This window comes from Apus apus, chromosome 3 (assembly GCF_020740795.1).
Source record: "Apus apus isolate bApuApu2 chromosome 3, bApuApu2.pri.cur, whole genome shotgun sequence".
NCBI lineage: Eukaryota > Metazoa > Chordata > Aves > Apodiformes > Apodidae > Apus > Apus apus.
The window spans coordinates 27930972-28003060 of record NC_067284.1 but is presented as its reverse complement, the minus strand read 5'-3'; the positions used below and the strand labels follow the sequence as shown (position 1 = coordinate 28003060).

The following is a 72089-nucleotide window of genomic DNA, read 5'->3' as shown; positions in this document are numbered from 1 at the left end:
TTTCAATTCAGTACGAAGAATCATTTTCGTGCCATGCAAGGCCACAAAAGATCTAAAAAAATTTATTTGAGAGGACTTCAGACAGATTTTATTAAATCTGGCCCTCAGTTATATATCTATCATTGTTAAGGCAAAAACAGGGCCACGGTGTTGCCTGTGTAAGACCCATGCGTAAAATGAGTTCTTAGCAGGAATGGATTCTTCTCAGAGGTTCAGCTGACATTTATCTGCTTCCAGTGGCACTCCAAATGCACTAGAGACCTTCCAGAAAAGGAAGGCATGACTTCTGTCAAAGTTCCTTGGGGTTCCTTGCTGAAGTTCACTGGAACGGGACAGGGTTAAGTGGAGGAGGGGGGAGAGGGGGCAGCCTTGCTGAGTGTGGTTCTAAAGCAGAGGAAATGGAGACAGGTTACTGGTAAAACTGATTTTAAAAGGGGAAATTAATGGCTGCACCTGGCCTGTTTCCAGGCAAGCCCTAGAGTTACTTGGAAGCACTGATGCACAGAACAAAATAATTTTGTTTAATTATTTATTTATTAAAGAAATATTTATTATAGGAAAATACATTAAATTATTTTATTTCCAGGCCAATCAAATTCATCCATTTTGCAAAACCCCTTGAACTTCAGACTAAGTCATACCTCTACAAAACCTGCATGTTACTGATCCTGGATGATATGGACTGTCTGAGCTCATCTCTGAACAAGTGCCCAACCTCATGCATGACTTTAAGGTATAGCAGAAGAAAAAGGATGAGTCCATTTTTTTTCAAACCAGTTTTCTCACTGGGAAAACATTCTTTTAGGTCACACAGTCAGTGAGTACATATTTACTCAGCAAACACTGTGACAGTAAGATTTACAACCATGTCATTAATAACACCGATTGACAAAGGACTTCTTCAAAACTCTTTCATCTGCAGACAAATATGATTTAGGTGTAAAAGAGTGTAGTTATAAATTTACAGCAAAACATATGCATTTGGACCATGAATCATTAGGGAAAGGGGGAGGAGTTAATGCAAAACAACACCTGTTTTCTTTTTCCCCTATAATCAGTACTTGAGGCCAACTCATTTTTAACAGGCACTTATTTGTTTCACTGGTTGCTGAGGACTCTCTTGATTCCCTAGAGGGTGAACCGGAAAGGGGCTCCTCTTTTGGAAAGCTTAGTTGATTCTTTATGCTCCAATCTGCTGATGATAAATTAATTTTGCCTAAGCTGAATAATTAGATGGTAGTTCTGATTGGATTTGGTTAAAGGAGCATCTTAATAATTTTTCCTGTTGTCTAAATGCATTCACTCTACATCTACCCTGCAGGAATTGTCAGGGGAAAAGGGAGACCTCAGTGGAGATAAATGCAGTTGCTTCAATTCTCCTTTTTATTGAAGCTATTTTGTATTTCATTACTCTCTTCTCTTTGTGCCTTGTAATATCTGTGAGATTTTTATATTTATTGGTACCAATTACAGTTGGTCTTTTTTTTTTTTAATAAAATAAATTTCCATTTTAAAATGACCTTGTGTCCAAGGAGAAACTTTCATGTGTCCCAGTTAACTTGGAGAAATTTTTCTAAGGAAAAGAAGACTTAACAAGCCCATTTCTTCTTTCTTTTAAAAAACTGGATATTTTTTTTTTTAAATTTATCGTTTATTTTTTAATTTTATATTACATTTAGATGTCTCTAGAACTATCCTTCATGTTATATAATTCTGAAATTACCAAAATAGCAACTGACAAAATACTGACAAATGGCTGAGTCTTATTACGGAACACATATTACTTGAATTCTGAAAAAACATGGAATGCAAGTTATATTTTCTGGCCACCTTTAACACTAGGCTTTTTTTGTTACTGTCTGCAGCTGCTGAATCTACTAGTCAGATTTACTTTGCAAGTTTATGCTGAGTCTGGGGGTATTTCTTTACTAGCCCACTTCCAGCAGAGATATATAGAAAAAAACATTTCCTTTAAAAGCAGTACCTGGATTTTCTGTGTAGTCAGTGGAGAGAAGGAGCTAATTAAACCTCCATGGGGAGATTTTGTGTGTCTCTCTTTGTTGCCTAGCTGGTAGAAATGAAAGATTTGTGAAGAGGGGTAATCACTTTTATGGGACCAATGCCAGGGGCCTTCAGGATCACCTACACAGGGAATTTGTTTGTTTTCTTTAGAGGATAGATGCCTCATTAGGCATGTACAGTTTAAGTGCAAAACGAATTAAACAGCCAAGTCCTGGTGGGTGGCTGCAGTAAAAAACTTGAATATCTGTTCTGAACATCAGCAGGAACTAAACAGAAAGGCATAAATGGCTTTAAAATAAATCCCAGGGTTGTGCCAGCTTTGTGATTTTGAGGGTCTGGCTCCCACTGTTTGAACACGGGGATTTGACAGTGATATAAAAATTACTCAGCCAGACATTTGCATCTTGCTGCCCATTTGGCATTCCTTCAGCTTCGTGTTTAGTGAAGCCTGTCCCTCATTGCTGAAAAAGTGCCCAAGCAGCTCTTGATAAAAAGAGGCTTTTTAACACACTGCAGAGCTCACACCACAGCCCAGACAGGGCAAGATGTCTGCTGCAGCTCTGGCAGGCAGACAGGGCACTCTGATGGACATCTCAGATGGGCCCTTACAGTGCTCTGGTACCTGCAGCTCATCCTCTGTTCGGTTTCTGCAGTGCTGGCGGTTAGGAGATGAACTGCTCCCGGGCTTCAGCACCACACGTCCCCAGAAGCAGGCAGGGGGCCAAGGATGTGGATCTTCTCCCGAGCCACAGAGAAAGATGTAGTGAAGCCAGCTGCATGCATTCAGCTGATGTGGAAAGCAGGAAGCTCAAGAAGGGAGCATAGGCAAGGAGGAAGGTGAAGAAGGTCCCTGCAATGTGGTGACAGATACAGGCTTAGCTGGGACAACAGGGCTTGTGCCCTTCCCCCACACACACATAGGTGTGACACGGTCAGGGTGGCACCTACAGCTGTGTAGCGCATTCACCTTGAGGAACAGTTATTGAAACTGAATCCACGTTTCGGGTCCTACAGGTGTCCAGTGCAATGCAAGTGTAGAGAAATAGTCTATACCTACCCCTAAGAGCCACAGAAGTCAGGCTACACCAGGGTAGGCTGGAAAAGAAAGGTGGGAAGGCGAACTAGGAATGTCCAGAGTGATGTATCTGGAGGCAGGGTAGAGATGTTTGAGGGGACCCAGATTTTCTAATTATGTTTCTATTCTATTCTATGTTCTATTCTAATACTGTTCTCTGGAAAATAAAAATGAAGAATGAAGCTGAGCTGCACTGCTTCTGCCTCCTCTTGCTTTCTCTCCCTTTCAGCTATATTTGCTGTACACATCTAAAGGCAATGAGAATATCAGCTGCACTACAGAGGTGATACCAAGTTAATGACTGTACCAATACTGATGCATGTAAGAAATGTAAATCACCAGCATAACAGCACAGACGCACAAGAACTCCTGCAGGATTATTCTGCACAGAGACGCCCATACCGATCTGGGTTGGAGCTTGTCTACGTGTGTAGCTGCAGGTTTGTCACACCGGGATGATAACCGATGCTCCAGGGAAAGGCTGGTGCTCCCTGGCGGGCACAACCCTGGGCAGAGCTGCGCCTTCCCTGGCAGCCGCGCCGGAGCCTGTGGCAATGTCTCAGGAAAACCACTAGATGTAGATACTGCGTTAGTCTGTCACTGGTCCAGGCACACGCGGTATTTGTCTTCACGGGAAAATTATCTTTCAGTGCCGTGAGAGGGGGCAGGTGCTTCTAAACAGAAATTAAAAACCTTTAAAGGATTATACTGATGGTAGGATTCATAACAATATCAAGAAGTGCGTTGGTTGAGTCTTCTAATAATGTGTTCAATAATGTACTCAACCCTTTTTTATTTAATTTTATTTTTTTTAAAAAGCCTCCTTTGCTCTGCTACATTGTGACTAAGTGCCACCAAATGCCACATCATCCTAAGATTACCCTTGTTCACCCTCCAAAGCCCCCATCCCTCCTCGCAGCGTGGTCACTGAGATTTGTTTGTCAGCTCAGCAGGGCAGGGCTCGAGGCTGTTCGCCCTGCAGGCAGCATTACTGTGCTTTTGGGTGAGAGCACAATAATGAGAAATAAATGGTAGGAAAATAATGGTTCTGTCCCAAGGTAACAAGGCTCTTTTTCTGAATGCAGATGAGCAATTCATCAAAAGGAGAAGGCTAATGTAAGTTCCTACATGTTTAAATCATCTAAATGGTACATGAGAACAGCTGCCTGGCTACACTCTGCCCCGGGCAATAGGTCAGAGCATCAGCTAATATAAACTCATCAGAGCTACAGCAAAACAGAGCAATGCTGAACTGAGCCAGCAGGTCTGTTTTCATGGGGCTCGCATGGCTGAGGACAATGTCCCATAGGAAGAGTACTCTGCTTGCAGCAAACCAGGTAAAAGGAATAAAAGCCTATTGCCAAGGGCTTCTTGAAGCCTGGTCCATTTTCCCTCTGTCAGGAAGGAACTCGCTAGGCATCTTCTACATTTATGAGATACAAAGTTAGGGTAGCAGGCTTACCCTGCAGCACTTTCCTGGTGTCTGAAGAGTAGCAGAAAAGTACATCAAGAGGGGAATAAAAAAACAAGATCACTGGCCACTGGTAATTTTTTAAGGATAAGAGAGTGAGCAAAGAGGAGAGGCTGCCTACGGGCTCACTGTGCTTGCAAAAAATTGAAGCATTTGGGGAGGCTCAGTGAAGAAAATTGGTGATTTTTAAAGGCAAACATCAGATCCGATGGATAACAATGAAGCATCAAACCAAAATGTAATAAAAATAGAACCTAATAAATAACAACTGAAAGACATTTTGCAGTTTCCTTACCCCTGCCAACACCTGGCATCACAGACAGTCTCACCCTACTCCTGAATGCAGGCATAACAGTTACCACCCCACGAGCTCAAACAGAGCCAGGAGGCAGGTTTGAGCACTGTCCCACTGGTTATTTGGTCTGTTTAATTGTTAACACATTTTGAGGCAGGGTTTTGGTGTATGCCAACTAAAACTTTCCCAACTCCTGCTTGAACAAGGTTTGGGAGGGGCCACGTGCGAGGGCCTATTCCCAGCAGACAGCACGGGTGTGATCGCATCAAACTGGATCCCTCTGATCTGTCCTCCAACCTGTGCCTGGGCTTTGCACCCGCAAATATCTCCACACACCAGCATATCACACCACAGCTTTTGCAAAATTAACCACCACCCTCCTACCACAGGAAAAAAAAGAAAAAAAGATAGTTGGCTAAACCCTCACATATTTCAGACATTTTTAGCTGGAAAAATTCCTCCCACAGAAGAGTCATGATGGCACAAGGATGCAAGATGCTGAGGAGATGCAGGTCAAGTGCTATGTGAAGTTCTCAAGCTGCCTCACAACCTTCAGGCCAAAGACTGGTTTCCAAACCTGTTTTAATTCACAGTATGGGCAGAGCCTTAAATCCCAATGAAGAAATGTATTGTTGCTCTGTAAATGCCCTGCTGGCGATGAAACAATACATGTGAATACACTGAACCCTGTGTCACTACAAAGCAGAGAAAAAGAGTCAGGATTTGGGTACAGCAGGAAAGGTCTCTCTGCCTTGGGTCAGCATTGATCCGTCTCACCAACACTGAACCATGCTCAAGCAGCTGCCTGGCAACAACCCATTCCCAGCATGGAAACTGTCCCTCAGACACAGGGCAAGGTTCTCATTTGGATGGTTGAAGGGCACCATCTCTCTAACATGAAGGAGTTGCAAAAGCCAGCTGAATTTTCTCAATAAATTATTTTGACCAGAATGACTTTTTCATTGAACAAAACTCTTTGCAGCACAGTAATAAGATTTTTCTTATTTTGTCAAAGTGTTGACCTCCTTAATTGTTTTTTCAGCCAATATTTTGACATACCATTACCAAAATAGCTACTAAAATGTTTACATGCTAAAATCTAAGTCTCAGATAAATCAATGGAAAAGACATTAAGAAATACTGTGACCTCTCCACAAGAGAGCTTGAAGAATAATAACCACGATTAATGAAAATTTCAGTGAAATCAGAGAACTTAGTTAGTTTTGAAATGTTTTGAATTTTAACATTCATTTCCTAATGATGATGTTGTGCTTTGACCAGCTTTTCTCAGACCTCTCTCAGGAGTTATACACATGCTCAGTGTTTGCTGTTGCCTTCAAAGATAACAATCTCACTCAAGCAGAGACTCATCTTGCATGTTTGCAAAGCACTTGCACAACTTTGACTGTCACAGAAGTTAGAAGCAACAGACCCATCAGCACAAAGATCACATAGAAGATAAAATACAAAAAAAAAAAAAAAAGTCAGTCTTCAAACTGCATTTGAGTGAAAGTATGTTTTAGAACAGAAAGAGAAAGATGGAAAAGAAGAATCCAAGATCCACATAATGATACAGCTTAGTGTCTTGGCAAGCTCTGGGCTAGATGTGTGGAGAAATACACAAGCACCTATATTGCCTATGTCTATATTTGTGGCAGCAGTTTGCACATACAGTCCTGAGCTGGCCTTGCTCTGCTTAGTGTGGTCACACAACGGTGAGGAGGCGGCTGGGCTGGTTATGCAGGCTCACCATGAGGTCCTCAAATGACCAGTGTTACTTAGAGCCTGTGTATCTGTGTTCTCCTTGCTCTCGCTGCCATTTACTCACAACACTGCATGCAGTTTGCTCTCAGCAAGCAAACAGGAACAACCTATCTTTGGGTTGAGGGTTGGTTTTTTTTTGAAATTTCACAGTGCTCTTCTGAGTGTGGCTGCCTTTCAAAAGCTTGAACTCTTGAGTGCAAAGGACTGGATTATATCCACTGCAACCTGCCATTGCTAAGTGCTGTTCACCTCTTTCACTCACTCCCATTTCAAAACACACGTTCTGTTACTCAGTATTAAAATATTTTTTGGCACATAGTATATAACAGTTACAGTATCTAGATTTTTTTTAAAATACACACATTCAGCTTTTCCTGGAGAGATTTCTCATGTGATGAGCTTGTCACATGTCAGTTATTTAAAACAAATCCAAAAACAAGGGCCAAGGTGGAAGAAAATTACTTGATGCATGACCTCACTAATTCATGACTGAAACCTGTAGCTCTTGCAGAAATTTTAGCCCTGGTATGGAGGAGAAGCCATTTCAGCCTCCTTCCAGTGTGTTCATATGCAGACAGCTGAAGCCCCACAGGCCTCTTGTGAGCCTGGGATTTTCCCTCCCTACCTCCACTGCTGCCTCTGGCTCTTCTTCCTTGACATGTACTCACCTTGCTCTATTTTACATTGCCATTACTTTTTGCCCTTTCCTGCCCGACCTCTTTCTCCATGCTGTGCTCTCCTGTTTGGCATCCTCTTCCCTGATCCCTGCTGCACTCGGCAGAGGGAAGAACGATGGGTGAAAAAACCCTACAGCAACCATGGAGTGACTGCTACAGGAACCGGCAGTAGCCATGAGGTCTCGCAAGCTGCATCTCCCAGTTTAAAGGAAACTTTGGATCAAATACAGACAGAACTTCCTAGGATCCTGTTTGAGGGCATATTCATGCATCATGAAGATGCTGTTTTTGAATTGTACAGTATCCTGAGCAATGCCAACAGGCACTGGTTGCTGGAGTGGGGACGGGGTCCTGAGGTTGGCACTGCTCGCAATCAGTCTCAGGCAGTGGGAACCACCAGGAATTGCCACCGCTGTAAAAAACATCATCAGAACAAACATTCCCCCCAGAATTGCCATTGCTCAGAAGAGTTGAGAATGCACTGGTGGATATAAAGAGAAAATAAACAAGACTTGAAACCAGAGTCATCATTCTTCTGCCAAAAACTCTGCCTTACATGTGCTGCTTAATGCGTGTGTATTTTGCTTTGGATTAATGTGGCCATAAGCTCCTTAAAATGTTACTGCATAAAATGAAAGTATAATATGCAATGCAGCATGTTGAAGATGTATTGAAGATATTTACTACATTCTTCTTATGTAGATGGTGTTTGTTTAACCGTCTTTATTCACCATAATTAACTGTTGCTATTGCTATTCTTTCTAGCACCAATTAAAAGTTGTTCTGTACTTTTTTGCCAATAGATTTTTAAGCCACTCAATGCTTAATAGAAGTTTGTAACCTGCAGGCTCAAGTCTTGTGGAGACTTGTGTACATGAATAATTCATAAACTGAGGAACAGTGGCTATTAACATAAGTAAAACTACTCAAAAGTAAAAAGTAGCTCACGCTTGAATTCTTTGCAGGAATTGACCTTAATTTGCTCTTCAGATCTAGACTGCCCTACTAAGAAGCTTTCATGTCTGTTTCTTATTTATTTTTATATAGGTAGGAAACACAGATAAAAAAGGTCTCCAAACTCTATAAATCTTCTAAGTTAGAGTGAACTTTCATTAAGGGTGGGACCAAAGGGTTCCTCTACCTCCCTCATTGCCTCAAAGTTCAATAGTTCCTGTATGGCTGTGAGAAGGCAGATGAGATTACTCAAATGCCATTAATGTTTACAAGAGACTTCTGTGAAGCCTGAAAATCAGGCACTGATGTCACTGAGGCTCAGCTGTCATCCCGAGCATTTGCATTTGTAGTGTAAAAAGCAAATACCTGATAAGTAATTATTGCATTTCTTGATTTTTGTTAAACAGAGTGAAAGTAGAGAAAATTATAAAGGGTAATTAAACTGAACTCAGCAGTCACATTCAGGAAATGCCATACATTCATTTTGTTGTTAAAAATTGTAGGGAAAAATCTGATAAGAGCAAAGCTCTTGCTGCTTTTGAAGTAGACAGTGAAATACAAACTGGATTACTTGTCATATCAGGAACATGCCACTGCTTCAGCCTGATTATGAGTTCTGGCTACTGTATTCCAGAAAACCTTCACCAATTTTATTAGAATCAGTAGAAGTAACAGTGAGGTGTGGTAGCCTAAGGTCCTTTCTACTTGCTGTGTAGTAGAGAAATGTAGAAAAAGGATGGCCCTTGCCCTCAGGAGTTAAAAATTGCCAGTTCTAGTTGTGACTTACACATTTTTAAGTAAAATTGGAACCAAAACAATTTTTAAATACCTTTTTTTTCTTTAGTCATCTGCCTTCTTCTTACCGTGTGAGGTGGCTGTAGCACCATAGAGCAAGACTCACTGCAGTTACTGGCACTCACTCCCTTCCCTTGAAGCTGGCAGTTCATTAGCAGCCAGTTTATCAACTCTGCCTTAACACAGGCTTGTGAGCCTTCTGAATTTTTCATGACCTTCCTCCCTTAAGATCCTTAAGCAAACCCATTATTTTTTCTACACAAGCAATGTGACAAGGGATTCAAGGGATGAAAATAATTTTTTTTTCCAATCCATTTCTTCGATGCAGTTTAAGAAATTTCATGGATCAAGATGCATTCCTGCACTTCCATCCCAAAAATCCCTTAGTTTCAGACAGGGAAGAGTATTCCTCACTATCCTTTCTGGCTTTCCCTCAGCTGAGGACAAGTTTTCATTACAGATGGTGCAGAGTTATCCAACTCTCCTCATTTCCCTGCATGCGTGATTCTGCCTCTTCACCTGGGTTGTGTGGACAAAGCAGTGTCTGTGTCACCTCCTTCAGGTTAACAGACACAAACTATTTTTTTCTCTGTTGTCTCAGGAAGCATTTGTAAACATCACAGGAATGCAGCCTGGGTTTCGTCTGTACCTTATCGAGATGTCCTGGTCACTAAGCTCTTGCGTGGCTGCCCTGTCACCAGCTGCCTCTCTCCAGGATTGGGAGAGGGGGGCAGGTCTTCCCCTTCTCACTGTTTCTTGTCAACATCTTCACTTTGTGGAAGTGACATTTCCTCCACAAGGCTTAGCAGGCCTTGCCCTCTGCTGACATCCAGTAAACCCTGCTAAACAAATCTCTTTTTTTGTTATTATAATGTTTTGAGTAAGAGTTTAGGGAAACATTTTTGGAAAGACAATTAAAAGAAAACCTAAACCATCTGCACAGAGACAATACTCCATTAATATATTCCAAGGCACCTTGGCCAAACTACTGCTCTCAGCTCTTCAGGGCTTTCTTATTCCTCCACAGTACAAGCTTGGCTTAATTTACAGCAAAGGCACCACCAGTGATGTCTGCCTCAATGTTTAATTGCATTTCATAATCAGGTGGTTTTTTTTCAGTTCACATGATCTGGTAATAATTATGTTTCTGAAGCTAATAACAATTGTGCCTGTGTTCTGCACAGTCTGTAGTTCTGTCTCAGGTTTTGCTAGGAATACACACAATCTTTTTCAGTATTATTAGGATATAAAAATAAAATCTACCCCTGGTGCATTTCTGACTTTGGATAACTGGTGTCATTTTGAACTTATCAAGGATCATATCAACCCTCAGCCTTTGGAGTCTTTTTCCTAAAAAGATGAAGGTGCCCATGGGGAAACCCTGATTCAAGCACCAAATCACTTATGGTGCCCCTGCCCTATAAACAGTGGTCCTAGATGGCTAGGTACCTTCAACATAGACCTAAAGGCCTTTCATCTTGTGCTATTAAGGCATCCTCAACACCCAGTTTAGCTAGTTGTGCACATTGCTGGAACCAGACAGGTCTGATGGTTAAGGAAGTGCAGTTTGCAGATCTCTTGCAGACACAGGTCCCTGGGACCTTGCTGTCACCTTACTCTGTGTTTTTTTAGTGCAAAGCTGACCTTGGGAAGCTTCCCTCTTCCTTCATGCTACTCTCCTTTGTACTTCAATCAGCACGGCTGCACGACAAAGAACAAGTGGGGCAGCCTTGTCAAGCCATGAAGCCTCAGAGCGTAGGTACCTTGAATAAACAAACTGCAAGGAGACAAACGAATCCTGACTGAGTTTTTGCATCTCTTGATGAAAGCAGTATGTCCGGGCAGCCCGTGAGTCTCACAGCTCCAGAAGGATTAGTGTGATGTTTACCTGCTCTTTCCCAGGCTGGGCAAATGCTTGATCTCGCTAATGAGTATATGAGATTTTGACACTTGCCATAGCACAACAGGAACCTTCCCTTCTCTCTTGTTTGTAACCTTTGAGGACTAACCAGCCAAGTTTTCTTACAGCATCAAAAATCAGCCTATTTTAAATTAATTTCCAGGGCAAAAGGACTGCTTTCAAATGATCAGTCTCTGATAGAGTTGGATATTCCTACATCAGCAAGGTCTGGCTTTCTTTCAAGGGGAAGAAAAGGCTTTTCTGGCTGGCTTTTGGGGTGATGAAGGAGTAGAAAGGTGGCACCACTGTGCCTGCACCTGCCATGGATGAACAGGAAAACAATTCCGTCTCCTGTCAGACTCTGTTGGGGTACTTACTACTTCACTATTATTTCGTGCATGGTATTTAATAGTTATCTTCTGGTAGTGACTAATGCTCCATTGTGTCCCTGAGCACTTTTTTTAAAGTGATATTATAACCACAATAAAAGCAAGATGCTCTTGTTGCCAAGAAGGCAAATGGAATCCAGGGGTGCATAAAGAAGAGTGTGGCCACTCTGCCCTGGTGAGGCCACCTCTGGAATACTGTGTCCAGTTCTGGGCTCCACAGTTCAAGAGAGACATGGAGCTACTGGAGAGAGTCCAGAGGAGGGCAACAAAGATGATTAGGGGATTGGAGCATCTCTCTTATGAGGAAAGGCTGAGAGAGCTGGGACTCTTTAGCCTGGAGAAGAGAAGGCTGAAGGGAGAACTTACTAATGTGTATAAGTATATAAAGGATGAATGCAAGGAAGATGGAGACAGGCTCTTCTCAGTAGTTCCCAGTGTCAGAATGAGGGGTAACGGGTACAAGTTGGAACATAGGAAGTTCCATTTTAACATGAGGAAAAACTTATTTACAGTGAGGGTGACAAAGCACTGGAACAGGCTGCCCAGGGAGGTTGTGAAGTCCCCTTCTCTGAAGATATTCAAAACCCACCTGTATACAGTCCTGTGGAAAGTGCTCAGTGAGAGAGTTGGACTAGATCTCTAGAGGTCCCTTCCAACTCCAGCAATTCTGTGATTCTGTGAAGATGCTGCCAAGAACATGCAGTGAGGGTTCACAGAACTGATGTCTGCATAATTCTTCTTCTTTTTGTCTTCACTATGATCATCTTCCTTCATATACTTGAATGAAAATATATTAAATAGAATTTGTATGGCTTAGGTAGCAGAACTAACACCAGCTGATGTGACTGTCCAGCAGTGACTCATGTACCACAGTTGACTGCCTTCCCCTGGTCCACACCACCAACATTGTCCCAGGGTATGGGTAGTATATTCGCTATGTGGAAACAGGTAGCAGCCTGGAGAGCCCTCTGGGATTGTGTGGAGCTCCCTTTCCTCACTGTGGGACTTGACCAGTGCTTCAGGCACAGGAGTTGATATGTCTAGTGTCAGAAAATTTAAACTAAGGAAGTAAATAGGCCTTTGCTACCATTTTCAAAGTTTGTGAAGTGCTGATAGTAAAGATCGAATAATGCAAAGAAGTAAATATTTTTTTAAAACTCCATCTGCTATTTCCAGTAAATACTTCTGTCACAAAGGCAACAGAATATTGTCAGTGGTAACAGTCCATGTTTTAGTGGCTTCACTCACATGGATCTTATTTTGACTTGGCACTGTTGGTGAAACTTAACTTCTCAAACATTAGTATCAGCACTTAAATTTATCAGGCTCTGAGGATTATCTGTTGAGATAAACACAGTCTCGCCAAGGTGGCAACAGTAACAGCATTGATGGAGTCTCAAACAGAATTGCCAGCTCTTTTGCAGGGCTGAATAAAGTAACAACAGAAAATTCACTGTGTGGTTAGTCACACCCCATGCAAGCAGACTGCCCGTGGGCCCCTTTGCAGGTCTTAAAATGTTTGGGGAATGGGAAGTAGCAAGATACTTTCCTTTTCTGTCACAGCTGAAAGTCATGTCCTGATTTAACCTGTCACTACCCCTTCATGCTCATTAAAAATCCTAGTAACAGTTTTCTTAATTTGGGAGGGAAATTTTTTTTTTTAAAAAAGGGGAACAGAGACCAGAGTCTTATTCCTTAAGTCATTGGTGTTTCTTCCGTGGGTTTGCACCATGGGGCTAAACACCTAAATGAGTAGGTAACCAGATCCTGGTCATTCTGTGACTTGTCCAGAAATACAGGTGAGATGAAAAGAACTTTCTGGCTATTGTTCAATGCCCCTGGTGCATTGGAGGGTAAAACTCTTTTTTTACTTTTCAAGTTATACTTTTACTCAAAGGCTTTTATATTTATTCATCACATCAGAAGTGGATGTATAGAAATTGCATGTACAAAACAGGAAGGAGAGGTGTGTTGTATTCACAGAGGTAAAAGGAGAAGCAGGATTTTACCCATTTTCCCTGGATGCCTAGAGCTGTACCTTTCTTCAAGGAATTGCCTGTCCTAGCCTATGTCAACCATAATACAAATGGAAATATACAGTTGGCCTCACCTGGAATAACCGTTGACATCCTACAAACACTTCACCAAACAGCCAGCACCCAAACTGCCTAAGCCACCTTTTCACAAGCTGTCTTATCACTGCCAAGGGCCCTGAGACCTAAAGAAATGAATTAACTATTTAAATGGCACAATAATTTTGCAAAAGCTGGCTAGAAATTTTTCACTACATAACTCTGCATTCATATCCTTAAAATGGAAACTGATGACACTATTTTCTATAGTACTTGATTAAATTAGTTTCTTTTCATGTTTGTGAGACATTCACAAAGGACTCCTGTTTCCTCTCAGTCTGACTTCTGTCTAGGTGCCAGATAACTTACACAAACTAACCTGTTCGTGAACCGTTGATTTAGACTGGCAAACTGAGCTGCATGGCCTGGCTCCAAACTGCTGATTGGAAACTCCTCATACAAGTTTCCTGTGACAATTACCAAAGAGCACTCTGAGGTTCATGTGCATGCACACAATGACCAATATCTCATTTCATGCAGCAGAAAGAGCTTGCCACTTGGCCCTGCCAGTACTACATAGGCTGCGCCAGTGTGGCCATTGTGAAAGTACAGCTTGTACTTGCCAAAACTGGTTTAATATCTAACTTCTACAGCTCACTCTAAAATAAACTACAAGTGCACAACTTGTCTGCATTTTCCAATTTTGCCTGTTGCCAGCATAAGTTTTTTTTTACTGAAGGAACATGTCCTCTCAGAGACAATACTGAAGCAACATTTCTAGTATAGACAGGGTTAGAAAACTCATTTACTAACAGATATTTGTACCTTGGGTGGCTTTATTGAAGTGACGTGTCAAAAACAATAAATATGAAAAGCTAGCACAAGGATTGATGGTAGAAAAAAGGTTTTTTCATTGGATCACTTCAGAAAGCACTTGTGGAGAAAGGACCCCCCTTGAACTCTTACCAAAGTCTGTGTGAGGTCTGAGCATGACTATGAAGTTTAATTTGTTGACTATAGGGAGAAGATTGGTGGAGGGTCTTGGAGACCCCTGTCATTGATCAGAAAAAAGAAACCAAGGAAAGAAGTAAAATAAGGACATAGCAATGGGTAATGAAACAGCAGAAGCACAACCGGAAGAAAGAATTTTTCTTGTATAAGTCATCAGATGGAAGGTGTGGTTAATGAATTCCCATGTAGAAGACTAGAAGATACCAGTGAGAAACAACAGAGAAACTGATGTGCAAGAAGTTCAAGGAGTCCAGACAGTAAAATCTCCATTTTGGAAGTACTGTGTAAAATGTAAAACTAAATACAGTAGGGAAAACCAAAATACAGTTGAATGGCAATCAAAATTTGATCTCTGGTATTGAAGCATTTATGCTAATGAGAAAAGAGAAATAGATAGTAAACTGCTGTAATCTCTTTAGCACTGGTGATGGTATAGAAAAGATTCCTTAAGATTACTAGAAAAGATATTAATGACACAGGATGACAAATACAATTAAAAGCAACATAATTAGTGCCGTTTTTCAGTTCCCAGATATGAATTAGGGATGAAAATCAGATATTTGGTTTGATAGTCAAGAAATTTCCTCATTAGTTTTGAATTCAGAGACAAATTCCAGAGAAAAGAAGGGATATTTGTCTGGTCTTGTTAGAACATGAGGCTATTATAAAAAAGACGGCCAGAGAAGGTAGCCTTGTTTCATGTGGGGTTAAATTAACTGGAAGTACCAGCAAAAAGAGTCCATATTGAAGGTTTTCCAGTTTCAGAGGGGGATTCTGTAAGATACAGGAAGAGTTGATGAGTGAGGTCACTGGTGCTAAGGATTTTGGAAAGTCAAATGAGACTTGGATGTTAAAGACAAAAATAAAAGTGCTACTCACAGCCTCACACAGAAGAGATAAATGTAAAGAAGAGTCCTAAAATAGTTTAGATAAATAGCCACATAAAAATCATGTTGGGAGTAGGCAAAAAATCTAATTAAAAGGTAAAATAAGGCTTTTCCAAAATTCAAGGTTACTCAGAGATCAATTCTAAAAGCTGAATCTGTAGCCTGATATAGCTACTCTGCAGTCCCCACCCCTGTATTATATGTCGTCCACAGGTATCTTGCAAATTCACTGTGATCTTTAATGTATTTAATGGATATTCTATTACTCTCTTTTCCTGGATGACAAGAGGTTCTGCTGGGTGATTAAATACATTTTAGACTCCTTTTCATCTGATACTTTTATCAAAGTATTTGAGATATTTCTGTAGTTTCACTTCTCTTTCATCCAATGGATCTTGGAGAGAGAGCTCATATCCACTACCAGGGACGATGCTGGAGCATACTTTGGTTTCTAGAGTGTCCCAGCTTTCTTTAACAGAACATGATCATCTTCTCCACCAGCCAAATGGGATGAGGGCAACCAGCTGAAAAGGTGTAGAACTCAGCCCAGCCATAAGCACAGCAGGGACTAGCTGGAACCCTCCACATTCCCTTTAAGTCTTTTCTCATCTTTGATCTGCTGCCTTCTGGCTTTGCTACATAATACGGGTCCTACTGTCTTTAAATATTACATGTTTCTGTGGCTCTTTCAACACTGCCCTGAAATTACTGAACAGAAAGACCACAGTAGCAATTTACACAAATGGTGGAAGTGCAAGCTGTAGTCCCCATTTTCTTTCATTTTTATCCATTGTTCAATACTTCATGTATACTCAAGATTTCAAATTACTTTCAAGTTCTATGACTAATAGGGTGTGGAGCTCTAATTTACTTATATGAATGTTTCCTTACTTCCTTACCAGTGAATTTGGAGAAAGAATCTCAAACCTTAATTTCTTAGCATTTTGACAAGGATCCAGTAGCTGAGCTTACATTTCACTTGAATTTAGCACGTAAATTCTATCCCCCTGCAAAACAAAAGATTTTGTATTGTCATTTCACTTAACATTACTTTCCATTTACAAGGAGTGTTTCAGATTCATTTGGCTAAGATCCCAATGCAAAGAAGGGCAAAATATAGCTTGTGAAACATTAATTATTAAAATACAGTGTTCATTACAGTGGATGTAGTCACTAGGAAGGGCTCATGTGCTCAGAGATTCATGTTGGTCTTGATTTATAAGTATGAACTCATGTACTGATATTAGAAAAAATAAATACTAGGTAGACAAAGAGTGGTATAAAAAAAGCACCCAGCAAGACTCAAAAAAAAAAAAAAAAAAAAAGAGAAATGTGATTTATTAATGTTTTATTCTCTGCCATTAGGGCTGCAAGGTTGAAAATCCATCCCTTAGGTTTTATCAAAAAACCCTACCACTATTTTACCATCTTGAAAATGTACATCCTTTCCAGTGTTCCATTTCCCTCCTATTCTCTGCTCCCTCCTAATACTGCTATGCTCCTTCTTCCAAAACCAGTGTGACCCTCCCTCTCTCAGAACTACCCTCCTCTGAAATTCTTCTTCTTTAACCAAAGGGCTGTGGTTGCCAGAATTTATGTTACATGTATCTGCAAACCCCTCCATGCATACACAGAGCCTGCCTTCATCTTTCATCAGCTGGTGCACAACCTCCCTCATTGCTCCAACCCCTGGCAGCTCCTGTCCTTTCCCGTGAAGACAAATACCCTGAAAGGCAGCAGCCCATGCAATGGTTTGTCTCGTGGAGTTCTATGATAACCAGCCACAACAAGTCAGCATGAGAGTGGCATTTCCCCAGAACTGTTGCAGTGAAAGGCAAATACAGGGACCCAGGGTATGCAGTCCAGTTCCCAGAAGAGATTGCCCAAGGAAGGGAGGGTATTGCCAGTGTCATTTTCTTAAGAATAGGTTGGACAAATAACTAACAGGAGTGGGAGAAGCAGAGGTAAATAAACCTGCTGTTGGGAGAGACTAGAAGACATGGTACACTTCATTTTTCCTCTGCCTTCTATCATTTGTCTATGTGTACTGATTTTTGGCACCTTTCCTAAGGGTTCCCTCCATGCCTACACTAATTTGGGGGAGGGACCAGCACAGGGATGCTGGAACAGAAATCAGGACATACAGGACATGTTTTCTCCTTCAGTACTGCCTCATTGCTTGACCTTATGTTTCTCATATGCCACAGTGATAACCAAGACCATGCATCTACAAATAGAGGTCATGGAAACTCATCTGCTTCATAGTGCTAAGATTTTGGATAACACTCAGTATGCAAAAAAATGCTCTTAAAGGATTTATCACATGAAATAAGAAAATCAATTCTTATGTTAAGAATGACTGCAGTAAAATGTGATGAACAGTCACATAATGTTTACACTGTATAAAATCCATCTGGGCTTTGTAGTGTTTTTCATATTTTCTAATGGGCACATATATATATTGTCCCACACATTTTACTTGTGTTTAAGCAACCTTCAGAAAACCTTCCTGAAAGCACAGGGAGACTCACAAGGAGTGAACAACTGCCGTTTTGATTAAATTCACCTCAGGTTGCAGCTAGCATCTCTGAAAAACAAACTCAGGAAGCCTGGGTGGGAATGAGTTAATGAGAATGAGTGATTTCTGGGTTGGGGTCCTGGTCAAGCTCTCCTGCTCTGTGCCACGCATGACTGCCATGATCCCCCTCCTTTAGCAGCCTGCTCATTTAGTCTTAATTCGTCAGAATATGCAGAACAGGGAAACATGATTGTAGCAGCAGCATTTCAAAGTGATTGACTTTTTCAGATACTTCTCATGATGAGGACTAAAATACCTTTGAAAGTAACACAATTATAAATAAAAAGAAAAAGACACACTTGTATAAATCACTTTCAAATGAAAATGCAGCTATTGGCAACCTTGGTAAAAAGCAAGGCTAGCAATCAGTAAGCAGAAATGTAAATTCAATAAACATGTCTGTGTGTACAAGCTGATAAAGAAGAACTGCTGTAACCTGACTGTAAATAACAACATTGAGCTTCAGGCTGAGTGAAAGGCAGAAGCAACTTATTTGCATTACTTTATTTCCATACAAGAAACATAACCCTTCCATATTCACAAAATTTCAGCCTAACAGGCTGAAATATATGTAGCAGTCCCAAAAACTGCACAAAGTGAAAATGTGGTTGTATAGATTGTAGAAAACTGGATTTTACAAAAGTGTTTTCCTTTATGAATCCTCTCCTAAATGGATTAAACCATCCTGGTCTTCCCACCCCCCAGCCCGCCACAGCCCACTGCACCACCACTGACCTCCAACCCCTTGTTCCCCTCTCCCCGCTCTGCACCAGGAAGGACCTCACTCAAAAGTTTCAGGAACAGAAACAAAAAAAAAAAAAAGTGTTTCCAAGTGAAAAGTGAAAAATGTGTGAACATCTACTCTGACAGGGGCTCTGAGTCCCCCTTGAGGTCTTCACCCTCTCCCATCCATTCACGTCAGCTGTGGACCTGTCCCAGGCTGTCCACTAGCAAGCTCTTACCAAATTAGGATTAAAAAGTATATTTATATTGTAGTGTCATGTTATAAAGCTGGAACTTGGCTTGATTATTTTTGCAGAGACAAATTATTTCATGTGTAAGTACTCTAGACTCAACATCCTCTCCCCAGCGGGGTTGGACAGAGGGCACTACCTTGTATTGTGTCACTTTTAATTTCTCAAAGAAATATTAAGTGGGAATGAAAATTGTGACAAGCAGCACAAACACCATTCATCCCAAAGACCATTACTTAAAGTCAGTCCCTTTTGCTGTTGATCAGTATCTCTGGCATCCACTGTTAGCCAGGCTAAAGTCAGAAACAGAGTTTACCTATTTTATCAGCTACATTTGGTTGCTCCAACCACATAAGAATTTGTGCTATAAAAAGATGCAGGATGAAAGCAGAGGGTGAGCTCGTAACAGAGTCTAACATGAGCCTCCTGCATATTCAAGAAACCACTAAGTTGTTTGATTTCATTGAAATTTCAGTAACCTGAAACTCTTTGGGTTATTTTCATGTTTGCCTGTGGATAAGGACAACATGACTGCAGATCTTTCTTCTTTTTATGTTTCCTTTATTCTGGCACAATTAAATGATTCCTTGGTTTGACAAAATAAGTTGCTTTCTTCTAGTGTTCACTGTCATTTTTGTGTTTCTAAAATGGCAGATACCAAGCTCTGGCAGACCCATAACCAGAGCTGATAAAGAAGGCACTGAAGCCCCATGCACAAAGTAATTAAAGCCTTGTCTGTCAGGTCTTTTATTTGTTGCTTATTAATCTTCAGCCATGGTATTTTCATGTTGAAGGATGTAGTCTGTGTGAAGGCTTGACAATGGAAAATGTACATGTTGTTTCATGAGTCCTCCAGAGAAATAATGCACACAAAAAAATAATTTCTACAGTTGCACTGAATTGGCTGTTTCTCCTCAGTTAAAGGAAGGAATATCAAGCAAAGCTGGGGAGCAATGTTTATCAAACAATTACTTTCCACCTCACCTTCAGTCAGTTTGTGAGTTGGAGAAATAAGTTATTTTCAATTCCAATTTCTCTGCACAAATCCCCTCACATGCAAAAGCAATGTAAATGCAATTGCAGATTTTAAATTTTGCATCATGTTAAATATTTGGATCAGTCTTGTAGGCTCTGTTTTTGTTTATAAATCCTAGTGATTATTCTAGAACAATTACTGAACCTTGGTTTCATTTTGGTGTCTGTAACTTGTTACTTATCTGCAAATTGAAGTCCTCCCTTGTTCTCTTTCCTTTGACTCCTCATTCCAACAACTAAAACCTGGAAAATTTTCCTTCTGAAACCGTAATAGAGAAACTATGGACCAGAAATATATACCAGAAGATGTGTGATTTTCAGGTAATTTCTCTTCCCCAAAACACTGCTGTCTCATTTAAAACATTCATTTAAAGAAAAAGCCCGAGGGCCCAGCCCACCCTGCATACAGTACACTAGGCTGAAAATTAAACTCTTAACTAACAAGATACAACAAACCGTTGCTGCCAGAAAGCAATATATCACTGATACCTGCATGTTTTGTAGCCTTAATCCAGCAACACATTGTACTGCAGGCAGATACTCCTATTTAAAGGAGGCAACTCAGAAGGGAATGTATTATTATCATTATTATTATTATTATTAAATATACATAGAAACAAAGAAACATCCTGACTGTTCCTTTCAAGCATTTGTGTATAGGTATAATCCTATGATTGATGTTTATGTATCCATGCTCTAATAGCCAAAGAGTTCTGCATATTCACAAAAGCTATTGGAGAACAGCCAGTTCCCCTCCAATCACCTGGATCTCATAAAAGCAGGAGAGTGATGGTCGATGCTGGGCTGGCTGGCAGGCTAAAACAAGCTTGCTTATTCTTGGTAATGGCATTCTCAGTCACTGCAGGAGAAGTTATCTTAAAAAACATTTGGCCAGATAGACCAGATTTTCAGCTTGGTGTAAATCTAAAATCTTATTTTAGAGCATCATCATTACCCAGTAAAAGGCGTAGACCTGCTTCCCAGAGCTGAAGGAAACATATACCTGCTTTGCACCCCCAGAAGGTTTTTCAGTGTTGTATCACCTTACTGTATTGTGACTCAGCTGAAGAGTTTTCAGTGTTTTTCTCTGGAAGCCAACTCCCCAGTGAGGCTTGAGCTCGCTTCTTTTGTAATCAAGACTTTTCCATCCTTGAATCCTGCTCTTTCCTTCAGCTTTCAAAGAGCAAAGCCTTTTTGATCGCAGTTTTCTGGGAAAGCTAGTAAGTTTCACTGAGTGACTCCCACTGTGAATGTACCTGTAGATAATCACTTGCAAGACGAGACACACTTCCCTACCTGCAACCACTCTCCTTGATTTGGTCCTGGTGAGCATAGGCACAGCCCATGCTCCTACCCCTTTTTTTGCAGATCATGGTGAATTTTGTGATTCTACATCTGGAGGAGCTGCCACAATGCCCCGATTTGGCCCTGTGGCAGCTGTGGGAGGTAGGTGCAGAGGAGATAGCCTCAGGCACGGGTTACTGCTGGCTACAAAATTCTCCATCTTACCGTACCACGGGAAAGATCCCCCACTGCCCGAGTGCACCAATGGCCAGCATATCTCAAAAGGATGGATAAATTAAACCTCTGATGGACAGTTTTATTCAATTTTCTTCATCAAGACTAAAGCTATAGCATGAATACATGAGAAAGTTATATCAAGGCAAAGAGCTGAAAATAAACTTGCTTTAATGAGGCGGATGTAGTTGTTTGATTATGCTCAGTCATTTTCTAAACTTGATCTTAATTTCCTTTAATATTTCAAGTTTCTACCACATAAAATCATACTTGCTTTCCCGCACTCCCCACTGCTCTCAGCTTTTCAGGTTTCTTCATAATCTACTTTAAGCCTCTTGTGGGTGAACGGCCCTTCATACTGGTTTCTTTTGCCAGAAACTATTGTTGAGTCCTGGTGCACTTCACTGAACCGTGTTCTTCCAGGGAGTGACTGATGACCCTGACAAAAGTCAGAAGTGGTTTACAATAAGTAGGAAGTTTTTTTTTGTGACAGAGAAATAACTTTAAACTCTACAACAGCTTTGGAGGGCTCTGGCAAATACAGTTTAAGAATTAAACAACTTGGGAAAAAACATGTGACAAAAATATTGGGTTTCTTCATTGTCACTTGCACTCACAGGGTATTTCCGGGAATGATGCCAGCCAAGGGTGGCACACAGACCTACCACAGATGAAAGCAGAGTGCCAAGTGATTCCAGCAGGGACTGGCTCAAGAGCTATAGCTCCTGCCAAACACCTGTGAATAAAAGGCTGGCTGGGACCACTCCAAACACCACTAGAAGGCTTTGTGTACAAGTCAGTCCTTTTTTTCTGTTGGAGAAAACTGTTGGAGAGACATAAGTAACAATGCCTTTCTCTTTTTACCTTTTTCCATTAAAATATTTTCTTCTGATGACTGCTTCATTGCACTATTCTTACAAGCAAGGAGTGGCTCAGAGGCACAGATCTTGTTTGGACTTTGCTCAAGACTAGTTTTAGTTCCTACAGGAAGAGTGCTCCAGCCAGAACGACCCACACTGGCTGTCAAATCCATGTCCATCAACTGATTTACAACTGGTTGCTCAGTGACAGCAAACTGTGTGAAGATGACTGCTCCAAACAGGCCTCTATAAATGCAATGCAATCTGTCATCTGGAGAAGAGTCCTCAAGCTGGGATGGGTTGACCGATAAAGAGTTTTAGCTGAGCAGTGAATCTTCTGATGAGATGAGATGCTAAGGCACAGTGACATGCTTCAGATATGAGGACGTGGCCATACTGGCTGCAGCAGTTATGGGAGGACCTCACTCTAGAATCCCTGTGGGTAGTGGTACAGAAGAGTAGGTCTTCTCTGTAGAGTTAAAACTTTTGGATAGTGCAGAAAACTGCAGTTAATCTACAGAGCCCAGGATCTGGTATTCAGCCCACTTCTCTGTTGGATCTATTGCAATGCTCAAACTCTTGCTAGAAGATTCCCATTATTTGAAATAGCCTTGAGGTGACAAAGGGCATGAAAAGTCCAGAGGACACTGATCATAAACAGAAGAAATACTCTCAGATGTGAGGTATCACAGAACAGCTCTTACTTTTCTCTTTTATCTAAAGCTAAGTTCCTTTTAGGGTATTATTTTTTCATTCAAGTGAGATGTAAATGAAATTTCTACAAACACTACAACCTGCCTCTGCCTCTGGTAATTTAACACAACACTCTGTAGTTACAAATAGTTCAGCTGACACATGGTAAAAATCCAAGACCATGGCTCATGTGAATTCAAGGAAGTAGGCCGATTCCCACGTGCTGGGGACTTCACCCAACACCAAGCATGACTGTCCTCCAGCTTTCACACCAAATAATTAACAGGCACCTTAGAGACACCTGGACGAGGAGCTGTATTTGAAAGCCTTTTTCCAAACAATCATAAATTATTTCATGGTATTGTGTTTTCAGCTATAAAGAGCCTCTGTTTTTTCAAATGTCAAAAATAAAACATATAGAGGGCTGGGTTATAAACAGAGCTGTACCGAAGTATTGACTCATAAGGCTTTTAAATAGCTTTTATTTACAGTCAGAAGATAACCTATAGAATAGATATTATTGTGACAGAACTTGCTACAACATTGCAACTAGCAAAATCATTTCAAGGATCACATATTTGGATCTCTATCAGCACAGGATGATCTTGTCCCTGCTTCAGGATCTTTCAGACAAAAAAGAGAAACAACAGGGTAAAGATTTTGTGAAGCATTGGCATAACAGTAAGGTACAGTTATTATGATATACAATGCACAGTGTGCTACAATGAGCAAGCTGTCTTACTGTTTAGCTTGCTTAGAGCCTCTCCACAATAATAGTTTCTTAGTGAAATACATCATAATCTTTATTATGTCTGTTTTCTTATTAAAAAATTTCCTCTCTTACCCCCTCAGCTGTTCTACACAATTCTCCTTCAGGTACATGCATACAAAAACTCTGCAAGATGCTTTTGTAGCTGTGAAAATCATTATATTGCACCTCATCTTGCAGGCTGCCAGCTGTGGAACTGGTTCCTTCTCAAACAATGGTGCATTCTGCAGCCAAAGGTTTTGTTTGTGGCTTTGGTTTTTTGTGTGTGTGTTTTTGTTTGTTTGGCGTTGTTTTGTTTTGCTTTTTTCCACCTCCAGCACTGTTTTTTCTCTACTTTTTAGGCACTGCATCCACTCTTTGAGTCCTGCCTCAGAACAGCATGACTTTCCAACCACGCTGGTGCAGAGAAGCAGTTCTCCCTTCCTGTGTTTCAATGCTTCCTCTGCTGTTGCTTTCCTTTTCAAGTATACAAAACACTTTAAAAAGATCATGCTAGGAACTGAAATCGATAAAGCTGTGAGTCAACACAGAGATGTTTTTAATGGCATGCTGTGGTATCTCTCCTTCCTCCTCCCATTAACCTTCCCCTCCTCCTTAGGCAACACATTACCGGATTTTTTTTTTCTTTTTCCTTTCAGTAAGTGATAATCACCTTCTTATCTAGCATCCCCCGTGCTATTCCTGTGGTTCAAACTGCCCAGCTACTCTCAGCTGTCTGAAATGATTTACATATCTAATTAAATACAGAGTAGCTAGGACCTAGCTCTGAAGTTTGCTGCTTCTGTTTTATATCCAAAGGAGGACTTGTGTACCTGAAAGCTTAGCTACTTATTTCCAAGGCAGAAGTTGTTCTCACAAAACATTATTCACCAGCCTTGTCACACTATTTGTTTAACATGTTAACAGGATACGGAGGATAGAGATGGGAGCCAGAAGGATGCGTCAGAAAGAGGAAAATGTGAATGAAGCCTCTGAGGGGATGGAGTCCCACAGTGGCAGTTTTTACTCACACTTTGTTTGATTATTTGTTTAGAATTAGCATTGATAAAATTACTCACCTAGTCTGTGTGGAATCATAAAATGTCAAAATTGAAATATAATAAGCACACAACTCAGTCTAGGATTTTCCTCTTCACAGGTTTTTATCTGATGTTAGAAATGTTTTTTGAAGTTCCAAGTTTATGAACGTTCTCCAGCAGAAAAATATGTATTTTTATATTATGACATCAGAATTTCTTCTTTAAGTGACTCAACTCCTGAAGTTTCAGTGAGATAAAGAAAATGGTCCTTTATGAATAGCTATTTGGCATGCTTAAAGGACTTATGTCTTCTCTTTGGTAAGAAAATGTTCATAGTAGAATAAGATAAACTTTTGAAAATTAAGATTATTTATTAATAGATACAAAACAACAACAGTGGACCTACAGTGTTCAAACTAAAAAAAAAAAGTTAAGTAAGCTAGTTTTTCAGCCAAAATATTGATAAAATTTGTACCATTTCCCTTTAAAAGGCTGAACATCTGTGGTAGCCATTCACTTTATTTTGGGTGTGCAGCAACAAATCAGGCTTACATTTACTGCATAAATTGGTGGGCTAAATTACCATAGGCAATTCAATCTAAAAAAAAATTGCAAAGACAAAACCACAAAAAAACCCACAGAGGTTTAAAGAGCTCGTTCTGACAAATGCTACAAAAACAGCTACTTGAAAATAACTATTTCTGTATTTTTAAAAATCATTGCAGGGACTACAGTCTCCTTACAGGGAAGAAAATGAGGTGTAAGTTACATGAAAGCTTAATTAAATAAATATGCAAATCTCTGTTCATTAAAAATACAAATTTGCAGGTTCCAGACAGTTTCAACAGCATCAGGGAGTGGTCACAGGCAAGGGAGCAGCGAGGCAGAAAAAATGTTTGAAAACCTGCAAACAAAAACATCTCTGGTTAAGAACAGTGGAATTATGTATTTTAAGGAAGGTCTTTCAGAAGATGGAGGCAGCAGAGAAACAGTGTCTTCTCCTCTCCTTAGAATCACAGAATCTCAGGGGATCGAAAGATCATCTAGTCCAATCCCCCTGCTCTGGCAGGGTCACCTAGAGCACATCACACAGGAACTTGTCCAGGCTGGTTTTGAATGTCTCCAGCAAAGGAGACTCCACAACCTCTCTGGGCAGCCTGTTCCAGTGCTCTGTCACCCTCACAGTAAATAAGTTTTTTCCTCATGTTTATGTGGAACCTCCTGTGCTCCAGTTTGCACCCATTGCCCCTTGTCCTATCACTGGACATCACTGAAAAAAGCCTGGCTCCGTCCTCCAGACACTTGCCCTTAATGTATTTGTAAACACTGATGAGGTCACCTCTCAGTCTCCTCCAAGCTAAAGAGACCCAGCTCCCTCAGCCTTTCCTCATAAGGAGATGTTCCACTCCCTTAACCACCTTTGTGGCTCTGCGCTGGACTCTTTCAAGCAGTTCCCTGTCCTTCTGGAACTGAGGGGCCCAGAACTGGACACAACATTCCAATATTCTTAGAGCTAGTGGCAAAACTGATATTAGCGAATAAATAATATTTTTTTTCTTGAAACAGAGTGAATCAGCTTGATGTTGGTTCTTCTATTAAGCCTCCACCTCTGCTCAGCACTTTGTGTTCAGCAGGAGCTCCATGATAGCTAAGCAATGCAGAACAGGGTAATTAAGTTCCTCTTTCCCATGCCAGAAAAAAAAAAAAAAAAAGCAGCTAGTCCTAGTTTAAAACTTCCTATTGCATCCTCCTGTAGTCTGTGATAGCTTCTTAAACATCCTGGTGCAGGCAAAATTAAAGCCCTGGAGTTCAGAAGAATTTTTAGTTCCGTGTTTATTGTGAGCATTTGATTCACCATATGCCGGGGCTGGCTAGTCAGCTGTCAAAAAAGGCTTTGGGTGTCTACTCCTCTGCTTCCTCCTTCAGAAACATTTATTGCCACTTACATCTTTCCCATGATGACTTCCAAAGTCTTGTTTCTGGTCTTCAAGATCAGTAGTTGGGTAGGGTTCAAATACACCAACACAAATTGTTCTGCCAGTCATCTGTTATGGCCAGAGAGCAGTGGCATCTCCATCCATTTCTTCTGCTTTAGTAACCAGCCTAGAAGTGGGTTCTGATTTGAAAAGCCTATAGTGGGAATGCAGTAACATGACCTATGCAGCAAGTGTTCACAGTACTGAAATTCAGATGTCTACCATTAGTTTTCAGGGCCAATAGCCCTCTGCAATGAATGGGTGAGCTCCACCTTGCAGAGTGTTTGTAGATGCGTGCTTGAGATTTCAGACGGAAAAACTGATTTGACCTATTTTTGAAAGTGTAAGAACACTAAGCTGTCAGACAAAACAAAGAATATACATAATAAATATATATATAAAAATATATAATAAAACAGAATATACATAAAAAGAAGAGGTAGCAAAACCTAAGAAATGTTATTAAATAAAAATAAGACAATTTTACCATAATTGCATAAAAGACTTAGTATGTGACTTATTTTGTGATTTGTCTTGGAGCAAGTGAGTCATTTGACTCAAACTGTTGGGTCAATCTCCAGCCTTCCGATGACCTGCTTGCTGTCACATATTTGCCATATGACATACTTGGTTGCTGCAAAAGAGCTCAGACAGATGAGAGGCCCTTTTTTCTGATTATGGATTGATTCTTCACTGGTCTAGGCAGAGCCTGGATATCAAACATCAGGTTTTGGGAAAAGCAAAATGGGTGAACCAGTGACTATTTTATTTCTTGGTTAAAAATACAGTAATTTTTGTATCCTCATATTTAGATGTAAATGTATTTCTAATGTAATGTCATTTGAAAAATAAAGGTCTACATTACTTCAGAAATAATTCAAAAGAAAAACCTGTTTTTAAAGGAGTATGTAGAGCTCCAAAAGTTTTAAAGGATAGTTAATTCAAAGTTCCTTGATTTTTAGATGAAAGCAGGTTTTAAAACAGCTGTTGAGACTTTCCCTATCCTTATAGATATTCTGACATACACTGCATTTTTCCATTATTCTTATCTCTGTCTCCTGAGACTCTAGAGTCCTGCATATGAGCTAGGCAAATTAAACCTTAGTCCATCTGATTAAGAAAATACTTCTTTGCAATATTAATGTATTCAAAAAAAGCCTCTGAAGATATCATTGTGAATTATGTTGGTGAACATCACTTGAAGCATCTGAAGTGAAATATGAACAAGTTTTAACCCCTGTTATTTATTCCGGAATACAAAAATCAGAAAGAATTGCATGTTAGTGTATGTTCATTTCTGTATGAACTACATTTTCAAATTAAGCTTTTGAAAGCCTTGCTCAGTTTCAAGTTCCCCTTGTCTAGGTGCAACACAATCCCAATGCAGTTCCTACCTGGAAAAATTCAAAGAGAAGAGGACTGGTGATATAAGAGTGCATAATCCTGTGAATGTCTCTTTCATTTTCTGAGTGAAATATCAGACTCTGTGGGTAAGCAAATAATTACTAGGTTTTAATCCGTCAAAGCACTGCCAGTCTGAAAGCTGTTGCAGAGGAGCAGGACACCTTGCTCTGCCCTCAGGGCAGCAGCAGCTCCCTTGGGAGATGACAAAGGAATTAGAACAAGAAGAACTTGGGGCTATCCAGGGGTTTCTGCAGAGGAAGAGGGACACTTGTGTGGACTTCCTTTTCACAATTCACTGTGCCCATTTCAGCCTTGCCAGCCCACTTGTGAGTGGTGGAGCAGATGTAGACCTCTACTATTAGCACCCTCTGGCAGAAAACTGAATAGACAAAGAAGGGCAACTTCTTATATCAGCTGTTGTTTGTGCACACAATGCTGAAAGGGCAGTGCAATGTACAGAAGACAGGTGCTGCATAATGCTTCATGGTCCTGGGATCTCTCTTCTAGGGCCACCTCTCTCTGTTGCAGGGACTTTCTTGCTTTTTCCCATCATTTACCTCATCCTTCAAACTACAAGTTTCTCAGCACACTTCCCATCTGACATCAGGTGGCCATGCAGAATCTAAGACAACCAATCGCAAATATCTTCCTGTACCATCTCAGACACCATCACCCTGACCTGCAGGTACCAGCAGGGCTGGGCAGCCACTCTATAGCTCTACTGCCTTCATCTCTTCTCCTACCATGCCATGGAGATTATATATTTGTGACCTTATGAAGCAGCAAAGGATTCATATATGAAAGAAATAGGTGAAAACCACACACATGCAAAGCACAAAGAAAAAAAACTTCACAAATACAAATAATTTTTTTTATCCCAGGGCACTATCTTGGTACAAACCATGACATAAAGTGCTTCTGCAGCCTCTTCTGAGATGGCTCCTTCAGCTGAGTATGCTATGTACAATCATTTATTAACATTTGGTGAAAGTCTGTAGGAAAACTTGAAATTAAAAGTCACTCTGACTGGTATGCACTGATGAGAAAACATGGTTTTGAATTTCAAATAAAGCTTGGATGATGATAGAAGACTCACATAAGCAATTCCCATACTAGAGGGCATCTTCCAGAAAAGTAATTAATATTCCACCTCCTGTATCTTCACCACTGGAGAATTTGGATACTGACAAATGTTGACATCTGTTTTCTTACTCCTTTTCCCCCTTGCACACCCAGCTTCCAAACATCATGAGTGTTGTTTTCTTAACTCCAGCCCTTTTATTAGTGATAATAACAATGATTTGGCAAGAGCAGTTACAAAGCAGCCTCTTGAGAGACTTGGCAGTCATCTCCCTTCGCACTAAACATGTCAGGATCTGTGTCATTTACAATTTGAGCAAGAAGTAGTTTAAAAACCTCCCCATAGTGAGACATTGTTCTGTCTCTATCAATTAGCAGACATCAGGGCAGTCAGTGATGGGGAAGATCTGCACAGGCTTGATGGGGCAGCCACAAGCCAAATCTGTCACAGGCTGGCGTCAGCATCATATGAGGGCTCTGATGGTGCCTCGTGGCAGAACAAGGACTGAGGACTGTGTCTGTGTGCTGGGGGGAAAGGCAGAGATGTTTACATAGGTACTTTCCACATGGCACATTTCTCAGGATGGTGTCCCAGACCAAACTTTATTTTTTATTTTTTTTTTCAGGATTGCTGTGCTCATAAAACTAAGAAAACTATTAGTAATTAAGAGTATGAAGTAACCAGTACTTTGTATTGAAGGACTCAACTGACTAACTTCAAAGCCGCTTATGTTAAATAGAAAGAGGGGAAAAGATTATGCATCATATTATTTTTAAACAGGTGCTTTAGCAGACCCTGCTGTTTTCAGGTCAATGAACAGTTCTGAAGAAAATAACAGTTGTGCTAGAATTACAATGTAGTGTGTCAGAAAACTATTTCCAAATAAATAAAGCAAATTAGTGCTTTATTTAACAAATTTAACAATTTTAGTTAGCTGAGTAGAACTACGTGTACCAGTTATGTTTTTTCCTGCATTAGATTCTTAAAAAAAGGCTCTGGAAATATTGTCTCAAAAATGAATTTCAGGAATAACAAGGATTTAATTCTCAAATTCTAGGGTATATTACAGATGTATGGGGATAGTTGACCAAGACACAGTTATTATTTTAAAAGTAAGATTTGTCTTTGCCAGTATTTACACTTCTTGTACTAGCAGAATCTTTCCTTGTCCTTCTTTCCTTTCCCTACACACATCACCAATCATTTTAATTAAGTTGCCAAGGATTTTCCTCTTCCTTCCTCTAAGCTCTGCTCTGCTCTGAGTGAGCTCACCCAGAATCAGATTAAGCATCAGAATATATTTTAGTAAACAGAATTTATTCTCGACCTTCAGCTCCCTGTCCACTCTTACAAACCAATCCTTCATTCCCTTAAGGCAGCATCCGAGGAAGAAATCTGTGTAACAGATCTTCAACTCATGCAGAGTCAAAGGGATAAGCTGTCAAAACAATGCATTTAAGAGAGTGCATCCCGTAATACCTATGTCTATTCACACCACAGCAAGGCTTATATTCTACACACTGCTCAAATGCCAATTCTGAGTCTTGTTTTATCTTTCAAAGTGTAGAATTTAGGTATTTTGACTTATTACCTGATAGCATTTTACCTACTCAGAAAATTCAATGGTCCCATACACTGGAATAAGAGGTTCAGAGACATGTAGGACATGCTTTACCATCCTCAGCATATCAAGCAGCTTCCACTGAACTGTCTCTTTTGCTTCTTGAAGGGCTCAGCTGCCTGATCCATCTTTAACAATAGTCTGGCCTTTTTCTTTTGCCTCCTCCATGAAGCTCTGCAGTGTCTTTTATGTGCTATCACAGCTAGGACAAATTGTCAAGCAAACTGATCCAGAACACTTAATAATATTTTTATGAGCTACAGTAGCTGCATTTTGGTCTAGTTTTGTGCACACTCATGGGTTTCCTAGAAGAAGGGCAAGTTAGCATTTCTAGATAAACTTCTGAAAACCCAACAGAATCAGCTATATATTTTGCTTATCAGAGAAGCTTGAAAATTAGAATATTTTGTTATGGTCATACACGGTCCACATTACCCACTTGGAGCCTGAATACACACTGTGGTTCTCCCTATAATAGCAAATTAGATGGTCCCAAGCTTTGCAGCTCATTTGTCTTTGCTGTTTGAATAGTCCCTGGCACATGGGTCCCAGGAGATTAGCAATCTCCTGAACCACGTTGAAGCATGGTTTGGCAGCTGGGCCACCCCTGAGCAGGCTGCATGTGGTACCCGTGGTTGCGCAACTCCAGCACATTTAATTTACTCAAAAGAGGACAAAGCCCATGGGTTCAAGTCTCTTCTCTGGTTTTATACCCTTATAATGTGACATAAAGATAATGTTATAACACCAAGAAAGTTCAGATCCAGAAAATTCTAACTCTCTGGAGCAACTCCAGTGTCTCTTTTCCAGGAAGGAGTTAGACCAGGTGTCCTAGATGTTGCATGCTAAAAAGTGTGTTAGCCTGAGCCAGCAAAATATTCTCTGGCTGTTCTACTTTGCCTTGTAGGTCAGTCAGCTCCTAGTATCAATAGCTATATAAAGAGCTTCATAGCACCACTCTGTGCTGAACCAAATTACTTGCCAACACAGATGGTGATTTTGGCCCTAAACTTGAATGAACCCATTATTGATTCATCCAAACGTAATTGAGAAGGAGGATTCTTCCTTTAATCTTTTTAACAATTTGGTGTATTGAAGAATGCACAATCCAAAGTGAAGAAGCCCTCCAAGGAGAAGGTGTTTCATGTAATAAATCAGGAGGCAGCTAAGCCCCAGGTTTTCAAAAACTCTCGTCAAAAGGAAAGGTTCCTCCTCCCACCGAGCACTGGCTGTGCTTGAACCAGTCCACAGGACCCTCCAAAAAGAAGCAGGCCAGCAGCTCCCAGACTCCAGCACCCCAGTAACCCTTCTGTTCCAGCACTGCCCCTCTTTCCATACCCCAGCATCTGTCACTGAAGTTGGTAAATCTGTTTCCTGCCTTGTCCCTCTCACTTCACATCTCTTCAAATACAGTTTTTAATCCTGAAGCTTTTCTTTATTTATAAAAAAAAGAAAGCTGATCTCATTGAGTTGTAGACTTACTGGAGCTGTGCAATGACATCCTGATGACTGCAACCTGTGAAACAGCCTGTACTTGTATAATTTCAACCACATGAACTGCCCTGCTGAAGTCAGTGATACTACACTTCAGGTATGCTTATGTGCATCTGTTATTTTAGGGACAGATGCTACATCTGGAACATGCACACTTATTTAGACTTAATAATTATTAATGTGTGTGTGTGTGGTGGGGCAAAGTATCTGGTGTGCCTATGTGCACACAAAAAAGACTTTTTGCAGTGAGAATTCTCAGCTGATCTTTTAGGCTGGTTGTTCAATGTAACACCAAAGCCCACAATGAGTGGCAGCAAATTATACCACCCTCAGGAAAAGACCAGACAACACTTCTGCTGTAGGAATTTCATGCTCTACTAGTACATATGTCATTAAAGCCCAAGGCTAAGGGATCACATCCTACATGCCAGATTATGGTGGATGTCTATGTAAATGTCAAACTCCTGCCATCCTACACTACACTGCATTGCCTTCTGCAATCTTTATGTCCATTCGTTGAGACTCCCTAGAACCTGTCTTTGATAAGGTGTGACATACGTTTCTCATCTGTACTTACAGTGGCATTTTCCTGTCTTTTATTTTGATTTTGCTCAGGCATGGTGCTCAGGAGAATTTCTGAAGTTTCATTTAAAAATTAAATTCTCCAGGTAGTCCAGACAAAGCTCCATGGTCAGCACAGGATGAGCCACTTAAGGAGAAGCATAATGCAGGCAATCTCTAACTTAATGAAAACAAGTGTGTTTATACCAGAGGAAGACAAACATACAGCAGTATCCCTGCCAGGCTCCTGGGCATGCTCTCTAAGCATCCACTGCTGGCCCCTATCAGCAGCAGGATACTGAGCAACTTGGATCTTTGGTCTGATCAAGTACTGTCCTTCATATGATTTTATTACACCCATTTTCATTTCCTTCTGTTACAACTCGTCCTTCTCCTGTGTTCATTAAATTAAGTCTTCTACTTTCAAACAGCAGATCACTTATGTGTAACTTACATTACCATTGTTTAAGTCACCTATGAATCTGGCTCAGAAAACAGTCTGATTTTCATCCTACTTAATTATGGGCTATATTATACATCCATTTTTCAACATCTTCTAGAAGAAACAATAAAATCTTCTTAGATAGCTGATATAATTATATGATTTGTATGTCTCTGCATGCTATTTAAAGGTGCATACTGCCTTTGTATGTAAAAAAATAATTAATGGCACCTTGGTGGTCACCTCTTCTTGTTAAGCTTCAGCTAAAGAAAAGTGAGCCATTAACTATCCATCTACAGATCCTCTGTTTGCTGCAGAATTTTCTCAGCCAGGAGACCTAAATTCAAAGAAGTATGGAGAGTTGAAAATGGAATTGTATGGAAAAAAATCAGATTATCCTGACAGACTATCCCTTAGGACCATTAGTACATCATTATGTAACCCAGCTAAATAAATAGACAAAAAGCACCAGCTATTTTTCGCTTGTAGTTTTTTTTGTTAAAAAACCAGTTTCTCAGGATTATCAAAACACAGAGAGATAATTTCTGAAGACAGAAACATAAATATTAGCTTAAGGAAGAAGGTTGTAATGCATCTTATGTAATACATGAGATATTGTACTCTGTATGATGTGGATTTCTGACAGAGTTTTGTTGGTATCAGGAATGCAGGACCACACTAGCCTGGAGAGAAAAGGCTGAGCTTAAGGCCAAATATAAAATAATCATTGACTGTACATGCACTTACTGTAATCAGGCAACTATAATCTACCCTTAGATCAAAGTGCTGAGCTCTGTTTGTTAGTTATATGAGTAAACCAAAGAGGACAAAACATTGCTCACTGCCTGAGCAGTCCTGCTGCATCCCAGGTGGTTCCTCTTCTTGAGCCCATGTCATGATGAAACTGAGTAAGAAGATGGAAAAAAAAGCCCTTTCAGGAAAGAGACAGAAATTTAAGCCTTGATGGTAGAAACACAACAGAATGAAGAGAATTCCATGTCAGGGCAGCATCATCTAAAAACAGACATTATCTAAAACAGAGCACAAACTGCTCTGTTAGACCCACTGTCAGGAGCTCACGAAGAAAAAGAAATATCTGAAGTCCTTATTCACACCTGCAGAACAGCTGGCTGTGGATGAGTTGTTTTTAAATAAGGGCTATGCAGGAACAGCCCTCAATGTAGCAAATTTTCTTCATGGTGTTCCTAGACAAAGGGTGTGGTCCTTTTTTTTTTTTTTTTTTTTTTCTGTGAGTAGTTCTGTATCTTACTTACAACTAAGTAGTGTGACAGGCTTTCTTCCAGAAATAAAAAGTCTGGAGATTTTCTCTTAGGACCTATCTTCATAAGGAGGTGGTTCAGAATGACAAGTTGTGCTGATTCTCAGGTGGACAATTTCTTCAAATCTGTCTCATTTAGCTTAGAGAATTTTGGAAATGAATGAAGTCAGTATGCACAAAGCTCACATGGTACATCAGCCCAGCTCAGCATCTTAGCTCATGTTCTGGGCTGCAGTAATGGGCTTATAGAGCCAGTGCGTGTCTGCCCTAACCAAACATGGGTACAGCGAACAAGATGCCACTGACTCCATCACTGCAGATGTGCACAGGAGAGGTAACAAGAGTGTCAAGATGGAGAGAGCCTTATTTTGCTGTTTGTACTGCAAATTCTCACCTTTCTTTTCTGTAGTATGCCTTTTCCATGATGGCATAGCCTTAGAAGGACAGAAAAACACTCGAGAGGACTTCCAAGCTGGCCAGCCATGGCTGAAAATGTGAGTCAGAGAAGGCTGTAGGCAGTAGATTTGAAAGCCCTCAGCTAAGCATAATAGTTATTCTTTTAATTTTGACACAGTCCACAGACTGCAAGACTGCATTGGAACTTAAAATTATCAGCTCTTCTGTTTTAAACTCAGGATAATCCAGGACAAAATTAATCAATACCTAAATAAATCAACACTCAACAATCATAATACGGTTGTTATGGTTATTTGCTGAAACTTCCTATCTTCCCTGAACTTTTTTTAGAAATTCAGGGCAGGAGTGTGCTAACTGCCTGTGCCACACCCTGGGTGAACTTGGCAGCAGTGTCAATCAAGGACATATTATAAAATTGCCAAAGTCCTGATCAAAGTGTGGTTACATGACAGTAGCAGTGGTGTGGGAGCAGGGTGTGACTCTGAGACTTCCCAGCACAACACCACAGCTACACCCAGCACCATCCTCCGTAGACTTCCCCATGCATCCTCCTAAAGGGCCTATTCCCAGGAAAAGCTGCGGGTATTTGCATAAAGGCCCATCACCTGGTACAGTAAAAGAGCTATTATGATGCACAGTTCATCTTATTAAATCATAGAATGGTTAAGGTTGGAAGGAACCTTAAAGATTATGAGGATCCAATCTCCCTGCTATGAGCAGGGACACCTCACACTAGACCAGGCTGCACAAAGCCTCATCCAACCTGGCCTCAAACGCCTCCAGGGAGGGGCTTCCACAATCTCCCTAGGCAACCTATTCCAGCATCTTACTACCTTCATGGTAAAGAATTTATTCCTCATATCTAACCTAAATCTACCCTCTTTCAGTTTAAAACCATTAACCTTTGTCCTATCACTACACTCTCTGGTGAAAAGTTTCTTGCCGTATTTCCTGTTGGCCCCTTCAAGTACTGGAAGGCCACTATAAGGTCTCCCTGGAGCCTTCTCTTCTCCAGCTGAACAGCCCCAACTGTCTCAGCCTGTCATTATAGCAGAGGTGCCTCAGCCCTTTGACCAGCTTCCTGGCCCTTCTCTGGACCCTCTTCAACAGCTCCATATGTCTCTTGTGCTGAGGGCTCTAGAGCTGTACACAGTACTCCAGATGGGGTCTCACCAGAGCAGAGGGGCAGAATCACCTCCCTGGCCCTGCTGGCCACACTTCTTTTGATGCAGCCCAGGATGCAGCTGCCCTCTGGGCTGTGAGCACACACTGGTGGCTCATGTCGAGCTTCTCATCAACTACCGCCCCCAGGTCCTTCTCTTCAGGGAGAAGACTAGTTCAAATGTAGAAGTCTACAGTGTTGATGTTACACTGGGACTGAGTTCTCTAAGCAGGTATCTCGTGCCATTTGAGTCACGACAGGATATATAAAGTGGCTTCATGGAGCCATCAAATATGGCACATATCCCATAATGCACCAATGTCCTTCCAGAGCAGCAGCTGGAGATCCCATGGGGTAACCTGGAAGCATTTCAAATGGTGCAGAAAGCCCACATTAAAGCAACTTATCTCAGCTGGACTTTAGGGTGACATCCATTGACCATGGCTAGAGTTTAGACTCATTGCACCTACATGGGGACACAACATTTTGTCTTATGATGAAAACCACCAGTACCAATCAGTGTATAGAGATACATACTAGATTATTTAAAATCTATAATTATAGTATTTCTGACTCTCCTGGTCTGATGGCTCAATAAAGCACAATGGAGATGTGGACAAAGTGATATTTTTTTCCCCTCAGTTTACATGCCGAGTTTCAAAGATTTAAGATCAAACACACAGTCCCTGTTCTCAAAGAGCTAGTTTACAGCTCTGGCTTGACAACATAATATACCTTAAGTGGGCTTTGCACAAGCCCATCAGATACTATTTCTGCTGGTTGCATTCCAGCAGAGCACTGCATGGATAAATAGCTCAAAGGAAGCATTGTTCAAAAGGAGTGTTCAGCACCCTCTGCTAACCTCAACCACATTGATACAGTCAAGTAATAAAATGATCAAAGCCAACTGCAATATTTTAAGTTAAAAAAAATCTATGTGACAACAGTTTTCCCTCTTTTACCTTATTCCCTCCCAACTCACATACTTAGGAGAAATCCTTCAACTTGACAAAACTGGATTGTTTCTGCAGGCTCATGGTAAAGCTGGGATCAGGCCCTAATCAGCACAGGGTTGTCAGGGAGACTATGTTTGTGCCCTCAGTGACCATAGAGCAAATGGCCACAACCTGCTCTACAAACTGCACTAAAGACTAAACCCACCAGCTCTGCTTGCAAGGAAAACAAAAGGTTAGTGCCTTCTTACTATGAAGTTATTTTTTTTAGACTAGTTCTGTTCCCAGGAATGAACAATCTAATCAAAAGCAGTAAAGAAACCACCTGAAGGATTAACTGGATTGCAGCAGGGACTCCCTGGCAGCACCCTGCTTCTGGAAGCAGAGCAAGGATGAAGCTGCTGTGGTCTCTGAAGACTCTGAAGAGTCTCTCCCTTCAGTATAGGACATGCATAGATACACAACCACATGTTCAGAGAACGTGGTCCAGCTCTGTCAGGCAGCCTGAAATTAGGGGCTGGAGCTCGGTTTCTTGCTACCAAGTTGGGGAAAGTCAGGCCAGAACCTGCTGCACTCAGGGACACATGAGTAAGGTCAGCAGACAGAGCAGCACAACTGGAGCACATCCACTGACCTGCCACCCAGACTGAACCTCGTCTCATCGACTGCCTGTTGGTAGGTGGGATATATGGTGCTCTGGTCTATGTTATCGAAAAGGATCCAGTCCAGGGACTCTGAGATCACTCTAAAATGCAAATCAAAGTGCAGTAAAAGGAAATTATCAGGATACTGGTTGGAAAATCCCATATATGAACTTAATTGAAATTGGTGTAGGCACACCGACAGATTATCCCTATAGTGTGGCTCTTTTCAGATTCCGTGTTACTGTTTTAAAATTAAAAAGCTATTTTCACAGCAATTTTTGCACTGATCTGTGTGTATTTTTCAATATAAATGTTATCTGTTCTTGGAAGTCTTTCAACGCTGACTGGGACACAACTGGTTCTTTTTTTTGTGAGAGAAAAACAAGGATTTCTGCTGTAGCCTGAGCCTCTCCCTGCAGAGCAGGATTCCAATTCAGGACCCCAAGTGTTCCAGCTGGGTGACATGGAGCACAAGCTGGTCCGTGACATGGCAGTGATAGCAGCCAGCTGCTCTCCATGGGAGAGCAAGGAGCATCTGCTGTGCTCCTGGAACAGCCCAGAGACACGGAAAGGGAATAGGAGCTAGGGCCCCAGCTGGGGAGCCATGAGCACAGCGGGGAAAGCAAATGCCTCTCATCAGGCCCCAATTAGCACAGCTGTGACAGGGGAGGCCACTTTCCCTGAGAGCTTGGCCAGAGACAGAAGCAAAGCAATGGCGTGAAGGGAGGGAGGGCAATGACAGAGGGGGAGAAGGGAGGAGGAAAGATGGACAGCAGGTTTTATGTGCTCTGACTGAGATAAAACAAAATAGCAACAACCTATGTCAGTAAATGCATTTCAGCCTTCCCCAGCTCAAAGCTGTAGTCCAATGACTTTGCAAATAACCTAATACTCCTTACCTCAAGCCACACAGTGCAAAACCGGGGATGAATAGCAATGTCCTGGTGGCAAAGAAAGCAAAACTTTGCTGCTCTCGTGTTGATGAATGCAGCCCTCCTTTCCACAGCCATTGGTGTCATTTCTCACATCAAGCCACAAAGGACTAGATGCTGTGTAAATGGTGGTGAGGGGCCAGGCTTCCCACCTGTGCAGTGTACAGGTTGGAACCTGTCAGTTGGAACCTCAGCATCAAGCAGAACAGAAACACTTCATGTAAAGGGGCACTCTGGTTACAAATGAAAGGAAAATTCATATTCATGTGGAAGAAAATGCATTCTTCACTGCAGAGGTCAGCATGGGCTCTGGAGGGCTGTAACCCCTGTTAGGAAGGTGAGAGGGTGCTGATGGGGATCACAGCCTTCAGGCTGTGCCCCCCCAGAAGGGGTGAGTTTCAGTAATGTTGTCTTTATACACACTGAGTAGAAACATGAGATCCACATGAGATGACAGCTCTTCTAGTAGAAGGATTTGAAAGTGTCACCACTTCAAATTATATGTGAAATTATTTAAGCGTTCATTAAAACCGTTGTCCGTTACCTCTCTTCTTTGCTTTCAAAGGGAAAGATTTTGTGGTTTGGGTTTGTTGTTTTTTCCACACTCTGTGCATTGAATCGAAAGTTGATTTTGCCAGCTGATATCCTTGCTGATCTCCCCTTTTCAAATCTCTGAAATCCTTTAAAATATATTAGAGCAACTTAGTGACCAATGTACTTTCTCAGCCCTTTCAAAGACTACTAAAAAAGCATAAAAGGCAGAGTGCAAACACTAAAGCTCAGAGATGCAACACAACTCTTTGGTCTGTTGTATTCATTTACATATTCATCATCAGAAATATGTATATAATATTTCCAAAATAAAACATCTCTCAGATAAGACAATTACAAACCAATGTGTGCATACCTTGTTTACAGGGGTTTTAAGCTCCTAAGAAGCTTAAATAAAGATTAAATTAAACTTTAATTATTAATTTAGTTTAAATTATTTTAAAATAAAGTACCTATAATTAGGTAAGTGATAACTTAAGCTCTTTACAGTATTCATCTCCTTCCAAGAGCCTTTGTAAAGGTCCAGAGAACTGATGTCTTTGGCTAGCTTGACAGGATGCATGTTACTTTTTTTTCTTGAGTGACCGTATCTCTGAGCAAACAAACTTACCTGGTGCTGCACATCCTTATCTCTGACTCAAGCCAGTTGGGACTGGAATTCTTTATAACTTGATATAACTTAAGCAGTTAATAATTCATCCCACAGAAATTCTTCATTTTTGCATTAAAAGCTATGAAAAGGACACACTGTAATTTTTACCACCTACATCTATAGCCTATAGCTTATCTCTTCTCCTCTGCCATGCCCACGTAACTTAGCTTGACTGAAGCAAGAGGCTCAAGAAAGAAGGGGAAAAAAAATTCAGGAACATTGTGGTCTGGCAGATGACTTCGGCATTCTCAACAAGTCTGTGCAAGCATCAAGTGATTCACAAATGGTTCAACAAATGTTGGCTCTGCTGAAATCAGATGGAGGGCAGTTCCAAGTGTCACAAGGAAGCATACAAACCCAGAGATGGTGCTGGGTTCCCAGGGGCCCCGGTGGGGGCACACACAGGCTCTTCCCTCCTCAGGGCCCTGCATCCCCAGAGCTGTGTCCCTGTTCAGCTAAGCAACTGCCATGGCTGAACTTTGTTCTTCCAGCCTCAGAGGGTTTAGCTGAGGAAAGAAGACAGTGCTAACCCATGTGCCACTCTGTCTCCTCTGATCATGCATCAGGGCTGAGCGAGCAAGGGGCTTAATGCCCACAGTGCACAGAGACATCAGGAGATTCAAGAGGAGACTCAAATTTTGCAGGACCAAGTGTGTCCATGTACATTTGAGCCCCATCTGTCCCCTTTGGGAAAGAGCTTTCTTTCAGTATGGGTGGGATGCTCACTGCTATAATATTGGAATGATGAAATTTGCTCTGTGGTCGGGGTCACTGGGAGAACCACACACATTGTGTGCAAAGCCCTGAGTTAGAAAACTTAATAATTATGGGGTTTTGGAAACATATTTTTCCTGGTAATCCAGAACCCTCACGGTGAAAACCATCTGTTTATTTATTAATTAGATAATTGTAGAAAATAAACAGTCTTAAACTGAAGGATTAAGGATTTCAGCTAAATTTTTTTTTCTACAAAATACTGCATGACTTCAGTTAGTGTATTAATTCTTCTTTTCTTCACTTTCTAAGACATTGGACACAGATCCTGAATATGTCAACAGAATAAGTAAACATTTTCTTGTGATGTTATAGGAAATAAAAACATAATTAAAATATTTGAAAAGTGGTTTTGTCAGGGGGGTGGGGCTTTTGGGGTGAGATCAGCAAATGTGGCAATGGAAGCCATTTTCTAAGGAGAAATTTAAAGTAATTTTGTAATTACTGTCGACAGTTACTCTTTAACCTTTAATAATCCGAAATGAGTTCTATTAGGCCTGCATTACAGGTCTCCCCCTAAGTTCAGCTAGTGCTAAAATAACAGGGAATTTTTATTCAAAGCCAAAGAACAATAAACCAAAGTTATTTTTCTCTCCTGTGAAGGCTGAGTTTCAGTGAGGATAAATAATTACTTTAGACTGCGTACTAACAGCAGATCACATTTCTTTGTATGTCAGTTGATTTTAATACTGCTATAATTATTTTATTCCTAAAGATGTTCTAGGTAATTTACAGACCAATATAATACACAAACCAGAAGCCTAAAATTTATCTAGAAATATATAGAAAAATTAAACAAATGGATCATAGTAAAAATGGAAATGAAATAGATGTTCAAGAATATTAAATTCTCAGCTATTTTTCCACCCCCTTGTTCCTCTTGTTCTGCTAAAACTGATTGGTCTTTATATAATCCTTTCTTGCAACACTATTTTTCATTTATTGGCCACAACCCGTTCTGGTCTTACAGCTGACCCTGCTTGGAGCAGGAGGTTGGACTAGAGACCTCCTGAGGTTGCTTCCAGTCTGGATTTCCCTGTGATCCTATGATCTGTCCTGACTCCACTTACCTCACTTCCCCAAGCCACAACATGTTCATGGGCCACATCTACACTATCGAAAGCCTCAGGTCCTGGGGCTGCCCCCAGTGCCCAGGCTGGAGAGGGGCTGATGCATGAAAGTCTCCCAAAGGAGAGTCTGTGTAAGGATGAAAGGACAAGTGCTTGTCTTTTCCTCCTTGGCCCCATCATACCTGGCAGGTCACAATCCATCTCTCAGTTTATTTCACCACCATGCAACTCAGACTCTAGTAAAAAGCCCAAAGCCTTGGACTTCTACTTCAGAAAAATAGGACATTTTTCCCTTTTATATTTTTCCCTATAAGCATTATCTTAGCAAGTCTTAAACTTATAAGTCATTTCACAGAGATGATGCCATAAATAAGGCTCCTGTACCAGCTGTACTTGCAAAGATAGAAAATAGCAAGAAATATGTAGAAGAATGTTTGCTGACATAAATTCCTGGTTGGACACTGAATCGTTAAATGTAATAATTAGTTAAAATATCCAACCCTTCCAGCTCTTTTATGCTCATTAAATCTTCTTTCTTGGGGAAGAAAACAGGAGTGGTGTGGGAATCCTTGCAATCCAGGAGCCAGAAGTGGACATGTCCCAGCTCAAGCTGAGGCTGAACATCTTCCTAGCACCTGAGTTAATGGCTGCAGGGCAGGGATGGAGCTGTTTGTTGAAGAAATCTGGACCACTGATTCCCAGAAAAGCCCTGACATATGAATAACTGTGTGATCTTGTCCAGAGCAGTTGTCGCAACACCAGCATGATAAGATCTGACAGAATATGTAATTTTGTTTAATGTAGCTGTTGCAACATAAACCTAACGAGGCTTGAATAGTGGGGCTTCTGTTTACTTGTTTTGTATAGCTTTGGAATTGACATAATTATACAGAACAGCTAAGCCATTTTACTCTCATTATCCAAGATGTTATTTAATCTTCAGACTCAATCAGATTAGAAGAAATCTGTTATCACTCTTAAGATAAATTCTTGTAAATGAAGAATTTGTAGTCAGGTCATCCTGAGAATATTGGGAATGTTCTTCTGTTGTTATGAGGAGCTCAGGAGAAGTTGGGGTGCGTGTAGAAGGACTCTGAAATGTAAGGAGCAAGGCATTCATGGGTTGTGTTGGACATGGCCTGATTTCACAACACAAACAACTGTCAGAGAAACCAATTACAACACAGATGTTCCCAAGCTTAGTTGTAACATAGCTCTGTAGTAGAAGAGAAGCTTATTTAACTCCCTAAACCAAAGCTGAAAATTATAAAACAGATTCAGTCAAGCTCAGTATGTGTATGAAACAGTTGCATGCAACAGTGAATATATAGAGGAGGTCAAACAGCCAATGAATTAAACTTTTGCTGAGGACTCAGAGTTACATCTGTGGGCTCAGACTTTTTCTCTTGCCTCAAGACTAAAACAGATGTGATTTGGCCCCGTCTACACTATTTAGATCTCTTGCTAGACAAACCAGATAGTTGTCAATAGCCATTTGCCCATGCTAAAGGAAACATTGCCTTTGTATCCTTTCTGTACATACATAACTACCAATGAGACCGCAGGCTTCCTTTTAAACTTATGAGATATTTGCCTTTTATGTCTGATCTGAACACAAGCCCTTTAGAAAGTGACACGACAATCACCACACCTTCAGAGGCAGGGTGACTGATGACCACTAAATGTAAAGGTCTGTCCTTGGCAGGGGAGCGGTCTTGATAAGTTAGTTCATTTTCTCATCGAAACTCCAAAAGAAGCTCTTGCATCAGATAACTGAAGAAGATGAAAATACCTAGAAGGGGAAAGCAAACAAGCTGTAGTAATACAAGTAAGCACATTTATCAGTTTTCCTGGACTTGCATAGTTCTTGTGCCTGCAACAGTAGGAAGTAATCACCCTTTTGAGCCCTTAGGCAGCCTGTGCTCCAGCAATCTGCTTTAACTGTCATGTGTCCATCAAGAACAGATCCATATGCTAAGGACTATGAGAAAGCCTTTAAGCACTTGAAAAACACAGAAAACCACCAAGCATCTTAGCAGTGAGTAGCACTGTCTCCTTCTATGGAAAGGTAACAGGCAAACCTTCACTGGTCAATAACTCTGCAAGAGACACCATGCAAGATCTCTTCCAGATTTAAATTAATCACTGGAAGTACATATAAAACAGTGTTTTCGGTCAATTCTTCATTGACTATGTATGAAAAGAGGCTGAAATTTGCATCCACTGATAAGGAAGATAGAGCGACTGCTTAACAATTTCATAGACACAAGAAATCATCAGGAAGACAGCAACACTGATCTCATCCAATTAATCATAAAAACTTTGGTCAGAGGGTAACAGGTTTTGTGTGTTACATGCTGTAACTTAGAAGTTCCTACACTCTGCTCTACAGGTGCTATCTGCAGTGTTTTGGTGTCTGACTGGCACATACATTTCTTTAAACATTAGGAGCTGTGTCCATGATAGACAGAGTTGGACAAATGTATTCTGTTACATTTAATGCTCCACGTTGAGCAGTGATTTTCTTGTGTGTGTGGCCTTTATCTTTGCAGCTAGGCAGATTTTGAGAAGCTGCCCTGTGCAAAACATTGCTGGAGCTTCACAGATACTGAAAATGTGGAGCACATCACCTGGCAGCTCAGAGATCACTAAGGTCTTTTCTGGGTTTCTCTTACCAGAACACGGAAGCAGACCTAGGCTCAGCTGTGGTGGGGAAAGCTGCAGTGCCAGGACTCTCATGACCATTCGCTCAAGGAAAATGTGTCAGAATTTTTGCCTTAATATAAGTATATTCAGCTTAGTGAACCACTACTAGCTATAAAACAGTAATATATTCTATAGAAAATTAATGAAAAAGTAGGGAATAGGATTTCTAATAGTGTCTGAGTGAGGCAACACCCACATAAGCTGCTAGGACATGCTTGAATGTCCGAAGACTGAACTGAAGGTAGCTCAGGTCCTATGGAACATCAGGATTTTCAAATACTAGTGTTATATTATAGTTCTGTTTCTAAATTACAGTCTTCATTGTGGAAAATTAGACTGGGAGAGACCATAAGAGTCTGAAAGGTAGAAAAGCTGATGGCTTTAGATATCACATTTTGATTTGAGTCCACATCTCCACAGAACACCTTGACCAGCATGGAAAGAGATATTTTTTTCAACCTTATTTGCTTAGATCCTTCCACTTTGCACAGGTAATTACAAATTCACTGAGCATCCCACACTTCCTATGTGCACGGACTCTAGGTTATGGAATTAATATCTTCTGCCCACTATCTCAGCACATTTCTAATCAGGCAAGCAAAATAAAACCATTTTCAGCATCAGAATCTGAATGACAATGAAGTACAGCACCCATGCTACAGCTACTGTGTTGGGAAGCAAGAAAAACTATTTCAAATCTTTGCTCCACGTCTGGGAAAGGGAAGTGGCATCACACACTTGCCAAGTAAATACCTCAACTATCAGGATATAAATTGTATATAACAGCCACCAGGCAATCCTTTGTCAGAAGTCCAGTAATCAGTGACCTAAACTAGCATGCGTACTCTGAGAGCCCATGTGTGAGAATAAGCAGAGCAATCTATGGGGTGTAAGCATGCACAACGTCTCTCAGCTTCTTGACCACAAGAAATGTGTGAATAGTGGGGCTTCTGTTTATTTGTTTGCCTTTGAGCCCTTGGGTAGACGTGTAATGCCTTGGCACAGTAACAGCAGAAAATTTGCACTGATTATTTTAGGCATCTACATGTCAAGGAGACAGAAGAGAGAGCTTTGAATAACCCAGTGACACACAGATGCAGGTAGTCCCCTAAAATAAAGGGGATCTGTGCAACTGTAAATCCTTTCTGGAATATCTTTTTATCAGGTGAATGGGCTTTTCCACAACCAAAGCTAGCTATATATGAGATTAGGCTAACAGTACTTTCCCAGAGGAAAACTGTGGATAAATATGCTGATGAGTTAGAAGGATTGCCATAACGCTGCCTATAAATGCATAAAGTACTTAAAGAAGTGCCATGACCCATCTCTGTGGTGGTTGAAGTGAGTATGTATGAGCTTGGTTAGTTTGTAAAGGGTTTTGCAAGCACTGAGGGATGCAGTTTTACAGCTGTAAATTATGACTATGATTACAGGAGAGGACTGTGGGAACATTTATCCAATTTATGCATGACAGAAACAACAGTAAGAACCTTTTACTGAGTGTAAAGTTTATTTTGACACATGTAATACATGTTCATTCATAAAGGATTTAAATTCAAAATTCAAAGGATCCCTTTCTAGATCAAGGATAGTTGGTCTGGGAATTAACTCATTTTCTCTGCAGCATCGTAAATCTGTTTACTGTGAAAACTCTGTCTCTTCCCCATCCTTTTATACATTATCAATTAATTTGATCCCTCAGACAATGTGTTAAATAGATGTCTTTTTAAATAAAAATGTTCCATTTGAATATTTTAGAACCTATCTAAATGGATTGTTTTGTTTTGTTTTGTTTTGTTTTGTTTTGTTTTGTTTTGTTTTGTTTTGTTTTGTTTTTACATGCGTTAGGCATTTCAGAGGTTTATGAAAAAAGGAGTTAGTGTAGGTTGAGTTGTACTGCAGGGACAAAAGGGCATAAGAGGGGTAGGGACTATGCCATGGCTTGCCTAGTGCCACGTTGAATTTGTGCTCCTTCTCATCTCATGCTCTCATTATGTTGTTCCATTACTTTTCTTCTGCTCTTTGTTCTATTAAGGCACCCCATATGTTGAGATGATCCACTACAATGTAAATTACAGTCCTGTTGAGATCTATGACAATTCTTCCACCTGGAAAGTGGTACATATGGGGGTTTCCAAAATAATGCTACCAAAAATAAAGACCACTAATGACAACTTTGAAAAAGGTGGATTGATTGTAGGAGGAAGATGTTTTCTGACTAAGATGCTAAGTTGCTTAATGAAGCAAACAACCCAGAATTATGGTGGTGGGAAAGGATGCTAAGCAATCTGGCAGTGGTGTGAGAGGCTTAAAGAGGACATAGAAGTGATGGAGGTTTGCCTCTACCAAAACCTTTGTTGCAAAGTGCTCAAGCCCTGACTCTTAAAATTCTGCCTGAAGGTTTGCAAGCATGTATGTGTCTTCTATTGTATGAATCTGAGGGTGAATCGTGACCCTCACTGGTTTAACATCTCCATAAGTGACTTGGATGTTGGGATCATGACACCCTGATGACAACAAGATGAGCGGAGAGGCTGACACTTCAGAAGGAAGAGCCACCCTCCAGGATGACCTAGACAGGCTGGAGGAGTGGGCTAGCAGGAATCTTTTGAAGTTCAACAGAAAGAAGTGCAAGGTCTTGCACATAACCCAGGAGCTCAGTTTAGCCTGGGATCCACCTGGCTGGAGAGCAGCCCTGTGGAAAGGGACCTGGGGGTCTTGGTGAATAACAGGCTCAACATGAGTGAATAGTGTGCTGCAGTGGCAAAGAAAGCCAACAGGATGCTGGGCTGCACCAACGGAGGTAAAGAAGTCATCATCCTACTCTACTCAGTGCTTGTCAGACCACACCTGGAGTATTGTGTTCAGTTTTGGTCCCTGCTCTACAAAAAGGGTATAAACAGGCTGGAGAGGGTCCAGAGAAGGGCCACAAGGATGATCAGAGGACTGGAGAACCTGCCATATGAGGAGAGGCTGAGAAAGCTGGGTTTGTTCAGCCTTGAGAAAAGAAGGCTTTGGGGAGAACTTATTACAATGTTCCGGTACTTAAAGGGTGGCTACCAAGAAGATGGAGATTCCCTGTTTTCCAGGAGTCATACAGAAAAGACAAGGGGTAACGGGCACAAGTTGCTCCTGGGGAGATTCCGAATGGACACAAGAGGTAAATTTTTCACCAGGAGAACAGTCAAATATTGGAATAGTCTCCCAAGGGAAGTGGTAGATTCCCCCACAATGGACAGTTTAAAGTCTCAGCTTGACAGGGTGCTGAGCCATCTCATATAAACTACAGTATTACCTGAAAAGGCTGGACTTGATGATCCTTGAGGTCTTTTCCAACCTGGCATTCTATGATTCTATGATTCATGCTGAAGGGCTTTAAATTTCCCCTCTGGAGACAGCTGGTTTGGAACTATTCATTTGCACTTTGCAGCTGCTTTTCATCACCCAAATGCAGCAAACAGGACACCCAGTGGCCCCACTCAGTATGTCACAGCGGGAGTGAACCACCCTCTGCTCCAGGCTGCTCCTGACTTGCAGACAATGCATGAGTGCAGCACCTAGAGCTGCTATGGGGAAGAGGCCACAGTCCTGGGACACAGATGTGCTGGGGGACTCCAAAATGGGAGTGTCCCATTTCTGTTAGGGCTTGGGCTTCCTCTTCTTTCATCCTCTCTTCTTGCTTTTTACCTCCCACTGTCACTACTTCATTTCTGCCCTTTGACCACTATAAATCAAAGGAGTGTCATTGACACTGGGAATGGGGTGGGAGCAGTAGATAGCAAAGACCTAAGCTTTGCACACATTATACTTTTTACCTGCAGTCACTCTGCAGCACCTCTCACTTACTGGATTTCCAGTCTCCAGCAGCAGGAAAATAAGCCCTGGACATATCTCTTATTAATACAAAAAGAGTGAAAATTGGTTTGTCTTAAGCTCTTTTGTAAAGCTCCCCTTCTGTGGGAAAACCAATGCTGTCAGCTAAGGCTTAGTGTGTGCAGGGTTTGCTTCTCTTACCTTTGCTTAATGCATCACCGCCAGAAAGAGACCAATGTCAGCTGACAGGCTGAGCAATGGGTGCTGCTGTGCCCCTTGCTTCTTTCATTTTATTGTTTGCAAGCCTGTGCTGGGCCAGAGGCAAAGTCTGTTACAATACACTGTATTTCACTGTGCTTTCCAGAAAGAAGAAATGCAATGACTCTTTCTTTGAACATTGTAACAGTGTATCCATAAATACAAGCCCTAATTCCAAGATATAAATACAGATATATTGATATAAACATATTTTAAACTTAAATGTATTTAAGCTTTTAAATACATGACCTATATATCTCTAAAATAGCACATAGGTGTGTAGCTCCTATACTAATGTAGCTTATGAGACAAAGTTGAAAAATGTTGTTTCTCACAGTGCTTTCAGATCCTAGGAAGTCTCTTCTCACACATTAAATGTCATTGTCATCACCCAAGATTTGCAGGAAGAAGCACCTCACATATGAAGAAAGTCAGCTGAAAAGAGCTGTTGAGATTTTTCATGAGAAATTTCTCGTGACATGCACTTTGTGAAAAATCAAAACTCACATTTTCCTTTGTTAGTGACAGGGGGAGGAAAATGGTTGAAAATTAAAACGTTCTATCACAAGTGTCCAGGTTTCTCTTTCAGGCATGCCTTCCAAACCTAAGGCGTTTAAAGTTAAAGGAAATATATATATATATTTTTATATATTTATATTTATATTTATATTTATATTTATATTTATATTTATATTTTTATATAAATATATTTATGTTTAAAAAACTTTTCTTCATCCAAAACAATCCATGTTTTCCTATTGGTTTTGTGTATCAACTCTAAACACCAAGCTGTTGTCCAGTGACAAAACTAAATAATATCTGCTCTTGCTAGCTTTGATAGAGAGATGAACTGGAGCTGCTTAATAAGACCAGTCTTACTGATACTCATGTAAATTCATTTTTCTTATTATTAGAAATGAGTGCAAACAAATAATGTCTGAGATTTTCTGGTAAATACTTAAAGATACAAGGTAAAAGAAACTGTAACAAACACAAATTAAAATGCATGGAGTAATGTGAATATATCTTGTTATGTTATAGAGTGTCATAGAACTCCAAATAAAAAGTTGAAGGAAAAAAAGACAAATTTGTCAAAATGTGGATGGGAATAAAACTTTAAGCTCATTACTAAATTCATCACATCTATTGGCTTCTTGCTAAGATGAATTGTCATAATAAATTAGCCTTCTCTATAAGGCCAGCCTTCCATGAAGCATTTAAATATGTAACAATATTAACTACACTCTTACACATCTGTATATGAGCTGGCAAGGGCTCTCTGGTAATGAACTGTGCTTATACTTTTATTATTATCTCTCAGTTTTGGGGGACATTAATTTTTAGGTAAGCTGTTCTGTCAACCAGCTCTACTTGTGTATCTGTAGAAGAAAAAAAAAACAACAACTCTTTTCCAAAAAAATATGTCCATCCTACATATCCACAAGTAATTAAATTGAAGGATATTATGAATTTTAGTCCTGATTCAGGTGAGCATCCCATCTGGGATCCTTACCAGGAACAGGCAGAAGTGTGTGTTAAGGAGCTTCTTGGTCTTACACCTACATGTCTAGGGACAAAGAGTATGTAAAATGAAAGGAAAAAACAGCTGTAGAACTATGTTGGCAAGAGAATATTTCTGTTCTGTGTTTTTCTAAGCAGGTCTTCACTGAAGAGCAAGCCTAAACTCTTGCCTCAGGGTTGCTCTTAACCTTCCCCTGTCACAATAAGAACATCTCACCCAGGGCTGATGGGCTTGCCTGGGGCAGTAGACTAAAACGTGGCCAATACTTTCAGCATGTCTGGAGCTTCATCCCTTTGCATTGAGGGCAAAGACGAACTCACTTTACTCTCATAACACTCAAAAATGAGCATACGGTGCTCTGCAATGTGTTTGGGAAGCTGGACCATTATCTTCCACAGTCCAACAAAAGGCAGGCATGTGCCTGTTGTTTTCTGTGTAAGGAGAAAAAATATCTATAACTCACTCATTAGTGACAATGGGGAGGTGCATCTGACATGAGATGACTGGTAAAAGTTGGAGGCTCAGACTACACCAGGTGATTACCTACGACTTACGTGTTTCATTTGCAGGTATTTAAATTACAGCCAATGGCTCTGTCCTGCCTGTTCAGAATTGCCAGGCCCTGCTGGGAATTCTGCCCCTGTGGAAACCCGCCCTGTGTTTCTGTAGGGCAAAGATTTACAACATGCAATTCAGATTTATGCCCCGTTCCATAACACTTAACACGTGCTCTTCCACAGCACAGCTGTGGGCCGAGAACAAATGTCCTTCTGGTGCTGCTGGTGCCCTGGGAAGGGCAGAGTGCTGCTGGCAGCAGCTGGAAGCACAGTGGCTGCTGTCCACCCACTGTGCCCACTGCAGTGGGCAGCCACTGTGCCCCAGCCACCCCACTGTGCTCCACCAGTGTAGACTGGAAGCCTGAGTCATTTTCTTTCCTAAAAATTACAGTGGCAGAAATGCCTTTCAGCACAGCACCCCAGCAAGTCCAGACACTAAAAACCTGCAGGGTCCTGTGGTCTTGTAAAGGCTGCTAAGGGAGAAGTGGAAAGTGTTAACTTCCCAAGGAAGGATGCACTGTGGTCTGCTGGATCAGGCCCTGAATCAGCACCCTTTCTCCTAGAGATCGTAGAACCATAGAATGGTTTGGGTTGGACGGGACCTTAAAAATAATCTAATTCCAAGCCCCGTGTCACTGGCAGGGACGCTTCCCACTTGACCAGACTGCCCAGAGCCCCATCCAGTCCGGCTCCTCCAGGGAGGGGGCATCCACAACTTCTCCGCACAACCTGTTCCAGTTCCCCATCACCTTCACTCTAAGTTCTTCCTAACATCCAAGTCTACCCTCCTTCCGTCTGCAGCGATTACCCCTCATCCTGCCGCCACACGCCCTTCTCAACGCTCCCTCCCCAGCTTTCCCGTAGTCCCTTCAGGTACCGGAAGGCCACTCTAAGGTCACCCGGAGCCTTCTCTTCTCCAGGCTCGGCACCCCCGGGATGCTCCGGAGGGGCGGAAGCGCTGGGCGCGCCGCGGGGCCGGTGCGGGCTCGGGCGGCGCTCGCGGGCAGAGGCGGGGCGGGGCCGCGCCCCGCAGCCCCGCTCGCCCCCATTGGCCGCCCCGGCCCGGCGGGGCTGGCGGAGGCGCGGGCGGGCGCGCGGGGCGGCGCGGGGCGGGGGCGCGCACAGGCGGCCGGCAGCGCGCGCACGCGGAGCCCCGACGGCAGCAGCGGGACAGGGGCGGGCGGCGCGGCCTCGGGAGCGCAGCTGCCGCCTCCCGCGCCTCGCCCTGCCTGTCTAACTACTTCTTTTTGTTTCGGTTTGTTTGCTTTTTGTTTTGGTTTGTTTGTGGGGTTTTTTTTTTGTTTTTTTTTTTTGTTTTTTTAATTATTATTTCCTTCCTTCCCAGGACTGGAAGCGGGATCCGCGTCCCTGAAATTGCTATGCCAACTGAACTCGGCCGGGCCGTGAGAATGCACGCCATCTCCGACCTCCACTCCTCCCTCACCCTGCGGCTCCTCAACAAGGGTCCCGAGTACCTGCGCAGGCAGATGGAGGCAGGCAGCCCGGGCAGGAAAAGTGCCGTGGAGAGGCTGGCAGCCGATAAGGCCAAGTACGTGAAAAGTCAGCAGGTAATCAGCACCAGGCAGGAGCCCGTCATCGTGCTTAGCTCAGCCTCAGAGAGCAGCAGCGAGACCTGTTCGGTGGAGAGCAGAACAGTCAGCAGGGACTTTGGCAGAGGGAAGGGTGCGAAGCCGCTGGAGCTGGCGAAGGCGGTGTACTCCTGCCGTGCCCCCCTGCAGCACGGCCCCCCCATAGCCAGGCGCAGCACCCCCAAGAGGCAGATGCGGCCCGATTCCCTGGTGATTTACCGCCAGAAATGCGAGTTTGGGAGAGGTCAAAGCCAGGACAGCTCACGGGGGAGCTTGGTGAGGAGGATCTTCCAAGGGTCTGTAAAGGAGAAGCAGCTGGCTTCCCCTGAGATGCCCAGACTCATGGAGGACACAGCAGCCAACGAGGGCAAAGAGTCTCTCTCAGCAAAAGGCAGTGACCATGAGCCGAGCAACCACGGAGCAGAGCACACCGCTGCTGTGAGCAGTGAAGCCCCAGGGCTATGTACACAAGAGTATGAGAGACCCTCAAAACTGAGTACGCTTCCTGAGGAGGGCAAGGAGGTGAAGAGGAGAGGTCTCCATCGCTCCCAGTCGGACATCAGCTCTCGCTACTCCAAGTCCTTCTCTGAGTTTGATACATTTTTCAAGTACTGTGGCCTGGAGCAGGAGGTCATTGAGGATCTTGGGAGAGAGAACTTCTCCGTGGTGTCTGACAACATCTCCTTCAAGATCCGGAGCACCAGCGTGGCAACGTCGGAGAGTGACTTCACACAGCACAGTGGGGACGAGGGGCTGCTGGAGGATGAACTCACAGAGCAGGTCCCCAGCAGCACTTCCGTGATTGAGCGCAACGCTCGGATAATCAAGTGGCTGTACACATGTAAGAAAGCCAAGGAGAACAACAAGGTGATGCAGGAGCTGGCATGATGGCTTCTTTCAGCATGCATTGCAGCCTGGTGAACTCAAGGTGTGTGCAAAGCCTCGCCAATTTATATGTATCTTTCCTTTTTAGAAGTGATTACCTTACCTTAGTTTGTTTTAGTCTTTCCATGAAGAGCAGAAGGAAAATGTATTTAATATACTGTGTGTTCCATTATGGCCTTTTTGCAAAGAGTCCAGCTCATTGCAAAAAAAAACAACAAACAAATGCATACAGCTTGTCAGATTTAGGTCAGCCTCCCGTGTGAAATTAGAGTCAGTGTTTATGAGGGATGTCCCTCCTTTGCAGATTCCTGATTTTATAAATAGCTTGTTTACACTATTTCTACTGTATTAAATGCTAGGAAAAAAACCAGAGAAGTGTTCAGCCCTTAATTACAGTTGCTTAGATAACAGACTGAACTGAAACTATTACTAATTATACATACACTGTGTTTATACTTTACTGCTACAGTTTTTCTCTCTTTACTCTCCCCCTCTCTCCCTTCCCCTCATATATAGGCCCCCCCAAGTACCAGGAAAGCAAACCGGAGTCAGTGCTTCTGCTAGCATTCTTATTTCCCCACAGCTTCCTGTTGGAACCATAAAAGTTTGCTCCAGGTGACCCCCTAGTATTTCACAGGTTTGAAGGTTTCCATCCTGTTTGACTCCAGTGGATCTGGGTCTTCTGCAGTGGGATTTGCTGTGCAGTTTGGCACCAGTAGCTGAAAATCAATTGTGCGGTTTGACTTGGCTAGAGAGGTACTTCACTGTTTTGAACTAAAGATAATTAAGACAAATGTGTGGCATCTAGTCTTGTAAATCAATTACTTCACAGACAGAAGCAGAACAACTTTAGCCTGGTAAAAGCCAATATCCTGGTTTTAATACAACATGGCTTTATTTTGCATATGATCTCCCAAAAAGAACTTTATTCATGGGGCCTGTGGTATTGATGATCTAGTAGATAACAGCTTTTACTCCTTGCAATACATGAAGCCCTTAGGATAAGTACCTCAGCTTACAGTGCGGTATTTAAAAATTGCGTGAGAAGATCTTGATGTGGAGGATTACGTGTATGTTTTCTGACAGTTGGGTGCATGAGAAGAATGTCGTGTAGTGTAGATACAGCTGCTGATACAGAGTGTGGGCCTTATGAACATGGAGAAACGTCGTGCTTGAGCCTCTTTCCTACGTAAATGTGAGGCTGTTGCTCTCCAATCCTTTTATTTATATAAGGCAAAAATCCATTTACTTACCTGAATCTTGTTTTAAATAAAATTCAGATTTTACTCAAAAGCCTACTTTTTCCTGTGAGTTGAGGGAGGAGGAGGGGAGAGAGGGAGAGAGCAGTTCTCACACAAACATTTCAAGCCCTTGTAGATAAGCACAGTTGTCAGGTATCTGGCTGACAACTTAAATAAGTGTTGTTATGTGACAGATCCTTTCCAAATTACCTTAGAGAGAAGAAAGGGCTCTCTTGAGCCAATCATTTCTCGTTGCTTATCCTTCTGTGATAAAAGGCAAGGGAGACACACGGAACAAAATGATGCAGGTGGTGGTTTATGAAGCTTGTTGCAGCTGCTGGTTTTACTAAAAGTGGAGGATGGGAGGCAGATGTCACCGCACACAGGAGCCACATAACAAAAATAAACACATTTCCATAAGGAAAGCAAAATAAAGGCCTGTATGCTCCTAAATGCCCTTACTGGGGATATAGTCCAGGGCTAGAACCATGGTCATCACCACAGAGCCTGCTCAAGAGGGAGCAGTTGGCCCATTCCCCATCCATTTGCATGGTGCTAAGTGTGTCCAAGTGCCACAGCTGAGACAGGAGATGCTAGTGACCACCCAGAGATCATGCAGTCTGCAGAGGCAAAGGACAGGAGGTGCTTCACCAGAGGAAAGGCAAGGGCAGGAGGGGCAGAAGCTCTTTTCCTGGGGCTGAGTTCACGTAATGGCTTTTATTTTCGGTATGTGAGACAAAATTAAAGTTCACAGCATGTAGCCTAGGTGAAAAGACCTCTGTGGAGTAAACAGCAAACTTATTTAAGTATATGGTCATTCTGCAGTAGTTCTAGTACAAGAACAAGGGAGTGCTTTACACTGGCAGCAGTTTCCTTTGGCACCAAAATTTTTGTCAGCCTAGGAAACACTGATCCATAGAGTCAATATTATAAACCTAATTTTAAACATACTAGGTCTGACTCTCAGCTGATAGACCTCAACAGTAGGGCTATGATTGCTTCCAGGCTAATTTCTGAAAACTGAGAATGTACTTACCATTTAGGCCACAGAAGCAGAAAGTTCAGACAGGTCATCTAAAACTACCAGTACACAGCATCCAGAATAAAAGACAAGAGTCATCAAGAGTTGCCATAAGTTACATTTTAGATTTACTGGCACAGAATTTAACCTGAGACTGGTTGTCACCACATGGTTGCAAGATGAATCCTGTATTTCCTTATGCCCACATGTTCACATTTTCCTTCAGTTCTACTCTTTCTTTGACAATGCAGCATCGAGTTAGATATCTAAATGTTTTCACTGTATCCATGTATTTGGCTCTGTTTAGCTTCCTTTACTGGTTATTAATGGGCAGTGGACTCCTCTGCTGCATGTTGGAGTTATGTGCTCTCCCTGACGCTCCCAGGTACATCCTTTTACATAGAGATTTACACCTTCCTCATTTTACAGAGAGGCTTGAAAACTGTTGCACCTTCTTTGGAAAAGAGACAGAAACCTGTTTTCTAAAATCCAGCATACATTATGAGTAAAACACCTTTCAAGAATTGCAGGGCTTTTATGGACCTGTGATCATCCCATTCATATTTTAAGTTCTCCTTTTAATTTTTCATGAGTTCTCCAGGACCTGGTGAGCACCATGTAAATAAAACAGCTGTTTGAAGGATCAGATTCCCTAACATGTTTCATCAGAGTGATGACTGCAGAGTCTGAGCATGGGTTGTGAGCTTTAGAAAACCAAGGTCCTCAGTGAAACGGGCATTGCTGCTTCTCAGTGGAACATTGCCTGGGTTCACCCCTGCAGTTCAGCTTCTCTTGCTGTCAATCCCACTTGACCCTAGGAAGGGAGCTCACTCTGCATTCTCTTTCCTGGGTTGAATCAAGATTGTTCAGCCTTCAGTTTCAGCACCATTCTTAAGCAGATGTTCATTTTTCAAGTGGAAATCTCCTGGGAGGTGAATCTACTAACTTTGCAATAACCATAAGCAGCTGAATAAAAGGTTTAGAATATCACTTCATGTGTGTCTGAAGTGATAAATAATAAATGAAACATTTTTTTTTTCCTCTTTCTTCAGGATCCTTGACTTGAAAGTTGAACAAAACCAGACACAGGAAGAAACTCTTCACTCCTCTGGCTCATGACTACTTTGTCCAAGTTTAGCGTTTTATTATTGCCTTCTACCCTTGCCCCCATCCCCTGGCAGCCTCACTCTTGTCACAAGTACAGAGGTGACCAAAAGCATGATCAGAAGCACAGATTGTGAACAATGCCCCAGCGAGGCAGCGGGAAACCAAACTCCTGGAAAAGCAACGTGTGGCTGCAGCTACCATCCACGGCGAGACTCATCATCAGCTCACAGCCCTAGGATGCCATTCCAGACTGTGCCAGAAGGTCTGTGTTAATGCACCTGTCTCTTTCCAGCAATGAATTTGTCAGCAGGGATGGGGGGAGAAAGTGGTCATGAAGTGGTAATGACCTCTGGGTCAGACATTTCCTTGCAGGCAGACAGGCTCCACCCGGATGTTCAAAGGCTCTGTCTTACCAGGGCTGTTTGACCAGGGCTCATCCTGACATCATTAGATGTTATTTGCTTGGCTGGTGAAGACTAACTCTGTCAGTTTTATCTGGCATACTTGGCAAGCATGTTGTAAGCTAAATTCCTGCCAAGCCTCTCTTTCTGTGAGAGCCAAATTAAGAGTACCTTGTATCCATCTAATTTGCTCTGTCACACAGGTTGCTCAGCCAGCGGGGAGGAATGGCCTTTAAAACCCTGCCCAACATATTTTCAGGAGCATGGTTCCAAGAAACAGGTAGTCAAAAATTAAGGAGGGTTTGCATAGCTACTGCCTCGCTAGGGAACAGTACAATTCACATATACATAGGCACCTCCATGTTGTTTGAAATACGTTTCCTACTCTGACATTGCAAGGTTTGGCAGCTTGTGGTTTAACAGATTTAATTTTATACACCGTGTGAGCAGTGGTCTCACAGAACCATGTTAGGAAACTATCCCAGGCAATGTAAGGCCACACTTCCCTAGCATGGGTCTGGAGTAAGGCTGTGCTTGGGATGTGTAGGGTGACATCCCTCCAGTGCAAGACAGGAAGGCACGTTAGGGCACAGCCATGCCAGGTGAATATCCTGATGGGATGAGATACCCAGTTCATCTTACTCAGTTTCTTCAAGAAAATGCTTCGTTCGGACTATCTGACCTAAACATAATTTAAGAGCTGATAAAAGGTACTTTAAGAGTATCAGTGTAGTGAATGGGGCTTCTACAATAACTCAAGGAATTTACTGGGTGTGGCTCAAACACTTACCCCAATCTGTCATTGCATGCTAGAAAATGTCTTGCATCAATATATTTCTTTGTGGACATTGCCAACCACAGAAAATGCAAGAACTTCCTGATGAAAGCCAAAGCCAGTTCCCCCTTCGATCCCAACAATGTCCATCTGTGAGAGTGGCCCTGCTGGTGTCATGGTGACTTGCTGGGTCTTGATGTTAAATGAGGGTCTCGCAGCTGTTCAATGTTTACTTTGTGTCACTGTGGATGCCGTGTCCAGCTTACCTGCCCACCAGGCCTGTGGTGTGAGGAGACAAGAAGCATCAGCTCCCATTCTTTGCATTCCTTCTGCCCACACCACAGCAGCTCCCGCCACTGCCTCTCCTGGCCCAGAACAGCTGCTGGCGCAGCCCGGTGGGTGCCAAGCTCGAGTGAGCACTTGAGCTGCATTGCTCAAGTATTTGCTGCTCCCAGTAAATGCACCTGCAGTAGCAGAAAGGATGAGGGTAAGCGGTGACGATTCAATAAAACACCAGTGGTAGGAGGAACAGTTTCCTATTTTGACCTACACAAACTGAAAGAGTTGCCCTTGAAGCGCTCATCAAGCAGTTTAGTCAACATCAGTTAAATTCACAGCAAGATCACCCTGGTTGCATTTTCATACATTTTAAATGTGCTTGTCAGTCCCTGGATGGTTAGCTCTCCATTACAGAAACAGTTTGAGAATGCAGGGCATTTGTCTTCATTTTCTGGTGTTATGTACATGTCTGAAGTTGTCAAGACATATAGATAGCAATTCCAGATAAAATAATTGTTGAACCCACTTTACATTTAGGAGAAAACTAAATAGTTGGTGCAAATGAGCTTCTGCAAACTCAGAGAGAAGCTAGAAAATGGGGATGTTTCTGTTAAATAACATTTCCATGTGTATTTGTTACGTTATTAAAGGATTGATTCTCAGAAAACTCCAACCCAAGATGCTGCTAATATGATAAGATTTATGCACTTAAGGTGCAGGATTTTGAGGGATACAGTCCAGGTTTATTAGTCAGGAGCACAACCTGTTGTATCTGTTCTTTTCATACTCACTTTGCTAGGTGCTGTACCACGTAAATATTTACCAGCATTTGTCAGAGCTAAGGATTACTTTTCTTGGAAAATATGGATGACTATAAACAGCTTGGAAAAATATTTTTGTGTTACAAATCAGTGCCCTGCCACAGGAGAAGAGATTTATTTTGTTTTGTTTCTAAGGATTTTTTTTGTTTCATTTTCAGGCTTCTGTTTGTTTTTGCTGTTTTAGTTGAGCAGTTCTTGAAACTTAAGAAAGATGCATTGGTCATGAGTTTTCAACATTAGGAAGCAATATGCTTAATTTACTTCAAAGTACTGAAGATCAGCCTTTCTCAAAGTTGATGAAAGTTGTATGGCAGAGGTTAGTGAAATCAGAACTAGCCCCATTCTGGATATTTTTTAATCCTCCTTTTGATCTTTATGAATGGTTTAACAGGGTTGTGGTGACTTTCCACATGGATTTGTGGCAAAATTTCCCTGGCTTTGCTCAAACTCTGATAGGACTCCCAGCCTCTCTGAGGTGTCATTTACCTCATAGACAATGTGAACCTGTCTAAGTTCTTCTGTTAAGCTAGAGATTCCCTTTATTTAGGAATACCTTCTGGGTAATCTAATAACCTACCTTTCCCAGTATTCCAGGAATGACAGTAGATGACAGCCTTTCTTGGGGATGGGTAATTTGGTGCTTTTTTCCAAAGAAGAAGCTCTGGGCTTTGCTCAGCTCCTGTTACTGTTACATGTAAAGGCTTTTCCTTCCTTCTACTGAGTGTTTCCATCATATCCCTTAAAATGAGAAAAACTTACTACTGTTAGTCACTTCCTATATTCTTCTAAAGAAATCTCAAGATTTATTTTTACTATTTCATTCTAAACCACGTGCTTTTGAAGAGGTGACATTTTTCAGCTTTAGTGATAAATTGAATGACCCTTGTGGAATGAACAGAACTTTTAGCAACAGAGTTGGTTTTCCAGTCTTCTGGAAAACCTAAAACTGGGGTTGAGGGCAAAGGCAAGCCACGAATTGAATTATTTTGTTTGACTAGAGCTGTGTAAACTAACATAGTCAAATGGAGTGCAAGCCTGCAGCTAACTGCTATTTACACCCAAGAGTTTCAAGGTGCTCCAACACTGTGACAAGGGGCAATGTCCATGGCTGTAGTGTAACAGAAGACAGGCACAAAGTCTGTTTTTTATGGCCTGGAAGCAAGTGTTTGCAATAAAGGCATGAGATAGAGACTGTAATTCTTGCAATATATTGTAAATATTTCTGTACATAAATGTATAAGTAAGAAATACAGATTGTTCTATAACTTGTATATTACTTTTCTAAGGGATATAAGCCCTCATGTTTTGTGAAATCACCCACACATTACATGAATGGAGATTAAGCAGAAACTTTCTCCTGGGAGTAGGTTGTCCTGTAATTGCCTCCTGTGAAGTTTCTTGCATCTGCTTTTGAATCCTTTGAAATGGAGTACTGGTCAGATCTGGTATGGACATTTCTAAGTTGCTATGTTTATATTCCTATGAAAGAACCTGTATACTATTGAAAACATACAAATAAAAATGCCACTTGGAAAGTTAATATTTTTTAAAAAACAGTATACTCTTAGTTTGATGTCTCCACTGGGGTACTATAATTTTAAAGCTAGAATCGTAGAATCACAGAGTGGTTTGTGTTGGAAGGGACCTTAAAGATCATCTAGTTCCAACTCCCCTGCCATGGGTATGGACACCTCCCACCTAGATCAGGTTGCTCAAAGCCCCATCCAACCTGGCCTTGAACACTTCCAGGGAGGGGGCTTCCACAACTTCTCTGTGCAACCTGTTCTGGTGTCTCACCACACTCACACTAAAGAGTATCATCCAAATATCTAAAGAATGTCTTCCTAATATCTAATCCCACTAGGGAATTAATTTATCTGTGACTAGAGTTGATATTAGACTGTGAGCATCCAAAAGCATAATGCTTCCCTGGACCGTACCCAGACCCCTGGCTGAGAACTTAGGCAGGCGATCTTGTAAGAAGGTAGCACTCACAAGGAGTGTTAGCTCTCAATCCCAGTAAATTTGAAATAAATGAGTCAAGGGCTGTTCCATGGTATTTTAATATTTTTCATTTCAGAATATGGCTAAAAAGATGGGTGGGATAGTTATTTTTTACAGACTTCAGTATTATATTTGTGTTTACTCACTGTCAAAAGCTACAGTGTGCTGCATATTTCATATTCATCACAGCCAGTGTCCAAAGTGGCAAGGAGCTTCAAGTTCTGGTTGGAAAAAACATGTCTCTAGAATCTTCTTAACAAGCTGTTGTTTGACTGGATTCCACAGAAAAAAATTCAGTATGTGATACTAATCCCCTGTGCACGTATTTTGTGAAGAAAGCAGCAGAAATAACAGCTGGGGTACAAAAAGCTTTTACCAGAGACCAATGCACTCCATTTGCATAATTACAATTTTGGTATGGTCTAAACTGCTCAGCCACCACTGTTTCACCAGCCAGCATTTGAACATAACTAGAGGTAGAACAAACTGATGATGCCTGTGCAAATTAGGCTCTTCCACAAAAACCCAAGAGCAGCTTTATCATCATTGACATGTAGCCTTCCCCACAGTAGCCCTGGCTGACCTGTGTCAGTGCAAGATACAAAGCAAGTCTGGAAAGGGGTGACAATTTGTGCATCCCCCTTTCTATGGAGGTTAATATCTCATAGCAAGTCTTTGCTGCCTTGGAGTGGAACGAGCCATCATAGCCCATGGAATATCCTTGGGCTACAGCCCAGCTTAGCATTTTAAGAACATTATTTTAAAGCCCTTTTTCATTTAGCGTCTTTGTCTCACATTTTATGAAGTTGGGTGAATTTCTTACAGAAATAAAGATTTGTAAGTTTTTGTTCACAGACTGTCTGGTGTAAGCAACCTCTTAAAGTCCATAGCTTACTGATTCACTGCTTCTCTTTTGATTTTTCTCTGGGTAATAAATACAAGTTGGAAAGAAACTCTAAAGATATAGTAATTGGAAAAAGGCATTTTCAGGTGTTTTGTAGATGTTGGTGCATTCTGAACGTAGAACTCCAATACTTAGCATCTCCAAGAACTTTTGACGAAGAACAGTCTATGTCAAGAGCAGAAAAATAAGCAAATACAGGGCTTAGCTTTACTCTCCAAAGAGATACTTCCAGGTTTTGGGAAGGTTTAGGGATTGGGCCATATTTATCCTGGGTTTATCCTGTGGGACTAAAGGAGACTATATCAATTCATTTAAGCAGAATGTTGGAGGGAGGTGCTCCATCTTGACCTAGAAAGAATGACTCAGCTCATTTGCAGTCAATGGTGTAATAGGCAGCTTAGTCCAGGAAGTTCTCCATGACAAAAGGTGTTGAGAATTTTGATCACTTATACTTGCCAATAAAACCAGAAAAACGAATAGTATCAGAGAAAAACAATCTCCAGATCTAAGTGAGTTACATATATCCATCTCTAGAAATCAGTCTAGCTCCTGAAAGAACATAAAATCCTGTAAAATTAGTTTGCACATTTGTAGGGGAGTTGTCTTGCTTTGGCAATTAATATAATAAAACTATCTAAGAGCTTTGCTTCTTTGGATTTCACACTTTGCCTCAATAAGGAACAGCCCCATGAGAGTACCAGTTTTGTACTTTTTCATGGGCTGTAGCAAGAAGCAAAGGGCAGCAATAATTGACAAGTGATGATCAACATAAGACAGTGTGAAAACAACCAGAGCTAAGATTTAGACTCATGCACAAAGAGGCGGGCACAGCTGAGCACACAAAGGGGAACGTTGCCCTAACTCCTTCCTGTCAACCCAACCTCTTCTTACATCACTGTTTTTCTCACTGGTGAGTAGGAAGTTTTAACCACTTCCACGGTTACTCATCAGTTTGAATTGCACATCTTATGCCCTCCCTGACAGTCCCTTTCAGTGTTTGTATTTCCAATAAACTCATTCATGTTACAACAGTATTAAAAAAGGAAGCATGCTATTTATCCTCATTCTTGTGCCGTCTTTTTTTTCTGAATAACATTTCCAGTTAGGTGTTACATTCTTCTACTCTATTTTTTTCTATCCCTACCCCAAGGAAACTAAAAATTAAACAGTCAAGAAATGAATGAGTTGCATAGTTAAGCAGAGGCTTACTAGGTTAGAGACCAATGTTCCAGTCCTGTCATGTGCATAACTCTTCCTGCGTAACTTAGCACCACTTTTCATTGTTTTCCTCTTTGATACCTGTTTCTAACATCATCCTTGGCTTGCTTTTGGGCCTTTTAGATGAGAAGTTTCTCAGAGGTGTGGTGTGACACTTCACTTGTCTGCAAAGAGCTCTGAGCACAGCTACTACAAAATCAAATGCCAAATCAGAGATCTATTAATGGCGTAGTGTAGTTTAAACCTTCTAGGAATTTCAGTCTGGCCAAATAAAGAGAACATCAGACCAGTGAAAGCAAATTGGGAAAGCTTTGCAGCAACAGGTCTGAAAAAGGAAAAGGTCCTGAAGCGGTTCTGTGTGCAACCCAGTACAGAGACATATACCTTGAATTTGTTGGAAAGATGGGGCTTGCCCCTCATTTATTGAGGACTAGCCATTCCTCAGTATTTATTTTCTCCAGGAAAGTAAATTTAAGAAGCAGTTTATCACACACAAAAGTCAATCACCTGCAAAAATAAGCTGAATTGACTCTCCAGACATCTACCGGGTTCAACATGAGCTCCCCAGAGCTGCCTTCATCTGCTGTGGCAGCAGCAAGAATAGGTCTCCATTATTTCACTCTGTTATAGAAAAGGATTAATTCCTTCATGTCAGTTACTATAAAGAGAGTGAAAAATGTGTAATTTCTGCAAACAGACCTTCAATGTAACTTCCTAAACAGACTAATAGCCTGGAGACTCCAATTTTCTTTGATTTTCACTTATTTAGTTCATTGTGTGTGTGGCAGGAGATGATGCAGGCATGGGGGCTGCTGTGAAGGAGGCCTGCTAGTAAGAGGGGGTGGTTGACTTGAACTCTAAACCCACTTGCTAGAGCTCATCCTCTCAACAGTAGTTCTGTCAGCTTCAAGGCACATGCCCACTGCGTAAGCAGAATCCGTACCAGCAAGTTAAAGCAAGAGGACAGGGTTTATCTTCATCTAAATAAATGCTCTACCATTTCAAACAATTCTGTATTTGTCCTTCTAGACAGATTTCAAATAAACATTTCCATCTTGAGTCCATCTTAAAATGATATAGCTCATTCTTAAATCAAAAGAAACCCTAACCAAGGACTTCTGTACTTCTTTTCAATTGATTTTACTCAAAATTCTTCTAGGTATCTATCTTTTTAATGTATATCTAGGTATATTTCTTACCTAGATGTATTTCTTTTCAAAGAAAAGTATTTCATAGTTCTTATAGAAAGTTATGATCCAGGTCAAAAACATCCAAACATTCAGGACTGTTCAGATATTTAATCTGGACAAGAAACAGAAGAATGCCAGTTTTTAATTTTATATTTTTCTTCAAGCCTGCTCTTCATTCAAGTTCATGGTTCAGCGAGGGAGGTGGGAGTGGCATGAGGAACTTCCAGTATCTGGTGTGCCTGGCCATGGGTAAATGCTGTGTTTTGCTTTAAGTGTATAGTATGCAGTGTGATAAGGTTCCAGGCATGACTATGAAACATAAACATTGCCCAGTAGCAGTATTCCCATTATTAAGAACCTGGTAATGTTCATTTCCTAAAGCCTTCACAGCCTTCCATAGCAGTTCTCTTTGTTGTGACTAAGCTCAGTGACACAGCTGGATGGTGTCTGAACAGTCAGGGTTACATCTTTGCCACTATGACTAAGGATGAAACACAAAGCAAAGACAACAAATTCCATCTGAGCAGGAAGTAAACACAGCTGATTCTGGGTGAAATCAAATGGGATGGTGCAACGGAAATACAAAATATTCAGACACAAATAGATGTATTCCACAGGGGGAAGTATGCTGCGTAACAAAATATCCAGCACAAGTAAAAGCAAAGCCAATAGCTGAATGAGGAAGTGAAAATTAAATCAGTTCAAGAAAAATTCTCAAAAATTAAAAAGCACAAGGAACGAGATAGACTGGAAATCTCCCAGACTGTGGAAAGAATAAAGATGTAGCTGTGATAATGGGGTTTTTGACTGCGTGGAGGATGCAAGAAAATTAATCAGCAATAAAGTGAAAAGTCACATGGAATATTTGGGTTAATTATAAATAGTCAGTTTGCCTGATATGAGAATCTTTTTAATGAAGTCATAGGGACTAGATACAGACTCTATAAAATGTTTTGCTTTTCAAGCTCCAAGATTCTCTGTGTGCTTAATGAAGTAATTAATTAACTATTGGTAGTACCTGCAGATAGAAAGAGCCATGTGATACTGCAGTCAAGAGGAGGGGTGCTAAGTTACTTGGTAATACCTTGAGCTATTTGAAATTGTGCAACGTTTCTAAAGCACTCACAACCTTTCAGAATAATAATTCTCTTTACCAGAAGTATCTCAGAGCCAGTTTTACAAACAGATGCTGGTACTAAGGGTTCAGCCGCATGACTCAGCTATGGCAGCTAAACCTGCCAGCACTTGTCCTGTGAGCTGCTGTGACTGTCCAGGGGCATGCTCCTGCCCTGCTCCGAATGAGACGTGATGCAGCAGGGCCTGTAGGTAGTTTACAGGTAAGGTGTGTTGCTTTGCTATGAGGGCAGGCTAACACAAACAAGGTCCAGCAGCACAAGGCACCTCATCTAACTTTAATCCCCCAGCAGCTCCCTCTGCAGCCAGTGACTCATCCTGTCTTTAGATAGATTTGGGTATGAAGCATGAATCACTTCTGGAGCTGCCTGTATTTCATTGCTGATTACAGAGGGGGACTAGATGACTAGTTTAGACTAGACTACTAACCTTTGGCCAGGTAGACTTTGACAAGAGCAAGTCCACCCTCCGCTGATGTTCATAACATAGCATTTTGAGTGCAGTGTCTGTCTGAAGCTGTAAAGCCTACTGGGATTCTCAGAGAGGGGCTGTTATTTTTCACAGTCCTTTATTGAGATAAAACATTTTGGTCAGAGTGGCTGCTGTTTCTGAAAGTCCCCACGAAGGTGTGGCTGAGGAGGCTTCAATTTGATGAACCCAACATTTGTCAACACTGAAGTTCCCCAGAAGAAACACCACAGAGCAAACATTATCATTGGCAGAATGTTCCCATATGGCGAAGGATGTCAAGTGCCTCCAGCCTAGGTGGAGCTCGGGAAACGTGGCACCACAGCCGTACTCTAACATTGAGACAAGTGCAAAATGTGTGCTTCCTTCTTTAGGAATAGGCAGGTTAGTTAAAGATAAACTTAACATTTGGCATATTAATTAACTTCCGTGAGTGCAGCTGTCTAGAACAAGTTCTGCATTGTCTGTTCCCTTCAGCCTCTTAAAGTTGTTTTAAACTCTCAACCTGCAGTTTAAAGTGGTGCTCACTGAGCCGTGGTGACATTTGGTATATCTCTTTGATAGACCACAACACTGAGGATGAATCTGAAAGATCAAGAAGTGTGCTTCTATCTGAGAAGACAGCTGGGTCTTAAGCCAAAAAGTGAAGCAATTGCTGGAAAGTCAAGGAGAAGCAATGCAAGGATTTATTACAATTGCCTTTGTATTTTTTTCAAAATGTAAGAGGAAAGAGCAGTTTGTGAAAACAATAGCAAAGGTGTTGAAAATTGTAGGGGGAAGGACATGTGAATCATTAGTGTACATAAATCTATATATCTAAATGGTAAAACCTGATGTTTTTTTGCATTACTGTTTCTCACAAAAGTACCTAATAAAATCTGCTTTTTAAAAAAAAAAAAAGAAAAGAAAAAAACGTTGGTCCCCTCAAAATTAAGAGTCTGAAAGTTAATGTATTTTTGCCAGGAAGAACAACCACAAGTCAAAGCAAAACATCACATACACAGTAGAAGAAGTAGGTCCACAGCATCTGGCACACACAGAAATAGGCTCATTTTCAGGGTGGGGTTTTGAACGGGACATCAGAGGGGAATCATGGAAAAGTTGAATGTCATTTATTACTTGTTCAGCTGAACTGTAAGGAGGAAGAAACAGTTTGCAAGCTGATCCAATGTGTAAAAAGATATTCTTTTTTGTTATAGGTAGGGCCAGATCTGCCATGACAAGAGCGTGTGAGAGCTCTCATGATACCATTAATGCAAAACATTCTGTACCAGCACTACTGAGTATAAGCACTGTACTCCTTTAATCTTAAAATTTCAATATGTATGTATACTATCTGTAGTCTATTAGGATTAAAGTTAAATATTTGTTTGCATTCTAGTCAGCCCAATATGTTATAAGCCATTAGAGTTCTATATAAGGAATCCTTACTTTAGAAAAATTGTATATGCTTATTTCAGTGATAACACACTGAAAAGGAGGCTTTAACTTTAACTCTAAAACTGTATGATATCTTAATATGTGAATGTACAACTTATGCATCTGTTAATGTGTAACTAAGTGAAAGACACTGTGGAACAGCAGAGTGAGTTTGTTTGCAGTTTTCACAGTTGTGCTACAGTAAAAAAAATGTGATTTACATGTTCTACCATAAAAAGCCCTAAATACAGTTTGTAGCAGAGAGGGAAGTAAAGGCAATTTCACTTTTTGCTATGTTTTTTTTTCTAAAACTCTCCTCCCCACCTATTGCTTTAGCCTTGCTTTTATGAAAGGTAAGCCTGTCTGAAAAACTCTTAAATCATCCAGAACTCTTGTAACATCCTCTCAGATTATTAAGCAATACTATCTTTATTTCCAGGTGGAAAACTGAAGCAAAAAGAAATAAAAAATCCATCAACATCGAGAAATCACATGCTGATGCTAAAGGGAAAATTTGTTATCTCTGGAATAGAGCTATAAAGAAAAACCAGGAAAAAATAAACAAGAAAAAAGGAAGGAAAGAACTGCAAACAACATTAGGCTGAAACAGAAGTGACTAGGAAACAGAAATCTATAAAAGACCTTAAAATTAAGCCTGTTGATAGCTCAAGAGTGTCTTATACCCAGCTGTCCTCCCCAAGAAACAATACTCCTCTCCTAATATTTCTTAAAGACTTACTTACATAAAATGTTTATGAACTCATTATTTTACACTCTGCTTCTAAATTTGTCCTTCTACAGCTGTCATCCCCCTCCTATCTGACCCTTTGTGCTTATTATGAAATTAAAGCAGCCTGCCAGGTTGTGCAAACACTCCCCATGGCAAATCTGGGCGTACCTGAAAGTCACACACTGTGTTTGCCTGAGGTCTTAGCTGCTCCTCCCACAAAACAGGCAGAGATTGCATCTGTTTGCAGATGAAATCTATATTATTGATTTCTAGCCATCAGGGTTCACGCAGATGCTGTTTGCTGAAACCCCAAAGCAAAGTATGAGTTGCAGCACCGGAGACACACCAGCCAATTTTTCTTGCATCTGCCATTTCCTTGCACTTCTCTTTTATTTTGACTTTCTACTTTGGAGGCATGTCTGTGTTGTATTGCCTATAAATATGTTTTGTATCCTGAGATTTTCCTTGCTCTTCTAAATACACTAGTCCTCCATCCTCTAGCTGTCTGTCAAAGGTGATCAAAGAAGGAGCTGAAAAGAAATAGTTTAAAAGGGAATTGCTGATCAAAGGAATGGAAATAACATTTTGACCAGAAATATGTGATGTTATGTCATGGGAGGATTGGTAGCGAGGGAATAACAGTCTTTTTATTATTAAAATAAAGACTTGTAATACTGATAGATTATTTTAAAATATACTAATATCTTATTATTATCTAACGAAAATTAAGCAGCAGCTTTTTGATAGCTCTTCGGACCTAAGAGCTCTTATCTCTTTGGTATACATTTAATTCTTTCTCTGAAGACTCTTGAACTCTTTACTTTTGAAGATAAGATACTGGATTAAAAGGAACAGTATTTTTATTTTATTTGCTTTAGAAAGTCCACACGTTTTGAGGAAGAAGAACTGACTAAATTGACAAAGATTAAAAGCTGTGAATGGCAAAACATGGAACTGGGACAACTTGCAGCATTTGTATGAATCCACCAGGAAGCCACCTACTTTGCAGCAGGCTTTGTGCTGTAGGAAATGCATTCACACTGGTCGTATCCCACTCAAGGCTGTGGGATGGTGCTCTCAGCACCAGCACAGGAGTGCCTTCAAACCCCACGTCCCTAAGTGCCCACACTGCTTGACAGGGCACAAACACAAATGAAAAACATTTTTGTGGCAAAAGCAATTTACATTCTAAGAGATGTAAAGAAGTGACAAACAGCTACATTAAAGAAAACAAGCACAAGTTAGAACAAAAACAGCCAACATTTTTTAAAATACTACTAGATATCTTAATCTATAGTTGGGCAACTTAATTCCTCAACCTAAACCCTTATTAAAAGCATTAACGATTGTGAAAGTTCTCCAGTTCTGAAAAAAAAAAACCACAACAAACCAAACAAAAAAAAAAAACCAAACACAAAAAAACCCAAAATCACACACACAAAACCCCCAAAAAACCACAAAACCCCCAACAAACAAACAAAACAAAAACAAGCAAACAAAAAAAACAACAAAAACCCCACAAACAAACAAAACCAAAAACAAAACCACAGCACAAAACCAGAGAATTTACATTTCTTTGCCTGAATATAAATGTAAGACCGAGGTTTTCAAACATGAGCAGGGATTTTTGACAGATAAGATTCAGAAACACGTCTGATAGTCCAGTTTTGCAGAACTGCTGATAGGAAGCCACCCCTTCTTGACAGTGTGTCTCCTGTAGCTGGTAATTAAAAAAACTGATAATTTTGGTTTGGATTCCAGATCATGAATACCATATTTGTAAACATAGGCTCAAGATGTACTCAATGTTTAGATTTCACAGTAGGCTTTCACTGTTTTTTCAGAGCTTTGATATGAGCAATGCTGCAGCGATATTAGATTATATCACCAAATGGATGTATGGATTTGAATCTAGCTTTAAAAAGTCAGTGAGAGCACAATTCACAATAACAAATCTTTCCAGTTCTTTTTGCTACAGATTCATTCTTCTACAAGATACAAGCGCACAATGAATTATGAAATGCATCAACATTTCTCCTCTCTTATTGCCTTTTATTTGGGTGTTTTTTTGTTGCTTTCTTTTTTGTTGTTTTCTCCTGTTTGGAGACATGCATCCCTTAACCATTTTCTGATCTATCAACCAGTAAAGTTAATAACATCTGAAAATAATAGCAACAACTTGAAAAAAAAAGCAGAGTTACATACAGGCTCTCTTTCCTTCTCTAGCATTAGAAATACCTGACCCTTTTTGGAGAGCATTATGAACCCATGAAATAATAGATGAATACACAAAAAGAGAGCAGCCACATAAATAATTTAAAAACATGACTAATGCTCTAAATCATTAGATTATTATTTTATCATTACTTTATCATATCTCTTTCCATTCAGTTGTCTGCTTTGCCCATTAGGGGCAATTATTTTTCAGAATTCCTCAGTGACTTTCCTAAGAGTTCCAGCCCTGTGAAAGAAGAGCTGACAGACCAATTACAGTATCAAGGATTCCCCCTAATTAACACCGTCTGGTTAGCAATTAAAATTAATATCACAGGAGAAACATTTCTGGAGTTTGCAGACATTAGTGATTTAATAATCATTGTGATATCTATAGCCTCTTCCATGTGTGTTTACATAACAGAAGCACCAAAACCTGCTGAAGTGGAAGATGATCAAAGTCATGTTCCTAATTAGGCAACAAGCCAAAGAGAAAAGGCAGATTGGTAAACCCTTCACAGCTTTCATAGACCCTTTAAATACTAACAAGTCAGGGAGTTACTAAGTACTGGTATAGAATACATCACACTAACAAGACAACAGAAGCTTTTGTCTCAGAACTATCAAAAATAAAATGTTTGTCTTGGGAAAAGAATTTTTTACCATTTAAACTGTGAATCCTGAGTATGAATGGGTTTGATTTTAATTTTGTACAAGACCAAAAAGCTGGAACCACTGAGACATTTAATTTCAATTATTTTGAAAGGCTTAAGCTGACTATGTTGAAAGCTTTCTTCTGAAAAGCAGCAGCACAATCTATGGCCACTGAGGCTTCTAACCTCGCTATCACTTCAATGAAAGGAGAATTAGGAGTGTAATTTGATTTTTTCAAAATAAATAGAAACAAATGTAAAACCTTTTCTCTGTAGGGGACAATGATGACTAGGACTCTATAGCGGAATACTTGCTTTGGAATTGTAGGGATTCCCTCAGTGTCCCATGAATCAAAATGAGCTTCAGACACTCATCAGTCGAGATGCTGGAAACATAATGTTTAATGCTCTTCTCTAGAGTCACATAAGCCATAGACATAACTGATAGTGCCCTTCTGAGGACAACTGAGTTTGCTGCAATTGAGCTACCATGACCCTAAGAACACACAGCAACAAAAATGGGTGCTGTCTCAAAAAATACTATTTTTTTAATATTTACTAATAAATGTACCTTGTCAGTTTGACCCTCCACTTGATCAATGATTCCCAGAGCAAAGAGTTTATCTGGTCCCTAGTCTTTGCTTAGAGCAGGAAAAGTGAAATGGGAAAATGGCCTTATAACTCCACAGTCATTCAGTTGAACAACTCGATCCCTGCAAGTTGTCCTCCATTACCACTTTTTTTTATCTTCCAAAGGAATGTAGGAATTTATGTGCTCCTTATCACAGTAAAAAATCATCATTCCCATGGCAGAACAGTAAATGCATCTAAATGTCTTGGAGGAGTTTCGTTTGATTTTCTCTGGGATATTCAAGAACCCCACAGTATTAGCACTCGTCCTTGACATGAACATTGTAAAGCTCCTTGGGATATCAGATTTGCCTGTTCCCTTACCTAAGGCTCCTGAAGCAATCTGTGCTTTGTCTCACCCTTTCCCAGACTGCCAAGTTCTTGTTACATAGGACAGTTTGTGAACCAAGCACCCGGGACATGGGCCAGTGCCGGAAGAGCCTTGCTGTGGGAGCCTGTTGGAAAAAGGTTACATGCCAAGCGTTGGCAGCACAAATTGTGCAAGACCATTTTGCATAGCTGTGCTGGATCCTTGAACCAGGAGTCCAAGCAAGGAATAAGGAATGTGGAGGAATTCACCTTGCCTCTGGCGTGCCTCCATGTCTGTGACCAATACCTGTAAGGTTTGGTCATCACCCACTCTGGGGCTTTACCAGGAGGTTCACAACCCTGCACTTCAGCAGAGCAGACTTTGGTGTGTTCAGAGTTGCTTAGAATTGTGGGGGACAGTGTCCTGGAGGGAAGACAGGTCCAGGATAGCTCTTTTTTTTTTTTTTTT

General features: G+C 41.1%; 1 protein-coding gene across 3 annotated transcripts; it reads left to right on the top strand.

The window, feature by feature from the left end:
• The first annotated feature begins 51763 nt into the window (after positions 1-51763).
• On the top strand, positions 51764-67848 carry FAM110C (family with sequence similarity 110 member C). 3 transcript variants are annotated; one of them, XR_007889016.1, is made up of 5 exons: positions 51764-51883; positions 51974-53145; positions 56417-56733; positions 66230-67437; positions 67524-67848. XR_007889016.1 is itself a non-coding variant. In XM_051614602.1 (3 exons), the coding sequence occupies exon 2, from the start codon at positions 52008-52010 to the stop codon at positions 53103-53105; it is 1098 nt and encodes a 365-aa protein (XP_051470562.1). In that variant the 5' UTR covers positions 51764-51883; positions 51974-52007; the 3' UTR covers positions 53106-53145; positions 56417-62719. The 3 variants fall into 3 exon arrangements, 1 of the variants encoding a protein (XP_051470562.1); XR_007889015.1 differs by lacking the exon at positions 66230-67437; XM_051614602.1 differs by lacking the exons at positions 66230-67437; positions 67524-67848 and having other exon boundaries at positions 56417-62719.
• Positions 67849-72089: the final 4241 nt, after the last annotated feature.

Excerpts from the sequence above, each read along its gene's own strand:
- FAM110C (XM_051614602.1), top strand. The coding sequence starts at position 52,008 with ATGCCAACTGAACTCGGCCGGGCCGTGAGAATGCACGCCATCTCCGAC.